Source organism: Spinacia oleracea, chromosome 4 (genome assembly GCF_020520425.1).
Source record: "Spinacia oleracea cultivar Varoflay chromosome 4, BTI_SOV_V1, whole genome shotgun sequence".
In the NCBI taxonomy this organism is placed as follows: Eukaryota; Viridiplantae; Streptophyta; class Magnoliopsida; order Caryophyllales; family Amaranthaceae; genus Spinacia; species Spinacia oleracea.
The window spans coordinates 153466565-153529585 of NC_079490.1; the positions used below are offsets into that span (position 1 = coordinate 153466565).

The 63021-nt window shown below is 36.9% G+C and overlaps 2 protein-coding genes and 2 pseudogenes across 3 annotated transcripts; 1 reads left to right on the plus strand and 3 right to left on the minus strand.

Annotated features, from left to right (window-relative positions):
- Positions 1–18349: 18349 nt before the first annotated feature.
- LOC110791898 (U-box domain-containing protein 29) lies at positions 18350–19837 on the minus strand. Its single transcript, XM_021996669.2, has one exon. It carries the CDS (start codon positions 19736–19738, stop codon positions 18575–18577), a length of 1164 nt encoding a protein of 387 aa, XP_021852361.1. The 5' UTR covers positions 19739–19837; the 3' UTR covers positions 18350–18574.
- Positions 19838–30325: 10488 nt separating this feature from the next.
- LOC110784650 (wall-associated receptor kinase-like 2) lies at positions 30326–52315 on the plus strand. 2 transcript variants are annotated; one of them, XM_056827708.1, is made up of 4 exons: positions 30326–30797; positions 32318–34781; positions 43578–43622; positions 51073–52315. In XM_056827708.1, the coding sequence occupies exons 2-4, from the start codon at positions 34085–34087 to the stop codon at positions 52167–52169; spliced, it is 1839 nt and encodes a 612-aa protein (XP_056683686.1). In that variant the 5' UTR covers positions 30326–30797; positions 32318–34084; the 3' UTR covers positions 52170–52315. The 2 variants fall into 2 exon arrangements, with proteins under 2 accessions (XP_056683686.1, XP_056683687.1); XM_056827709.1 differs by having other exon boundaries at positions 32845–34781.
- On the minus strand, positions 30630–33356 carry LOC110791908 (wall-associated receptor kinase-like 2; annotated as a pseudogene).
- Positions 52316–52883: 568 nt separating the features above from the next.
- On the minus strand, positions 52884–57458 carry LOC110784651 (wall-associated receptor kinase-like 1; annotated as a pseudogene).
- Positions 57459–63021: the final 5563 nt, after the last annotated feature.

The following is a 63021-nucleotide window of genomic DNA, read 5'->3' on the forward strand; positions in this document are numbered from 1 at the left end:
GTGGTGGTGGTTGGTCCGAATCAGGGAACAAAAAGAGGAGAGAAAATTGAAATTGAATTTTGTTTTTGAGATTGAAATTGAAATTGGGTTTTGTTTGTTGTTGAAATTTCACCTTAATTTTCTGAATTTGTAAGTAAGTAGAGTGAAGAACAAGGTGTATTCCTTGGGCTCCAAGGAGTGCATTTGGACAGAATTTGAGGGAAGGAAGGAAGTGCTGACTTCCTGGTTTGAGCGTGGGGAGCAAGCAAGAAAAAAAATGAATTTTTTTTTTTAATATTATTTTATTAATTTCATAATATTTGGCAAAAATTCAGAAATTGTAATTAATTTTCGGAAATTGCTTAAAATAATTCCTTAAAAATAAATAATTAGCGTTAACGAAAATAAATAAATAATCTCAGTTTATAAATTCGTCGTTTAAAATAAATCGTGAAAACGAATTAAAATAACGAAATTTGATTGTTCGTAATTTAATTAAACGAAATCAAGTTAATAAATATATTTAATTTTAATAAATCGAAATTAAAATTCCGGGGTATTACATCCTTACCCCCTTAGAAAAAGTTTCGTCCTCGAAACTGGAGCTCAGTAGAACTAGCCATTCGTAGGAGTCATACAATTCATACTTATTCGTTCTATTAACTATACAAACATGGCAGAATAACATTATAGCATAATCATTCAAATAACATATTAAAATTCATACATTTTATCGTTTCTAAACGAATAACTGGGGATATTTCGCTCTCATTTGCGCTTCGACTTCCCATGTAGCTTCAGATGTCAAGTGATTGGCCCACAAGACTTTAACCATTGGAATTACTTTGCTTCTAAGTCGTTTCTCTCTTCGTTCTAGAATTTCAATTGGTTTCTCCTCGTAAGTCAAATCGTTTCGCAACATCAAGGGTTCATGCGTAATCACATGGCTAGGATCAGGAACATATTTTCTTAACATCGACACGTGGAAAACATTATGCACCTTTTCCAAGTCGGTTGGTAAAGCTAGTCGATATGCTACTGCACCTACTCTTTCTAGTATCTCATATGGCCCGATGTATCTTGGGCTCAGCTTCCCTGTTTGACCAAATCTCATTATTCCTTTCGTTGGCGAAATTTTCAAGAACACGTGATCTCCAACCTCAAACTCTAGTGGTCTTCTTCGTTGGTCGGCATAACTCTTTTGCCTACTTTGTGCTGCCATCATTCTTGATTGGATTAAACGAATCTTGTCAGTAGTTTCTTGAATCAATTCTGGTCCTATAACACGTGCTTCATCGATATCACTCCAACATAATGGTGTACGACATTTCCTTCCATAAAGTGCTTCGTAAGGTGCCATACCAATAGTGGCCTGATAACTGTTGTTGTACGAAAATTCAACCATAGGTAGAAACTTCTCCCAGGTTCCTTGAAAATCCAAAATACGTGCTCTCAACATATCCTCGACAATTTGATTGGTACGCTCTGTTTGTCCATCAGTCGTTGGGTGAAATGCGGTACTGAAGTTAAGTTTCGTCCCAAGAGCTTTCTGCAATTCTTTCCAATAGGTTGATTGATACCTCGTATCACGATCAGAAACGATCGAACTAGGCACTCCATGCAACCGCACAATGGTGTTCACATATAGTTCAGCAAGTTGATCCAAACTCGAATTGTTCTTCATGGCTAAGAAATGCGCTGACTTTGTTAATCGATCAACAATGACCCAAATAACATTCATTCCCTTGGTTGGTCTTGGTAAACCTATGATAAAATCCATTGAAACTGAATCCCATTTCCATTCTGGCACATCCAGAGGTTGCAACAAACCTGCTGGTCTTTGATGCTCGATCTTGATTCTCTGACATGTCAAACATTTAGCCACATACTCTGCCACTTCTTGCTTCATGTTGCTCCACCAATACACTTGCCTTAAATCCTTATACATCTTATTTCCTCCAGGGTGAATCGAGTATGGTAAACTATGAGCTTCTTCTAAGATTCTGTTTTTCAACTTCTCATCATTAGGCACACATAATCTTCCCTGAAACCTTAACGTGCCATCCTCTTGAATGACAAAACCAGGTGACTTCCCATTTTCCACTTCACTCCTTATTCTTTCTAATTGCAAGTCCTTACATTGCGCTTCCTTAATCTCATCAATCAAAGTTGGCTTCATTACCAATACATTCAAGCAAGCATTTCCTTTGATAAACTCAATTTCCATCTTTTGTAGATCATCTCGGTTGACTCGGGAAAAAGTTAGGATAGAATTTAGGTGAGACTTCCGACTTAATGCATCAGCAACAACGTTAGCCTTTCCGGGATGATATTGAATATCAAGGTCATAATCTTTAAGAAGTTCTAACCACCTACGTTGCCTCATATTGAGTTCTTTTTGGGTGAAAATATACTTAAGACTCTTATGGTCGGTGAAAATTTGACACGAGGCTCCATACAAATAATGTCTCCAAATCTTAAGGGCGAAAACAACAGCTGCAAGTTCGAGGTCATGGGTAGGGTAATTTTGTTCATGGACTTTGAGTTGGCGTGAAGCATAAGCTATAACTTTTCCGTTTTGCATCAAGACACATCCTAACCCATTCTTGGAAGCATCACTATAGATTACAAATCCGTCGGTTCCAGATGGAAGGGTAAGAATAGGGGCAGTGGTGAGACGTTTCTTAAGTTCTTGAAATGCACATTCACAATCATCATTCCACACAAATTTGGTATTCTTTCTAACTAATCGGGTTATGGGTAAGGCAACCTTAGAAAAATCTTGAACGAATCTTCGATAGTATCCAGCTAAACCCATAAAACTCCGTACTTCGGGTACATTAGTTGGTCTAGGCCATTCCACAATTGCTTTTATTTTCTCAGGATCAACAGATACACCTTTCTCAGAGATAATATGTCCTAAAAATGATATTTCCTTAAGCCAGAATTCACATTTCGACAACTTAGCATATAACTGGTTTTCAATCAACATATCTAACACTTTTCTCAGATGCTCCTCGTGTTCCTCATTACTCTTAGAATATATCAAAATATCATCAATGAAAACAACTACAAACTTATCCAGGTATGGTTTAAAAATACGGTTCATCAAATCCATGAATACAGCTGGCGCATTAGTTAACCCAAAAGGCATCACAACAAACTCATAGTGACCATATCTAGTTCTAAAGGCTGTCTTTGGAATATCCTCGTGTTTAATTCGAAGTTGATGGTAACCTGACCTCAGATCAATCTTAGAAAACACTTTTGCACCTCGAAGTTGGTCAAACAAATCATCAATACGGGGTAAGGGATACTTGTTCTTAATAGTAATCTTGTTTAACTCTCGATAATCTATGCATAACCTCATAGTTCCGTCCTTTTTCTTCACAAACAGGACAGGGGCTCCCCAAGGTGAAACACTAGGTCGAATATATCCTTTTTCAAGTAACTCATCTAATTGTTTCTTTAATTCTTGTAACTCAGCTGGTGCCATTCTATATGGTGCCTTAGAAATAGGGGTGGATCCGGGAATTAATTCAATGCTAAAATCTAATTCTCTTGGTGGGGGCATACTAGGTATTTCTTCTGGAAAAACATGTGGGTACTCACAAACAACAGGTATGTCAGTAATGGAAGGTCCAGAGGTATTTAAGTCAATAACACTACACAGATAACCAGATAAACCAATCTCAATCATTTTATGTGCTCTCAAAGCATGGACAACTTGAATCGTTGGTTTTCTTACTAACTTATGGAATGAAACTCTATCTCCATCTGGCGTTATAAGGGTCACACTTTGCCTCGAACAATTAAGGTTAGCTTCATACTTAGTCAACCAATTCATTCCCAAGATTACATCAAATTTAGATAGGTAAAAAGCTATTAAGTCTGCTCGAAACTCAACTTTCTTTATTATAATAGGGCAATCCTTATACATGGTTCTACATTTCACAATTTCTCCACTAGTAAGGGAAACACTCATAGCATGAAAGTCACAACATGGTTTTAAATTTAAACATTTTGCAAACAATGAAGAAATAAAGGAATGTGAAGCTCCAGAATCAAAAAGAACATGGGCTGCTAAAGAATGGATAGAGAAGGTACCGGTGATAACATTATCATTCTCATCTGCCTCATCTTGTCTCATCACAAAAACTCTTCCAGCTGGCGGTGGTCGGGGTGGGTTGCGGTTTGAACCTCCTGCGTTGTTGTTGTTCCGACCATGATCGTTGTTAGTTGAAACTGGTCCTCTCGTGGTTGGGGTTACCTGCTTTGGACAATCTCTGATGTAATGATCATGGCTCCCACATCGAAAACAAGTGTTCGATCCTACACGGCATTCACTCTCGATGTGGCCTCTTCTCCCACACTTGGCACATTCTTGTGCCCTATTATTCTGGTTCCCACGATAACCTTGTCCTTTGTTTCCAACATCGTTCCTCCTTTGATTTCCCTGGTAGCCTTGGTTAGGCCTCTTTGCTCCTCCTTGACTTCGGTTTTCATTTCTCCTTTTATACCCAACATTCTTCGCTTCTCGAAGCAGTACCACTCTCTCTACATTAGCTGCAATATCAACCATATCCTGGTATGAAGTAAACCTTTGAGTGGACAACCTATCCTGGTACTTAAGGTGCAGACCTCGCTCGAAACGGTTCATCCTGGACTGCTCTGTTGACACCAAGTCTGGTGCAAACCTTGACAACTCCATAAACTTATTTGCGTATTCCAACACGCTCATTGTTCCTTGTTGCAAGTGTAGAAATTCATCTTCTTTTTGTTTCCTCAAGGATGGTGGATAAAACTTGTCTCTCATTAACTTTTGTAGCTCATTCCAACCAAATCCAAGCCCATTCTTTCGTTCCTTGTTAACTTTCCACCATAATCCTGCTTGACCCGCCAAGTAAAACACTGCGAAATCAACTCTCCATTTCTCAGGGCATTGCAGGGTTTCAAACAAGTGATCAATGCGACTTATCCAATCCTCGAACTCAACTGGATCAGGCTTGCCATCATAGGACGGTGGGTTAAGCGACGAAAAGTTCTTGAACATCGTTGCGCTCTCGTTCCCATTAACAGCTTTCTTTTTCCGAGAATCATGGACTAATTCGGCCAACATTGCACTCACATTTTCCAATCGTTCCATCCTTTCCTCATGGCCATTAACATGGACATACTCCTCGTGAGTAATGTCGTTATCATCGTGAACATGATGCTCGTTGCGAGCTCCGTTGGTAACATCGTTGATAGCATCAATGGTCGACATTCTGCATAACATATCTTATCAGATTGAAGCGAAATAATAATATAAAATAAACCCTTTGATCCCGTTCCTACACTCACACTCATATTCATTTTAACTTAGCAAGATTTTAGAACATTATTTTTAACTCATTCCTTAAAATTCTTCACTTAAAGCCTAATGAATTCTATTCGTGCCAAAACCCGTAAGGTTTAGCACTTATGGTCCAGAACCTTTGCTCTTGATACCAAACTGTAACGCCCCGACCTCTAATTCAATAATTAACACATAATTAGCAGCGGAATTAACCTAATTGGTCAGGGCATTACCTGCCGTAACTTCCTTTTCGGAAATTACAAGGCAAACATCAATCATAAGCCTTTAAATACTCCAAAATATATATAATAATCCTTTAATATTATTGAAATGAAACTACATAACTTACTAAGAGTCTTTAATTAAAACTATTAAACTATTAAAACTGTAAGCATAAACTAGGTGGATGATAATAAAGTGAAACTCCTCGCCACTACTCGTGTCCATCATCCCCCGCAGTACCTAAAACGGAAAACAAAACGGTGAGCCGAAGACTCAGTAACGAACTATTCTAGCAGCGTAAATTCATTTTAATTCATTTTATTTAATAACACAGGGAGAATAGAATAAGTAAAACATTTAATAAAACATCATATTCACTTCATTCATAAACTTTGCAATTTAACATGCTAGTTGTCGGCAAGTACGAACCGTGAAGGAATTCTCCACTGGGCCTGGGCCCTGAGCCTGGGCTCATCATCGTAACATGGGCCTGGGCCCTGAGCCTGGGCTCATAAACCATGGGAGCCTAGGCTCGTGATCCATGGGTGGACAGGTGTCCGTGGTGCATGCATGACCGGTAGATAGGAAGATGGTAGTTTATATACCGCCAAACAAACCAGGTCTTTCACTTTCATTTTATCATGTTTTATGTATTTTTACTAAGCCTTGGCTTGTATTTCAGTTCGAAATAACATAACTCATTTAGCTCATAAAACATCATTTTGATCCTGGGATCAATAAACATATTATTTCTTTCAAAGCATTGCATAAACATAATTTTATGAGAAAACTCAATCAAATCATATTATAATAAACAATTCAAACAAATCATATTTCATCCCACAATCCATAAAACACATCAAAACATTTAATTCATAAATTCAATCATAACGTCATAATTTCATAAATCATATTTATAAGGGGATTGCGGGTACTAGCAATAGCCGTTACCTCACTTCCGCGATTTTGCTAAGGAATTCGCTTGGTTCGTTCGTCCTGAGCTCCGAGTCCAATTTCTTTCAAAATATTAAATCATTGAATTAGTATTAAATCGATAAATAATCTAAAATCAATAGTTTATAAATAAATTTATAAGTAATGAATAAATAATGAATTTTAATAAAAATATAATTTCGAAATTTATTGAAAATATTATTAATCGAAATTTCAATCGAAATATATATTTATATTCATAAATCGATTTTCATTTGAATTTCATTATTGTTAAATAAAGCCTTTAATTTATTTTAGTAAAATCGATAATTAAACCTGAAAAATAATAACAATCTATTAGTAAATAATTAATTCATAAAATGTATTAAAACATGAAAATTAGTAATTTAGCAAATCTGAAATAACAATTTGGCTTTATCTTACCCAAAGGCCCAATTGGAATGGCCCAACTCAATAATGGTTTGAGGGGGATCAATTAAGTTTCAAATTGAAACTTAATTGGTTTGGTTTTCTGGAAAAGAAACACGAGCAGGGGAAGGGGAAAGGGGGCCGAAACAGGGGAAGGCACGAGAAGGAGGAAGGAGAGGAGGGAGGTGGCTGGGTGGCTCGGTGGTTTGGCGCGGCGCCGAGGTGAGGCGGCGATGGTGGTGGTTGATTGGTGGTGGCAGAACGGCGAGGGAGACAGGGAAAGGGCAAGACAGGGGCGGACAAGCAGGGGAGTTTTTGGTGGGTTTTTCGATCGGTTTTTGGGAAGGGAGAGGGCGGTTCGCCGGAGTTTTAGAGACGGAGGGTGGTCGGCGAGAGGTTGAAGGTGGTTGGAGGTGGTGGTGCGTGGTGTGGTGTTGGTGCGGCGAGGCGGGGAAAAAGGGAGAGACAGGGGAGTGTGTCGAGAGGAGGGAGAGGGAAGGAGGTGGTGCGTGCGGTGGTTCTGGGTGGCTGGGGCGTTTGCGACTGATAGGTGGTGAAGGTGGGTGACGGTGGACGGTGGTGGTGGTGGCTGCCGGAGGTGGTGGTGGTTGGTCCGAATCAGGGAACAAAAAGAGGAGAGAAAATTGAAATTGAATTTTGTTTTTGAGATTGAAATTGAAATTGGGTTTTGTTTGTTGTTGAAATTTCACCTTAATTTTCTGAATTTGTAAGTAAGTAGAGTGAAGAACAAGGTGTATTCCTTGGGCTCCAAGGAGTGCATTTGGACAGAATTTGAGGGAAGGAAGGAAGTGCTGACTTCCTGGTTTGAGCGTGGGGAGCAAGCAAGAAAAAAAAATGAATTTTTTTTTTTTTAATATTATTTTATTAATTTCATAACATTTGGCAAAAATTCAGAAATTGTAATTAATTTTCGGAAATTGCTTAAAATAATTCCTTAAAAATAAATAATTAGCGTTAACGAAAATAAATAAATAATCTCAGTTTATAAATTCGTCGTTTAAAATAAATCGTGAAAACGAATTAAAATAACGAAATTTGATTGTTCGTAATTTAATTAAACGAAATCAAGTTAATAAATATATTTAATTTTAATAAATCGAAATTAAAATTCCGGGGTATTACAAATACAGACCAGGAAACCGATCGAAGAGAAACAATGGCCAAGGAAAAAAATCAATATATTTCACAAATACAGTCCCAACATAACGAAGAGGAAGAACAGAGGTGGGAAACAGTCCAAAAGAAGAAGAGAGGTTCATTGTCCAACGACCAGTTTCAGTGCCAATGGATACCAAAAGAAAATCCTCAAAACCCGCGCAATCACTCTCAAGTAAATAAATTCAAACTTTTAGAAATTGACCAACCTTTGGTCGAAACGTGTCAAGTTCTTACAGTAAATTCACATCCCTCCACTACTCAATCTGACTTAAATCATAGCCATTCACCTACAAATTACCAATTTAATCTTAACCGTCCAAACCAAATGAAATTACTTTTTACCTACCCCAATTCAACCTCCCCTCCTTTCATGGGAAATAATATTCAGAAAATAAACATAAACCTCAAAAAACCCATCATTTTCCATTGTTCTCTCTCCAAAAGCAAGAAAAAGTCAAAAGATGAGTGTGTCAACCATGACCAAGATACCGTACCCACCAATTCCATTTCCCTCATCTCTACATATCATTCACCTTCCATACCAAATAGTATCAATCACCAACACAACAACACCCTCACTCACCTTTCTAGAAACAATGATCAATCTGAAGAACTACTACTCCCAAGGAATAATGGGGGAATGTCAGGGGATCACATCGGGAGTGATAAGAGACATTTTGTTGACCCCAACAAAAGTAGGCCATCTATTCTCAAACATGCAGAAGGGGAATCCGGAAGAGTTGGGAAGGCTAGTACTAGCGCACATTCCGATGATCCAAGATGTGGAGATGATGTCAATAGCTGGAATTGTGCTAAGATGGTGGATGGTCCAATTGAAGAAGCAACACTCACTGATGGTAATCCCATGGGAACTTCAGTTCCTATCGGATCTGGAAAACGTACTTCCTCAAGAAAGAAAGGTGATATCAATTACCGACATATGGCGAACGGCTCAAGCATACGGAGGAACAAACAGTGTAAAGTTGTTTCAATTGGAAAGGGAAGCCAAACAAATAGCGATTTCCTGTGCTTGGGGGATCAAGAAAGGATCCAACAAAGTGATGTTTGGGCTAAAAATAAAATTGAACAATCTGGAGATGTTCAGTCCATACCTATAGAGAATGGTAGCATTGGACAAAAATGCCTCGTACGAGGTGAGGAAGGAAATGTCAAGACCAGCACCACTCCAATCAAGAATGTCAGTACTCCTTTGGAACGCTAGGGGTGTCTCAAGGAAGTGGTTCAAAAGAAACATCAAGCAACTATTGAAGGACCACACTCCTGATATTGTGGTAATTACAGAAACGAGGGTTTCGAAGTCCAATGCTGAGGAACTAGTTGAGAGCCTACCTTACAATTCTTTTGAGACTGTTGAACCGATGGGATTCACTGGAGGGATCATCATTCTATGGAACAAGGGAATCAACACCTTTAACATAGTCTCGAAGGATCTCAGAGCACTCCATGGTGTTGTCCATGTAAATAATAAACCACCCTTTTTTTTTTTCCTGCTATTTATGCTAGTTGCAAGTTCAAAGGTAGATTAGAGATGTGGAATGACCTGAAATCTATGTCTGCTATTGTGAATATGCTTTGAGGAGTTTTAGGAGACTTCAATGAAATATGTTTTGCTCATGAAAAATGGGGAGGGAATCCGCCAAAGGAATACAAAATGAGAATTTATAGAGAAACGATGCTTGCATGTGATCTGGTTGATTTAAGTTTCTCTGGCCATAAATTTACTTGGTTTAATAAAAGGAAGGCCCATCCAATTTTTAAGAGATTGGATAGAGTGTGGGCTACCACTAACTGGTTGTTGCAATTCCCGAATGCATTGGTTGTAACACCCTAATAATTCCTTGCTTTTATAAAACCATTTTCCAACTTAAAATAAAGGAATTACTAAAGTATTACCTCCACCGTGATAACGGTTAAGGCTAGTACCAGAATTACGCAGCGGAAATTAATGTCAACTAACTTTCAAACCAACATAAATAATAATTATTGAGGCCTCCTACAAGTTGGAACCATAACGGCCCAAAATCCAAAGTATTTAAAAATCCAACAATTCAAAACATAAGTAAAGTATTAAAAATAGTTTCAAAGCACAAAATAATGCAACTCTCTCAATCATCCCAAGCTACATGATTTCGATCGTACTTTGGTCTACCAACCTGCTAAATTAATCTACTCCCCAACAATGCAAGTGCAAATGATGGATCATCATAGGGTCATTAAGGCGAAGGCCATGACCAAAAGACATAAAGCACGTAGTCAGCAAAAGCTGAGTACTTACAAGGTTAGAGTGAAATAAAACTATAAACATGCATCACTCGCTTAAGTACTAATCAACATGCAAAAGCCATTTAATAATAACAAACAAATCATGAATACAAGACTCGACACTTGACTCGACTCTTGACTCACAATTTAATTAGAATAAGCTTCGAACGGGCCAAAAGAATATTCCATAAAGGAAGAGTGTTGGGAGCCCACCAACACCATAATAAATAATAAATATCGGACCATACCGAGTGTCGGGCCATACAGACGGAATTCCAGCGCATAGATTAAATGAAACAACGTCTTGTATCATTAGTAAGAGAACGAGCTTTCCGGCAAGACTCCCCCCATTGTTCATACTCAAGGTATATACGTTACGTTCCAAGAGTTTTGAGCTTGTTCTGGTTGCACTTTACGTTTATTAATATTTTATTAAAGGTGAACTCAAGACTCAAACAACATTCATACATACATACATACAGTTAATAAACGACAACCAAAACAATCTCATTTTAATCCTTTAAGACTTGTGATCAATAAATCAAGACGTAGTGAAATTACTACCAAGTTCCTTCTCACAAAAGGTGAGATTCCACATCATGCCTATTAACATGAGGGTTGTGCCCTTGCACGACAAATCCTAATTCATTTTGTATAAATATTCTCAACTGAACCCTACATGTGCGGTGGCTTACGTGAGCTAACCCTTCACATGTGGTAAAATAAATAGTACAACGAGGTACGAATAATTGGCTCAAAAGTATGTTAGACATCCCGTACAATAGCATAACAATAAATAATTCATCCCTTGCATGTGAAACAAACCATACATGCATAAATATTGAACAACATGATTGACAATGAAATCCATACTCATAATAGTCCCAACATGCTTGTTCAACCAATAAATCAATAATTCCAATATAATAATCCACATGATCGTTCACCAAAACAAATATGAATCCACTAAGTTCACATAATATAATTCATATCAATAACAATCATGTAATGTCCCTTGACAGTTAATGTGGTCGCCCTAGACTTGTACGTACCTTGAATACCTAAGCGTAGGGGCCACTTTGCAAATACGATCACTCACTTAGAAATCATCTCAGCTCCTATCATCAAAATAATGAAACCTTAATTATTTCCATGTTCATTAAATTTCCAGCAACTTTCTGAAACTTAGAACCTTGATAATAATTAGGGATTAATCGTTCTTTAATAAAATAATCGTCTCAATTTGCAAAACTAATCCCTAGTATGGAAACATACTTTTTCCACCCTTAAAATCAATTAAAATCAACACTTCAAACCTTTTTATAAATCTGAAAATATACTTGATTATCATAATTAAATTAATCACCTAATTATGCTAATCAATTGACCCATTAGGTCTAGGTTAAAACCCTAACTTGAATTTCTCAATAAAACCAATTTAACATCATAAAAATCAAAGCTTATTACATAAACAAATCTGAAAATTCATACTTTAATAATTAAAATACGCCTCATGAATTAAAACATATAAATCCTCAAAATACGGTGTTCATAACCGATTCCCAGTATTTTAATTACTCAAAACAATAATAATAATAATATAATTTAAAATACGGAATTGAAATAGAATAGGTAAGGAAGAAGAGAATTATACCAATCCGGCCTATAGCACGGAACAACCACGAATTAATTGTGATTGGGCGAAAGAATTGAATAACGAACAAGAACACACACACACACACACACACACACACACACACACACACACACACACACACACACACACACACACACACACACACACTCGGGTGCATGTGCGCGCGCGCAAAGGGACGAGCAGGCAGCACCACGCTGTGGGACGAGGGGCGAGGGCGCGAGGCTAGCGCGCAGCAAGAGGGACGAGGGGCTGGGCGCTGGGCGCGCAAGAGAGATGAGAGCAAGGGGCGTGTGGCTGGGCGAGAGGCAGCATCGCACACAGCAACAACAACACACGCAACAGCAGCGCGCAAGGGGAAGGGCGAGCGCGCGCGGCTGGGCTAGTGTGGGCGACGAAGTGCGGGGCAGCGAGGGCACAAGGCACGGCAGCACGAGGGCTCGTGCTGTGCGGTGCGGGTGAGGGAGCCGGGCACAAGGAGAGAGAAAAGAGAGGAAGAGTGTGGGGCAAGAAAAGAAGGGAGGCTTTAATGAAAAACAAGGGGATCATTTAATGAGGAGAGTCCTATTTATTGGCTCTCAAATCCCTAGTGGGCTAGGCTTGGAAATTTGACATTTGGCTTAGCAATTAAATGATTGGGCTAGCCTAAAGCTTAGAATCAAATTCTTTTGATTGGACTCGATTAATAAAACGAGTTGGACTTTTATTTAAAACCCAAGCCTTTAAAATTACTTGCGACCCATTAAATTTCCCGACTCGAAAATTAAATTCGTTTAGTAGTTAATTAAAATAATAAGTATTCTAATTAATTAAAATACATTTAAATAATATTTAAATGCGAAATAAATTCTAAAAATCATAAAATGCTTTATAAATATAATAAAATATATTTATAGTTATTATAAAAATACGAGGTATTACGTTGGTGACTAATCTTCCAAGGATGAGTTCTGATCACAACCCTGTTCTTTTCAGTTTCGATAAACCAATTCATATGTTAAGCCCGAGAAAATTCAAATTTGAGCCTATGTGGTTAGCCGACCCTTCTTTCGAACCGCTAATTAAAGCTAAATGGCCAAAAACTCAAGAAACATTGGCCACTAAACTAAACCTAGTTTCAAAGTCAATTATCAACTGGTCTAAAGAAGTTTTTGATTCAACAAGGTCTAAAAAAGCTAGGGTTTTGTCTAGGTTAAAAGGAACTCAGAAAGCCTATGAAAATGATCCGAATAACTCCTTCCTTTTTGACCTTGAAAATAAGTTGTTCACTGAGCTAAAACAAATTCTTGACTTATAGGAAATTTTTTGGGCTACAAGGGCTAGATCTGATTGGTTACTCCAAGGGGATAGGAATACTCACTTCTTCCACATGTCCATAATTCTTAGAAGAAAGAATAACAGAATCACTAATCTAAAAGATGAGGTTGGAAATGAGATTGATAATCCAGTGGACATCCAAAATAATATTGGGACCTACTTTGCAAAGCTCTTCACTTCTGAAAATCAAGATATTGCTTACACTTGTTCTTCCCTTAATTCTGTCCATTCTGAGAAGATCCCCTCAATGGTAGAATTACACCATGCTATTATGTCTATTGGTCCAAACAAAGCTCCCGGGGTAGATGGTTTCCATGCTAGTTTTTCCAGAGATTTTGGGATGAAATCAAAGAGGATTGTAAGGTCATGATTGAGGACATTTTTACAAATAGGGTGATGCCTAGGTCTCTAAACAAAACAGTCATTTGTCTTATCCCTAAAATTGAAAACCCAAGGACCATTAAGAACTTCAGGCCAATTAGTCCAGTGAACACTGCCTATAAAATTGTTTCTAAGATTCTGGTTGCTAGAATAAGACCTTTTCTAAAAGATGTGATCTCACCAAACCAAAGTAGCTTCATTCCCGGGAGAGGGACTGATGTGAACTTCATTGTGGCCTCTGAAATTCTTCACTCCATGGGTAAGAAAGAGGGAAAAAATGGGTTCTTTGCCTTAAAGTTAGATTTAGAAAAAGCCTATGACAGAGTAGAGTGGCCCTTCATTGAACACTGTTTAAATTTCTTCAATTTTAATCAACATTCAGTTGAGCTAATTATGAGTTGTATTACCTCAGTCACCTCTTCGGTCAACATTAATGGTAGTATCTCCGGAGAATTTAAACCTATTAGAGGTATAAGGCAAGGAGACCCTTTATCCCCGTACATTTTTATCATATGCATGGAATTTTTTTCTAGGCAAATCCACCAAGCTTGTGAATTGAAGAAGTGGGACCCTTTTAGGTTTAGAGGGAGGAAGTTAGAAATCACTCACCTATTATTTGCAGATGACCTGATTCTTTTTGGCCAAGCTAACCAGAAAACCCTTTCTTCCATGTTCAATACCCTTGAGTGTTTCTTCAAACATTCAGGTCAAAAAATGAATGATGGTAAGAGCCAGTTAGTTTTCTCCGAGAATACAAATATGGACATAAGAGATGAGTTTGAGCAAGCTTTACAGATCAAAAATTCCAAGGACTTGGGTACTTACTTAGGTTTTCCCCTCACTCATAGGAAACCGTCAAGAGCGAAATTGGAGTTCATCATTGATAAACTGGGTTCAAAGCTTACTACATGGAAAGCAAGGGCTCTATATAAAGCAGGAAAGTGTATCTTAATTCAATCCACACTCCAAGCTATCCCTAGATATTACATGCAAGCAATCCATTTTCCAAAGACCATTACTAATAGATTGGATTCCATTTGTTTAAACTTCTTTTGGGGAGGTACTGAAAATAGGAGAAAGATTTCTTGGTTGGCTTGGAATAAGATTTGTAGACCTAAGGAGGAAGGAGGGTTAGGGTTTATGCTAAATAACCAGTTGAATTTGATAGGATTAGCTAGGTTATGTTGGAAACTTGATAACAAAACTAATTGGGCAGTTGACGTGGTGCATGAGAAATATTGCAGAAATAAAATTCAACCCACATGTTTCAAGAAAGGCTCTCACATTTGGAAAGCAATTGGGGTAGGGTGGGAGTTATATAAAAACAACCTCAACTGGGAAGTGGGAGATGGGAAAGATATTGAGCTTTGGAATGATAGATGGCTAGAGTCAAAGTCCCTAAGAAGCATTCTAACGGGACCTCTTCACCAAAACCAAATTGGAAAAACCCTTAGCAACATCAATTTTTCCCATAACATAGAGTCTCAAATAGGATTCCCTATCCCTACCCAAACTCTTCGTAAACTTCTAGCAACTTCTTTGCAGAATTATCCAGATAGAATCTTTTCTGAGTGGTACTCCAAAGGGAAGTTTGACGCGAAGAGAGCTAGGATGTACATCAGTAATACTGAAGGTAAAAACAACACTTGTGGGGATGATTGGAATGGGGTTTGGGGAGCACCCGGTCATCCGAAAATGAAAATGTTTATGTGGCAATTAAGACGGGATAGATTACCTAACAATGAAAGCATAGCTAAAAGAATCCGATTTGTCTCTGGCCAATGCACTTTCTGCCCCAATTCTTTAGAGAATATGGATCACATTCTTAGAACTTGTCCTAGAGCTCAAGAGTTATGGAATTTGGTAAACCCACCTCAAATTAACTCCACAGGTTTTAATTCTTGGATCAAGGGGAACCTGAACTGCAATTACAACTCCTCTGCTTCTAATTACATCCCTTGGAAAGTCTTTTTCACCTTTGCCATCTGGGATCTCTGGAAGAGAAGGAATTCATGGGTTTTTCAGAAAGTGAATAAACCCATCCATACAATAGTTAATCAATGCATTTGGGCTTCCACTGAATGGTTCTACACTCAGAACCAAAACCCAGTGAATTCAAAGCCCACCACCCTCTATTGGACTAAACCAGGTATTGGCTTACTTAAAATCAATTGTGATGCATCTTTTGAACAATCTTCAAAGGAAACAGGAGGAGCTTCTGTTTGCAGGGACCATACAGGGTTGTGGAAGTCAGCATGGACTTGGAAAGGGTTATGCCAATCACCAATTGAAGCTGAACTAAAAGTCATAAGCTATGCATTACAATGGATCAACCAACAGGGATGGACTGAGTGTATTTTAGCAACAGATTGCAAAAAGGCCGTGGAGGAGATACAAGAGAACTATCCTATTCAAACTAGACTAACTACCATGGTAACAAAGTGCAGACAACTTCTTGGACAGATGACAGGAACAAAGCTCAGATTCGAGGGACGGGAGACAAATAAGTTAGCTGATGCAATGGCTAAGGAAGAGCAAGGATGTAATGCGCCAAATGACTACTGTAACCCAACCTCCCTTGTTTTGTAAAAAGATACTTCTAGATGACTTGTGTAACAATTATGGTGGTACTGACACCATTGTAACAAACCCTTCCTTTGAAAGGGTTAACTTGAACCATGTTGTTGTTGTTGTTGTTGATGTTTAACAGTTAAGTAATTAATCGTTTGTTTGCGGAAAAAAAAGATACTTGAATGGAAAAGTACCCCTGGAGATACCTAGCTTATCAATAATAGCCTCAGCTACTGAGGGAGAGGCACCAACCAAATACACTTCACTCTTCAGCAAATTGTCTTCCAAACCAGAAACAGTTGAAAATTTATTGAAAGCAACAAATAAGAGGGACCCAAAAGGATCATCACCTCTAGCAAACATTAACAAGTTATCAACAAACATCATATGTTACACATCAATCTTTTTGCGCGTAGACTTGAACTAAGGGTCAACACTCATAGAAGCACTCATAGAAGACATACACCTAGACAAATACTCCATACCCCAGAACAAACAAAAAAGGAGACATGAGATCGCCTTGTCTTTCTTTGCTGGTATGGGGGAAGAGGGAAAGCCATTTACCAAGATTGAGTAAGAAACAGAAGATAGACAATGATTCTCTCAATTTTTTTCACATTAATTCTACTAATTTGTGGAAATGAAGTTACGGGGGAAAAAAATTACTCCATAGTTTAGATAAAATCTTTTGAAATAGAAATAAGTTTAAATAAAATACGGGTATATTCTCTTTAACATATCTTATTGATTCTTATTTTATTTTTCTTAAAATTATACCAGGTAAGAAAAATTTTAATCAAATTTAGATCAGGTCAGAAGATAGTAAAATTAGATTAGACCAGGTATACAGAACGTAATTGAATGTCACCGTCATGCCTTTTACAACCCGTGCGGAGCATGACTCCCAAAGGTTTAATTCAGGCTAGCCTACCCCTTATCACAACAATTAATAGTACGAAGTATTGAACATATCTATGGTAGAGGAAATATCACGCAATGATACTAAAATGCAACAAGACACATGCATCAGTAAAGGCACACACACTTATGGAGTTGCCTCATATGGGGTTAGGTTGGCCTTGATCAAGTTTTAGGGATTCAGACGCCGCCAAATAGTCAAAAGGCCTGTGACATGTGGTATCAAAGCTATCTCAACATCATAAAGGGGAATTCCGTACACCATCAAGGACACCACAAAGACTCATAACTCGGTATGGTGTGAGTATAAAGGGCATCAGAATGAGATGCTTTGGTGGGGTATCAAACCAGCGTGGATGGTGCGCTAGCTATGAGAGTAGGCGATCAAGCTTAGAAGAGCGCCCGACAGGATCGAGGGGTATGTTACGTGACTAGTACGTGCCATAACATATTATTGAAGGGGACATGTTGAGCGATCATGGACAAACGCATGTAACAAACGAGGTGTTTAAGGAGAAGACGTGTTGTGGTGCTAAGGAGTGAGATTCGTTGGGTGAGCACGGTGGATGCATGTCACTGGTGTTGTATGAGAGTTGCATGAGTGATATGTGCGATGGGAAGCGATGAGAGGCGAGCTTTGGAGCACCACATGAGGGCGTTTGTGACTTAAGTGGGGGAGTTGTCACGTTGACATTTTTCCGATACTATGGCCCAACATATCCCATATAAGACAACATCCGTTAGGATTTATGATTCGAGGTATTAAAAGAAATTGTCGACCAGAAAAATGGCCCACTTCGGTGAATTGATCTTGGAGCATATAAATGTAAAACACCTCTTGTCCTCTTTATTACTTGATTAGGTTACATACATGCTACAAATAGATGTGGTTTTTAAGTTCATGGCAAAGAATATTTGGTTTGCAAGATTGTCAGAAGCTTGTATAGTTTGAAGCATACTCTTTAGACAATCATATCGGAATTGAATTACTTAACTCAAGACATGATTTATCTACTAAATCGATAATATGGATCGAGTTAACCCGAGATATTTGCATCTTGATGGTATGCACTAGATCTCATAATAAAATTTTCATTCGATGTCAAGATATGGATGGAACTTGGAAAAACAAAAACCACAATAGGTAATTCAAAATCATGGGATCAATTTCTTAATCCAGGTATCATTGATGTGTATCAAATTTACAACGTTCCCCAATAAAACAATGAAATCCATGAATCTATATTGATACATTTTTTTTTCCATGAAACTTCAATTTCAATTATCTAACACTATCCTATCTCCAAATCCTACACTAAAATTTTCTAATCTTTCATTATCATTTTGGGTTTTAAATGTTATTACATCTTTCAATAAGGCATGATATGAGTAGTTTTGGTATCATAAGCACCTAAACAAGACTTGTAATTCACCCTCAAAACCTTCACCAAATCACCACACATTTGCTTCACAATAGGCTTACAATCACTTTGAAGCAATAGCAAACACTTACCTAAACCATTACTTTTCCCCAATATTTCCTTCACTTTCTCATCCCTAAAAAGATAACATACACTCCAGAGCACCGTAACACCATGCTCGGTAGCGGTCGGCGATACTTTCATCAGCTTCTTAACAATCTCCACCACACATTTTTCCTCCTCGCAAATCGCCTTTCTCCCCTCCGTACACATGGCCATCACCTCTAGCATCTCCATTGATTTTTGGATCACCAAGATATCTGTTCTTCCTGAGTCACAGAGGACCTCTGCTACTCTTCGTACCATACCTAACCTTACAATTTCCATTTTCGTCGCTTTTGAGTTTGCAACTGCAATTAACGCCGATAATCCAGCTTTAATCGATGAATCTGAACCAGATTTTACCAAATTGTTGAGCTCAACGATCAAATTCGCTGTCTCCATTAACGAGCTTTTCGTTCCTTTATCAATGGCGATTTTCGAAACAATTCTCGCCGCTGCGATCTTCGATGCGACGCTTCCGTTTCGCAATACAGAGACAATTTTACTGTAACAGCTGGAATCGATCAATTTGTGAATCTTCTCACCATTGCATAGGTTCAAAATCAAGAAAATCAACTCCAGATTCTCAATTTTCTCATCAGATTTCACCATCAATTTCACAATTGAATCCAAAAATGCTTCCGATTTCTCCAAAACTCTAAGATCATCCTTCGACTTCGTCGCCCGATCGAAGATCTTCTGGAGAGAGAGGGTGAGGTCGTGAATATTATCGACGGAGAGAAAAAGGCGAGGAGAAGGAGGAGACTGAGAGAGAGACCAGAGATGGATGAGGCGGTGGAGAGTGAGATTAGGAACAAAGGAAGGAGACGAGAGAGACTGCATGGTAGCGGGACAGGTTATGTTGCCGCCATCAAGCCAAGTTTGGATGCTGGTGCGGTCGTAGGTAACACCAGTAGATAGAGAAACAGGGGATTTCATGAGTTCGAGTGAGATTGGGCATCGGAAGTAGCTTGGTATGCTCACACACAGCTCGTTCTGAGTTTTTGCCATTTCAAATGGAGGATAGAGAGAGTAGAGAGAGAATGTGTTGGTTGTTGAGGAGAGAGAAAGAGGGTAGAGTTTTTTATAAGAAGGGGAGTGGGGAAGGAAGGTCAAAAAGTCAAAGGTCAGAGATTAGGAGAGTGTTTAGTCAAAGGGGGGAGGTTAGAAGGATTTGAAAATGTTGGTACTGGATAGGCGTGTGGAATATGTTTGGTTTAAAAAATGGGGGAAAGTTGAACAGATGTATCTGTGTGTGTAATGGTGGACTATCCGTGACTCCGTGTGCGTGGTTGGAACGGTAGACGGGTAAAATATCTCTTCGTTTTCTAATCTAATAGGAAAAAAAAAACTTTTTCACCTAAAAAATCAAAAAATTATTTTTACCACCTATCAAATTAAAATTTAAAAGTAACATCATTAACATATACAAAAGTAACTCTAATAAAACATTAAAGTAACATTTTAATGTTTTAAGTGAATAAGTACCTTGATTAAAAGTAACTATCCTAAAACTATAAAAGTAATTAAAATTACAAATAGAAGTAACCAATCACAAATAAAAATAACCGTTAGTAACATTAGTAGTAATTGTGCCAATTGTTTAAAAGTAACATTATTAACATACAAAAAGTAACCCTAGTAAGCCATTATAGTAACTCTTCATAAACTATAAAAGTATTTGAAATTACTTAGCCACTTAAAATGTTAGGGAGTTACTTTATTGTTTTACTAGGCGGGTTATTAGAGAGTTACTTAACATATCAACTAGAATTACTAATCTTATTAAGGGTTACCTCCATACTTAGTTTTAAAAAAAAAATTAAAAAAAAGGGTTCTTTTTTATTGTAATTGGTTACTTCTTTGACATAGTTACTTTTAATCCGGTTCTTTTTTATTACAACTAGAATTAACTCTTACTAATAATAGTAGTAATTGTGCCATTATTTTAAGTGAATAAGTAGCTTGATTAAAAGTAACTCTTCTAAAACTATGAAAGTAATTCAAATTACAAATAGATGTAACCAATCACAAATAAAAATAACCGTAGTAACATTAGCAGTAATTCTGCCTATTGTTTAAAAGTAACATTATTAACATACAAAAAGTAACCATGGTAAGCTGTTAAAGTAACATATTAATTTTTTAAGTGAATGAGTAACTTTTTTGAGGGAAATGAATAAGTAACTTGGTTAGAAGTAACTCTTCATAAACTATAAACGTAAATGAAATTAATTACAAATAGAAGTAATTTTTACTAATTAGTAGTAATTGTGTCTATTGTTTAAAAGTAATATCATTCACGTGCAAAAAATAACCTGGCCTAGTAAAACACTAAAGTAACTTCCTAATGTTATAAGTGTCTAAGTAACCGGATTAAAAGTAACTATGTCAAAGAAGTAACCAATTACAATAAAAAAGAACCTTTTTTTAATTTTTTTAAAAAAACTAAGTATGGAGGTAACCCTTAATAAGGTTAGTAATTCTAGTTGATATGTTAAGTAACTCTCTAATAACCCGGCCTAGTAAAACAATAAAGTAACTCCCTAACATTTTAAGTGGCTAAATAACTGGAATAAAAGTAACTATGTCAAAGCTATAAAAGTAACTGAAATTACAAATAGAAGTAACCGATTACAATTAGAAATAACCCATTTTCTAAAACTATGGAGGTAACCCTTCATAATAGGATTATTAATTCTACTTGATATGTTAAAGTAACTCTATAATGATTCAAAATATGACAAATTATCCATAATATATATATATACTCTCTCCGTTCCATATTAAAGTTCTAATTTATACTTTTCACATTTGTCAAAGCACATTTTGTATCATTTGTATCTCTATTTATACATTGACAAAAATAATAAACTTTTGATATTGTTAAAGTACGTATTCATTGAGACGAATCAAACAAGACTTCACATGAATATGTTTTTTCATATGTATTGTAAACAATTTAAAAGATTCTCTTCGATTGTGAATAGTGTCAAAATTCTAAATTGGAAAATCATTATAGAACGGAGGGAGTATTAAGCAAATTCTTAATAATATGATACACCTCGATAAAAGATATTTAAATTAATATTTTTATTTAAGTGAGTAGGAAAAGAAAAAAGTAAAAGGAACTTGTAAAAAGTTAGAAGAGATTTGGTGGAAAAAACATAGGGAAAACAAAAAAATGGTATTGTGTATATCCACCAAACTTTTATACATGCCTTATTGACCACTGAAGCAATCTGTTTTTCATTGCATTTACGTACGCGATTTCTATATTACTAACAAAATATCACGCGATAATATTTTTGGACACATATTTTCTAATGCGTCAAAACTAGGGCTGTCAAATTTCAACCCGAACCGTTGAATCCGCTGGGTTAATCCGAATCGTTAAGAATCCAAACCGTTTATAACCCGTTAGTTGGAACCTGAAAACTAACCGAACCGATAACATTCAACCCGAATCCTAACCGTCTCGAAAATATTAAACCGATTAAGACCCGATACCCAATAGCAAATCTTCATGCGTCAACCCGAACCGTTTCTACCCGAACCGAATGAACCCGAAAATCGTTAATGACCCGATTTATTTCAACCCGAACCGTTTCAACCCGGGAAAAACCCGTTCACAGCCCGAACTGTTCCAACCCGGACCGTTTACAACCCGAACTGTTTCAACCCGGACCATTTAGAACCCGAACCGTTTACAACCCATAACTGTTTATAACCTGTATAATTCAAACCGTTTATCACCCGCAATATCAAATATGATACTAACATGTGTGTTTCTAGGTTTGACTTTGCAGGTGCTCCATTAAAAAAAGCATTAGGATTATTCATCCCTTTCTGATTACTTACAATAAATGACAATTGATTTTTTTTTTTTTTGCTAAGCAAGAGAGAATAAAATTAATAAGCTCAAACCAAGATACAAGCTAAACTAGAACCAAGAGAGACAAACCAACTAGGTTGGACCATCTCACCAAGGAACTAGCACAAACATACTAGCCAACAGGCATACACACACCACAATCACTACCTATAAAGCCAAAAACCAGTGGCTATCAGCCCTACTAACACTCTTAGGCAACACTGCCTGAATTCTAGCTTTTACAACTTGTTTCAAACTACTGATTGTACTATTGACAGAAGGGATAATCTGCTCCCAATAACTTGTATTCCTGCACCTCCAAATCAAGTACACAAGAGCCACAACAGCTGCAAAAACAACCTGTTTTCTGAACTTGGACCTTCTACTGTGACTGATGCTTCTGAAAATATGCTGCAGTTTGTTTCCACACTGCAAACCCAACCACTTCTTCATTTCTATCAGACACATGTTACTATAGGTACACCTGAAGAATAAGTGATCATGAATCTCATCCCCTGACCACAAATCGGCAAGTAGCAGAAGCACTAATCCCTATTTTTGCAAGCTTAGCTGTAGTCTGCAGTCTAGCCTGAATAGCAAGCCAAGCAATGAATCTATGTTTAGGAGTATTGAGCCTATTCCACACTAATTTGTCCCAGTGAACCTTAGGCTTATCAACTGCTAACTTCTCATACACCTGTTCACAGAGTAGTGAGGCATATTACTAAACTCATTCTCAGAATATACTTGCTTCAGTACTTCTTTCACTTCACAAATTTTCTTCCAATACCAGCTTGCACTATTGCCTGGATGGTATCCCCACCATTCCCCATTCTTTAAATACACAAAAGTCACCCATCTAACCCAAACATTATCTTGTTTGGTAGCTAAAGCCCACACATATTTACCCATGCTTGCAGTGTTCCAGAGAACAACATCTCTAAAACCTAGCCCACATGTTTGCTTGCTACTGCATGTATTATGCGAAGAAACATTGCTAGGTTTAGAGCTGTAAGCTAAACCTCTCCATAGAAAGGCCCTGCAAATCTTAGTGATCTCCTGCAACACACTCTTAGGCAAAATGTATATTTGTGCCCAATACATATGTAAGCTTAACAGGACTGAATTAATGAGCTGCATTCTAGCCACATAAGACTGATTCCTAGAACTCCACATCTTAATCCTAGCTGTCATCTTGTCAACTAACATTCCACACTGAGCAACAGAAATTTTCTTGGCACAAATGGGGACACCAAGATACCTAAAAGGCAATTGGCTTCTGGTAAAACCAGAAACATCAATGATTCTCTGAATGACATCATTACGCATACCATGGCAATAAATGGATGATTTCTGCTGATTTGCCTCCAGATCAGAGGAAGCAGAGAACAACTTGAAAGCTTGCAAAATAAGATAAACAGATGGAAATTCACCTTTGCAGCAGAGAATAAGATCATCAGCAAAGCACAAATGTGTGAGTTTGAGCTCTTTGCATCTTGGATGATACTGAAATTGGTTCATATTACTCATTTTATGCAAGATCCTTGACAAATATTCCATGAAAACCACAAAAAGGAGAGGAGAGATTGGATCTCCTTGTCTCAGTCCCCTCTTAGACTTGAAAAAGCCATGCATTGAACCATTAATCATGAGAGAAAACATTGGAGTAGTAACACACTCCATTACTAGGTTAACAAATTGCTCAGGAAAGTCCAGATAAGTCAACATATCCTTTAGAAAGTTCCAATCAACAGTATCATAGGCCTTTTGGAGGTCAATCTTCATTAAACAACTTGGTTTCACTCCTTTCCTCCCATAATGCCTTACAAGATCTTGAACAACCATGATATTGTGAACAATATACCTTCCATGAACAAACCCCCCTTGATTCTCAAAGATCAAATCAGGAAGAATTTGTCTAAGTCTTGCACACAAAACTTTAGTAACACATTTGTATAGTGTGTTGCAGCATGAAATGGGTCTGAACTCACTTACATTTCTTGGACATTTGACCTTAGGAATCAAAGTGATTACAGTATGATTAAGCTCCTTGAGTAGCTTGCCATGCTGAAGTACATCTAATACAGCTGAAACAACATCATCCCCACTATGGACCATGCATCTTTGTAAAAATAGGAACCAAAACCATCAGGACTTGGAGCCTTGACTCCTGGAATAGAAAACAAGGCAGCTTTAACTTCATCAGCAGTGTAAGGAGCATTGAGGATATCTTTGTGATGATTCTGACAGATAGGACCAGAATGAACTATCTGTTTGATAACATGTGTTCTATTATCATGAACACTTCTCAGAAGTTCTGTGTAATAAGCCAAGAAAGCACCTGACACCTCATCAGGTTTATCTCTCCACACACCATCCTTGTCAAAGATACTATACACTTGATTCTGTAGTCTTCTGCTTTTAATACTCTGATGAAACAATGAGGTGTTTTCATCCCCATTTTTAATCCACTCCACTTTAGCTTTCTGTTTCAGAAAGTCTAGATAGGCTTTATGAGTGATTCTATACTCTTGAATTGCTTGCAGTTCCAGATTTGCTAACTCCTTATCATGTGGATTAAGATGCATTGCCTCCTGAGCATCAATCATGCCATGGTGGGCTTTCAAATCAGCTGCCTGAATATCAGTGAACCCAACTCTATTCAGCTCCTTAAGAGAGGCTTTAACTTTCTTCAATTTAGTAGTCAAAACATACATTTTGCTACCAAAACACTGGAAATTCCAAGCCATTTGTATAGTATCAAGAAAAAGGGGGGAAAATTTCCACATAGTGAAATACTTGAATGGTTTCCTTCATCCATCACTTCTAGGATAGACAGTGAGAAGACCAGGAGAATGATCAAATTGCCCTTCAGGCAGAAAACAGACTTCAGCACTTGGATACTCATTCTGCCAAGCTTGATTTGCAAGAAATCTATCAAACTTTGAAAAAACTCTATCACCACCCTGTTGTCTGTTGTTCCAGGTAAAGAAATTGCCAACACTCTTTATATCCTCCATGCCACACACATGCATACAATTACTAATATCCACAATGTCAGCTTGCCTTACAAGCATACCTATCTTCTCTTCCATATTCATGACACAATTAAAATCACCACATAATATCCAAGGTCCTTGGACATTCAGCAACTGTAAATCTCTCCATAGCTCTTTCCTCATATTACTCTCATTGAAAACATAGATAAAAGTACAATGAAAAGGAATCATACCACTCACTGGACTGATATGACAATGTACAAACTGGCTAGAAGCAGCTGTTATGTTAACATTGAAGCTTCCTGACTTCCAAGCAACAACAATTCTACCTCCACTGTGATAGCTAGCATTAGTAGTGAAGCACCAATTCTGAAAAATCTTCTGGTAAAGCTTGCATAGATTAGGCAACTTCACCTTATGCTCCAGGAGACCAACCAAACCCACCTCATACTTCTGAATAAATCTTTTGACTTCTTCTTGCTTATGAGATAGGTTGAGCCCCCTGACATTCCATGCTAAGATTCTATCCATGAGGGGAGGAAGGGTCCCCCCTTCCACCTACATCCCTCCCCTGTTCAGTTCCCTGATTCACCATAGAAATACCCACAGTGTTAACCACCTCCTCCTGCACATCACTATCTAGTACATGGAAGCCATTATTGATCTGAGTTGGTTGCACAGGAGTACTCCTAACCCTTATTGGCCTAAGAGCTCTTTGAAACCCATCTGGATCCACAAGAGGTTCACTCACCACCTCTTCCCTCCTATCCTGCACTAGTGGAACATTCTTCCTAACCCAAACCCTTCTTGGCTTGCCTTTCCTACATTGATCCTCACCATGACCAATGAGTTTACACCTTCCACAAACAGTTGGCCTCCATTCATAATGCACAGCAACTTGAGTCATAATCCCCAATTCATTTCGAAAAGAGATCACATCAGGCAGTTCCTGTGACAGAGTTACATCAACCATAACTCTAGCATATTGCAATTTATCTCTACTACATGTTGCATTATCTCTTTTAATGGGTTTACCTAACTACTGACAATCTTAAACAAAGATTTTTCCCCCCAATATTTGAAGTTCAGTTGAAATTAAACCCAAATAGGGATAGATTTCACATCTTCCTTCTCCATATCTAGGTCAACATTCCAAGCCTTCACTACCAGAGGTTTGTTATCAAAGAAAAAAATGGCCAGACAGAACTTTGTCCCTTGCATCCATGGTGAAAAAACGAATTAGAAACACTCCTTTCTTCACCATGACTACCTTATCAATTTTGAAGCTCCTCCAAATTCTCCTAATGAAGCCTTCCATTACATTAAGAGGAGGGTTTGCACCAACAACATAACACACCACAGCTGAACTCCAGTAATCAACCTCCTCCTGTATATCATCAAAATCTATTTCTACAGGTGGTTTCTCATTAATTTCAATCACATCAGGTTCATTACAATCAGGTTCATTATCAGAAACAGCGACATCATCGAACTATTGCAAAATGGGTATTGATCCAACTCTCGTTCCAGATTGCATATTAGTTGCACTTCCAATCGAATTATGAATAACACTCATAAAATCATTGAATGAATTTCGCATTTCAGATCTTACCTGCAAATGCTGAAGCCCCGATTTCGGAGTGAAAACCTCATTCTCAATCCCAAAATCCAGCTCTCCTACTCCAAGAAGTTCATCCATGGAGCGAGTTCGCAAAGCTTGAGAATCGGACGTAGGTCTACGCTGTTTCGACGTGCCATTACCATGCTTGCTACCCTGATTTTTCGCGCCAGTTTTCCTTGCCATGGCGATGGTGTATGATAGTTACCATACACCAGAGAGAGAAACTTGGGAGAAAAGTTTCAGGGTTTTTTTTTTTGGCTACCTTAAGCCTGACAATTGATTTGAATTACGAAAAAATTGCCTACTATTGATATTGTTATTGTTGTAGCCGAAATGAAAGATAATTAAATTGTTAAAAACTAAATTTAAAAAAACAAAAAATTATATAAAATTATTACCAAAGGGGTGTGTGATATGTGTTTGTTGAATTTTGATGATTATTTGCTTCATGGGTGGAATATTCATGCATGTGAATATTATTTGATTTTGCCTTATTAGAAATTCGGAACTGGAACTAATCTGGTTTTGTGGAATGTTGGATGTTTGATGGATTTTAATCTGGTTGATTGTTCAGTGACAGAATGTGAATTGGCTCTGTGATGGATAAGAAATGAGCTAACTTGTTCTAAATTTAACTAGATCATATAAACCCGATCCGATATGATCCCGACCCGATTACAATCCGGCTAAACCCGTTAACAAATCGAACCGAATTGACCCGGCCCGAATTGACCCGGCCCGAATACAATCCGAACCGATATGAACCCGACTTAACCCGTTTATGACCCAACCAAAGATGACCCTACCCGATATAAATCCGACCCGATATGAATCCGAACTAAACCTTAATTTTTCAACCCGAACCGAATTGATAGCAAAATGAATCGGTTTCAACCCGAACCGATGAACCCGGATCGAAACCGAACCGATGACCCGATTTGACATCCCTGGTCAAAACCATTTAAAAACGGGGTTACGTAGTAGTTATAAGGAGTTTGAAAATAATGAAGGCCGTTGTGGAATTGTGGTGTTACGTTATTGAGTTGGTTGAGATTTATTATTTGGTAATTGGGGGTGGTCCAAGTTTTGGTTTGGTATTGACATATTCAACAATCAACAATCAACAATCAACAATCAACAATCAACAATCAACAATCAACAATCAAATTATTCACACTACATAGTACATACTTGTTTAACGAGTTTATTTTTGGTTTTCTTTTCTTATTCTCTTGTGTTTTTGTTCAACGATAGTGGTGACTTATTGACTTTTGATTTATTTTTTTTTTGGTACGAATGAGCCATAAAGTTAATACTGTTTCCGTTTCGCTATATTTTTTACACTATTTATCAATTAACTTTGACAAACATTCTTTCAGCATTACGTTAGAAAAATAGAAAAACATAGTCAAGTGAAATCTTGTTAAACTCATATTCAAATATTGTGAAATGAAGATAGTACAAATCTATATTATTAAAGTAGGGTGATGGTTAATGAGAGGTGAGCAAACCCCTAATACTCCCTTCTCACCTATGCCACATCAATTGCCACATCATATCCACTCAAAAGACAACTAATCAATTTACAACTTCAATCAAGCACTAACCAAACAAGAAAAAAAAAGATAATTCAAAATAGTAATAAAAGAAAATATAACCATTCACAAAAAGGAAATAGAAAACTTTGTAGGTATTAAATAAATGGAATGTAATTAAATACAAACAAATAAGGAAAACCTAAAGAAAAATTTAAAAAAATCAAGTTCTATATTATTAGAATGGAAATTTGAATAACATAAATATAATGATAGACTATTTCGAAACAAATCTTCAAAAATAATGAAGTAAACGGAAAAATAATTCGAATCAATCTAACAAAAATATAGAAAATGTCATTTTCTAATTATTTTTTTTTAAAATCAAATTAATTCATTGATAAAAAGTCATACGACATCTACATAAAGATTTGAATCTAACAAATACATAACAACCGAATCGAACAAAACTTCCTTTCGATCACCATAGCTACAATCGTAGTATATCAAACATTATGTCTACCCTTTTTTATATCGCTGTGATTTACAGCCTTCCTCGGCGAGGGGGTCTATAGATCTGTTGTAGCCGTAGAAAATATAATTTCCGTCTGATTCGTCTGATTGTACTCGAAAGATTGACCTCCTCTGCGATCCCGAACAAATCTTTACCAAAGAAACAACATGAACGTACTAAATTAAACACACAAAACTTAACTAGAATTAAACCCTCCATAAGGGTACTTACTACACTAAAACTATTTAGTTTTATTGAGATCTAACGCAAAAAAATAAAACAGAATTGAAGAGAGGGGCGGAAATAACCAAATTTCCGAAGAAAATTGGCTATTTCCGCCCTAGAAAACCCCAATTTTTGTAAATCCTAAAAAGAGAGAGAAAAGAGGGAGAGAGTTTGTATTTAACTTTATTAATATTTGTCATTTTCTAATTCTGCATTTGATGTATATTTAATCAATTTAATTAAAAAAGTAGGTACTTTAGTCAAATGGTTAAACCATACAATTTATAACTTAAGCTACATTATTAGAATACAGTATGACATTTTATCTTAGCCAACTACCAACATTTCAATTGTCTAACATCATTAAAAAAAAAATTCTCATATAGACGTGGATATATCCTTGATGTATTATTTCATAACTATTCTATTTGGGTTATTACCATTATAATATATAAAATAAATGTTTTAAATCTAATGCACTATTTTATTTAGTTCCTAATCATTAGCACGGGCCCATACTAATTACAAATTAAGGCACAATGATTAAACCTGAAATCTATCATATATATATATACGTGAATGATGACTTATTTGACTCATACTTCCTCCGTCTTTTAATACTCGCAACGTTTGTTAGTTTCACGCATGCCAATGCACAACTTTAATTATTTATATCTTAAATTCTCTTTATGCAAAAATTATAAAAAGTTGATATTTTGAAAATACACATTGAGACGAATCCAACAAGATCCCACATGACTATATTTTATCTTATATAAAAAGCACTAAGAATAGTCAAAGTAGATTATATGAATAGTGGCAAAAGTCCAAACGTTGCGAGTATTAAAAGACGGAGGAAGTATATGTTTAGTTGTGTTACTTGTGTATAGAATGTGTTGCAACTGGATATGCTATTAGTGTCGTTTCAAAACTTAAATACACCACTCTCACTCCAAAGAGCATATTACTCCATGAAGTTTATAATAATAATAATCCAACTTGCAATACTGGTTTGCATATTTTTCAACAGGTCTAGAACCATATTGAGAAGAATTTTCAAAGGAGATTATTCATATTAAAAAGTGAGCATTACTAAAGTTAATTAGGCTATACGATCAAGAGTATCAAAAGACTATGTAGAATGCAGTACTTATCTCTGTGAAAAGAGAAGATTTCCACAGGAACTACCGCATTTTCCAAGACAAGCTTTCCTCTGAGGATTCAACTTAGGAGCTGCATGCACACAAGGTGTTCGATAAATTGGCTAAGTCACTTTTGAATTTTGATCCATGCTCAAACCAGGTAAAGCACATTTCAACTCTCCTCACTAATTTTTTCAATCTTCCCGTCGTTATTTGTAGCAAGTTAACAACCGCATCTCAACATGACTAGAGCAATGTAAATCAACGTGACCAACAATATAATGGTTTGATGCATGTCATTTATCATGAATTTCGATGCCTTAGCCCCTCTAGTACCATAGTAACTTCTTTCTTCGTCGGTCTTTCTAGTCCCGTAGGATTCAAACACTGTTTTGCAAGGTTGGAAAATTCCATAATATCCTCTTTTCTGACATTCTCTAAAACCATAGGGTCAACAATGCTGATCATCGTTTCATCATTCATTGATGACACGAAATACATCGCCAAATTTCTTTCTTCTTCTTCTTCATCTTCATCTTCACTTTCACTTTCATCATTATCATCATCTACCAATCTTAGTGCACGGATTGGTTTTTGTCCTGTTAGTAGCTCAACCAAAATGACCCCAAAACTATAAACATCACTCTTTTCAGAATATTGGCCGGAATAGAAATATTCAGGATCCAAATAACCAAAAGTTCCTTGGACACAAGTTGTCAAATGAGTTTGTTCCACAAAGAGACTATTCTAGAAATTCCAAAATCCGACAATTTGGCTCCAAACTTATCATCCAAAAGTATGTTGCTAGACTTAATGTCTCTATGGTAGATAGGCGTTGAAAACTCTGTATGTAAATAAGCAATTGCTGTAGCAACTTCAAAAGCTATCCTCATACGCATTTCCCATCTTTTAACATTCCTTTGTAAACAGTACCTTGACCCCCTTGTCCAAGTACCCGATCCTTACTAAAGTTGTCTGTGAGTCTCTTTAGTTCTACACTTCTACTTGTGTGAAGAGTTTAGTACTATTTGAAGATCCTTGTACCTCTAGTTTTTCTTTGAAGTATTTTGCTCTAAGTTTGATTTCCTTTCTTCTCTTTTTAGTTTTAAATCGCCACAATCCCCAACAGCCTCCACATATCATTAGTACTATACCAACTGCATTCATTGTCACAAAGAGTCATCAACATTGGATTGCAATTATGCATGGCTTTTGTATTTCAACTTTAATGGTTAATTACCTATGAAAGAAACAAGTAATCCTCTTACCTGGAAGGGCGATGATCATAATGAAAAACATTTTATTAAGAACCCCCCCTGTAGTAATAAGAACATCAGTAGTTAAAGTGAAGTTAAGAAATCATGCACAAAGTCAGAATCATGGGATATAACACTCTATATATCACTAGTTATCATTCAAAAGATGTTTATTGGTGAGATATATATGGAACACGTACGTTAGTAGAAAATAGAACTAGGAAATATTATGAAAATATTGTATACATTTCAAAGAGCTTAGGTACTTCCTAGGGGCCTTAAGTAAAGCATCACAATATATAATTGATTATTCATGTAAAGTAATTTGATCAAGTTAGTTCATTCCTTTATATTAGTTGGGTTACTGCTTACTGGGTAGCCCAATTACCCTAAATTCTTTAATAACCATTGTTTAGCAAAATAGGTAAAAATGTAAGTAAGGATGAGATAAGCATGCTTACGGAACGAAAATGGTCCCCATTGAAGCACGATAGGCACATGAGTGATTCCCCGAGCTAACGGTAAACCAGACTGATTAGTAAGAAATGCAGACCTGCAAAATCCGGATGTGTACAAAAGTCAGCCAAGTAGATAGGGATTGGATAAATAGTTTGTACTCCGTAATTGTTTGGTGTGATATAGTTGTATAGATACTTGTTCTAACTGTTTTGTTAGATATTGGTTGTTTAGGCTAGTTGTTCTAGCAGTTTTGTTCTATCTAGGAGAAGAGGAGAGTCCTTCTTTTAGATGGAGGATAGGTTGTAATTATTACGTACATTTTGAGAAATATACTTCTTTACTTGAAAAAAAGAAAAAAAAATGCAGACCTGCAAAGTCCGGATGTGTTATTGTTAGAGAGCACACTTATGCTGTATTGCTTGAATTCTCGGGTTGGCAACTGAGCCATACAACACTGATAGCCATAGCATCTGCTACTTCCTCTTAAAACAGCTGCAGGTGGATTCAGGGTACAAACGGAGGTGCATCCTTTTATGATTCCACCTGTCTCATTGTACAATAAAGCGTATCCTTGACATCCCACTGATGCGAGAACATTACCATATGTTGAATATTTGAAGGAAGAATTGGCGAGGTTGGGGCTCGTCCACATAACTTTTGTACTAGTACATGCAGTTATTGATGGATATTTTACAATAACCGTACCCTCTGACATCTTAGTAATTGGTAGAAAAATCTCAATAATTTCTAGGTTTGAGTATCTTAAGAAAAGGTTTTAATTCTGAAGAGGAAGAGTTACATGACACGGAAAAATAGGGGTCTAAGGAACAATGGTTTGGCCCCATACCAAACGGGTATGGAATTGAAATGTTTCCACATTGGTGTATGCAATCTGGATCTTGACGTTGCTCAGATGTTGTACATAAAAATGAAGAAATAATAATTGAGCCAAAGAATAATGAGTATAAGCTCTGGAGTTTCATTTTGGTTTCTTAACAAATTCCAAGGTTAATTTACAGTTATTCCTAGCTTGTATTGTTATCAAGTGCCGTGTTTTCCTTTTCTTTCGGGTGCCGTTAATTAATGATGTGAAATTAAAGATCAATAAACTTTGGTAAGAGTAGTTATTTTTTTTCATTCACAAAATCAGTCTTGTTTTTGTTTAATTAATATAATATAATATAATTATAATATAATTTGGTGAAAGCCACTATAGAAGGGTCTCTAACTAAGTTTGAAACTTTGGTCATTTCATACGGTTTGAATCAAGTTTAACCCGGGAAAACGTTATTCACATGCTGATGATTGAGACTTGGGTAGAGATATGATATTGTGGTGGAGAATGGAGAGTGGAGGTTATGGTCTTTGCTTGTGTGTGAATAGGAAGAGTAGTAACTAGTGTGAGTTAGTGTTGTCCACAAAACTTATTTAACGATTGACTTGGGTAGGGATATAAATTTGTTTTTTATATTTTGGTCGCTGCGAAGACAATTATGCAATGTAAATATTTAATATGGTGCCTGGTAGTGATGGTGATTGTGGTCTTAATTAGCTTCTGTGAGAATAGGAAGAATAGTTCAAATAAGGCGATACTAATAGATTTTAGGGTGACATTCACCAACTTGTCATCATCATTAGCAACAAAAAACAACACGGTACTTGATGATACAGATCGAGTGCATTTCATCAAGTCCAGCCTCTGAAATCTGAATTCATTGAGAAGCTAGCCAAAATGAAATCAATTAATAACTCATATTCATTATTCGGTTTAATAATTTTCATGTTTTGTTGTTCTTGGAGAATATCTAAGCAAGATCAAGATACAAAATGCATACACCAGTGCGGAAATGTTACAATCCCCTACCCGTTTGGTATTGGTCCAGACCATTGTTTCTTAGACCCCTATTTTGCCGTCTCTTGTAATGCGTCAATTCCATTTCTAAACAAACTCAACCTGGAGATTCTCGAGGTGCGTAAGTCAAGTAATTCAGTAATTGTTAAGATCCCATCGGTTACTGCATGTGGTGATACAGAAATACGGTGGAACAGTCCTAACTTATATGGTGCACGCAACCTTTTCTACGGGGATTCAAATGTATTTGTATCAGTTGGGTGCCATGGATATGCCTTATTGTACGATAGTTTTGGTAAGATGTATGGATGTACTTCAGTTTGTTCTCCTCATCAGAACGATTCCAATTCGACATCATCAGCAGAGATGATAGATCAATGTTATGGCTATAACAATTGTTGCCGAATTCACTTGTCTGTGTACGGAAATTATCGTATAACTGTAAGTGTACAAAATGGAGCAGGCCATTGCAGGTCGGCTTTCTACACAAGTCCTGAGTTTTTGGCAACCGTTACATCAACTATACCACCAATATCTGCCTTCCCGGTCATGCTCGAATGGCGTCCTAAATATCCTGGTATAGTAATCTCATTTTCCTTTTTATCCATCGTTTACTTATCCCAACTTATACTAAAGTAATTCTTGATTTTTACCACATTAAAAAATTCACAAATTATTTTTTACCACATAAAAAAATTTGACAAATTGTTTTTTTACCACCTAAAACAATAAAAATTATTTTTTTACCACCTAAAATTATAATAAAATTGTCTTTTACCACATCTTAACTACAAGATGGACGGATACATTATGCGAATTAATGACAAGCAAGGGAAAATAGTAGCTTATATACATGAAAATCGTGAGAGAAGAGAAGGAAATACAAAATATAGTCGTTGAAATGACTCCGATCTTTTCGGTTAAGAGGGGGGTAAAAAACAAATTTTATTTTATTTTTAGTTGGTAAAAAAATAATTTGTCAATTTTTTTGGGTGGTAAAAAATAATTTACCCTTTGAATTAATTACCCGAAAAAAAGAAATTAGAGACTTATGAATTTTTAGCTTCGACCATTGCATAGACTTGTGAATTTTAAGCTCCTGCCATGGTAATAACTTAAAACTCATAAGTTTATACCATCGTCGAAGCTCAAAATCCACAAGTCTGTACCATGGTACAAGCTTAAAATTCATAAGTCTGTACCATAGTAAAATCTTAAAATGCATAAGTTTGTGAATTTTTTTCGGACAAAAAAAACCTTCTTGTCAAGTCGTTGAGGTTCCACCAGTAGACTCGGACATGTAACAATATGCAGTCTGGATTGACACACAAAGGTGGTGGTGGCGGGAGGTGGCAGTCAAGGTGGTGGTGGCGGGAGGTGGCCGTCGAGGTGGTGGTGATCAGAAATTTAGTGGGAAGGTTATAGGTGAAAGAGGGTAAATGAGGAGGGTACATACAGGAGGGTACATGTGTAAATAAATAGGGTGGTTTTGAGTAATATGCATGGGGCGGTAAATATTAAGCCCCTTTTCTTAAATACCGAAAAAACCCGATAAACCTGTAAGAAAAACATCGTATTTACTATTTTTTTAATGCAAAGCAAGGAATAAGATAAAACGAAAAGAGTAGCTACAAAGTATCCTCTCTTATTGCACAATGTAATAGAAAACTCCCTCAAAAGATAGGGCACACTCCTTTAGAGAAAGCTTGAACCCCTGTCGTGCACGGCTAATCTCCGACAATATGGCCGACGATCTGGTTGAGAAGTACTCGTCGCTGAACATGGACGAAGAGGAAGGTGGGATAATTGATGTGAGCGATATTGTTGATACAAAATCGGATGAGAAGCTAACCATATTGCTGGTGGGACGACTGCTTACGTTGAGACCATACAACGTAGATGCTTTCAAGAGAACAATGACAAAGGTTTGGCCCCCTCTCTCAATTTGATTATTAGGAACCTTGGTCCCAATCTATTTTCTTTTCAATTATTTTATTGGAGAGATAGGGAGAAGGTAATTAATGGAAGACCATGGTATTAGAATAATTTGGTGGTACTGAATGAAGTTAAGGGGTATGAACAACCGAAGAATGTTGACTTATCCATGTCCCCCTAATGGATTAGGGTTGGTAATCTGCCTTTCAATTGCAGATCATACGCTTACGTGCGTGCCCTAACGAAGGACCTGGGAGATATCCTAGAGATTGAGGAATATATTCTAGGGCTTGATCGCTATCGTTGTGTACACATCATGCTAAACATTAACAAACCTTTGTTGCGATAGCAAAATTTGAAGGATAGGAGGGGGGCTGAGGTGAAGATCGGGCTTAAGTATGAGAGATTGCCATACTTTTGCCTTGCGTGTGGTATTATTGGGCACTCATAGAGGGACTGTATGGCGGTCACAAAGGAGGATAAAAAGAAGAAGCTGGGTTGGACGCTATCTCTACGTGCGTCACCTAGAAAGGGGTTCTCAAAGGATGCCGAAGAACTTGCTGGCATCACAAAGGGAAGACATAAACTGTTAGTCACGAAGGAAGCTGATCTGCGGGAATCAGGGAAGGTTCTGTCCCTGGGCGATCATGCTGATAAGGGAGTAATGGCAGGGAAAGGGAAGCTACAGGGGACGAGAAAGCAATGGAGATAAAGGAGTGGTTGGGGAGGAAGTAAGGTTGAGTGGGGAAGGAGAAACAAACCTAAAAGTGACTGTTGATAGGGGAGTCGAGGCGAATTTGGGTGTGTACCTCAGTGTCCACATGTTCAGTAGATGTGGACAAACCTAAAAGTGACTGAACATGTAGACACTGAGGTACACACCCAAATTCAAAGCGCTGCTGCAGTGAGTACCATAGTGCCCACATTCTGCTTCACTGCGGGGGATGGTGCTATCTCACGGGCACTAGTGTGAAAGGTGGAGCACATTTCGAAGGTGCAGGGAAGCGCCCAGGCTTCTAGGGTAGAGGGTATATGTAGGGAGATGGTGAGAGAAAAGAGAAAACATGGTCTGGATGGGAGTGATATTGTGATGGAAGAGGGGGATAAGTCGATGAGAAGGGTGAAGACGGGGTTCACAAGAGGTGCTTTCCATGGAGAACATCAAGTAGCGGTGGTTGGAAAATTCCAACCCTGCAAAGATCAATGAAGATCTTGAGTTGGAACTGCAATGGGCTTGGCAACCCATTGACAGTTAAATCCTTCAAGATTGGTGTTGGATGGATAGGCCAAGCATTGTCTTTGTAATGGAGACAAAAATTGACACGAGGAGGTTGGAACTTGTGCAAAATCGGTGTGGATTTGCGCATGGTATTTTTCTTGATAGAAAAAGGAGATCCGGTGGTATGGGTCTGTGGTGGAGGGAGGATAATGTGAGGGTAGTGTCGTATTCTACGCATCACATATATGCGGAGGTGAGCAATGGTAAGAATAATGCGTGTTAGGGGTTGGCTGGGGTGTATGATGGCCTGAAGCTTCAAATAAGCACTATACTTGGGAGCTTATGAGAAAAATTAAGGCCACTTACACAATGACTCTCTTTATGACCGATGATTTTAACGAGATATTGGGTATGCATGAAAAGAATGGTGGTGCGGTGAGGGGTGCACGGAAAATAGATGCTTTCCGTGATGCAATCAATGATTGTGAATGCAGGTATTTGGGCTTTAAAGGCAACATTTATATGTGGCAACGTGGTACCTCTATGGAGACGGTGGTTCAAGAGTGGCTCGATAGAGCTATCACTGGCCCTTTATGGTGTAGTATGTTTGAGTCGGCGGAAGTTCTTCTTCTTCTTCTTCTTCTTCTTCTTCTTCTTCTTCTTCTTCTTCTTCTTCTATGCCACTCAGACCATGCTCCCCTGTTGGTAAAATGTGATGGGAATGCGGATACAGGACGGAAGGAGAAAATCTCTAGGTTCGAGGCAATGTCTCTCTCGAATGAGGAGTGTGGGCGAGTCGTTTCGATGGCATGGATTCGTGGGGTGGGCGAGCCAATTCACACCCGTATTGCTGTAGTTGCGGGTAAGATTACTAAGTGGGCCAAATGCAATTTTGGGGACATCAAAAAGAGAATCAAAAGGGAAGAGAAGAGGTTGAAGGCACTACAAGGGAGGCAACTTGATGCAAGCATCCTAAGTCAGTGTCAAGGAGTTATCGAGAAGTTAGATGAGCTAAGGAGACTAGAGGAGTCCTATTGGCATGCCCATGCACGATCAAATGAACTTCGAGATGGAGACAAAAACACTAGCTACTTTCACCATAAAGTTAGTCATCGTAAAAAGCGGAATACGAAGCGGGTATTTTTTATGAGGAGGAGGTCTAGCTACCTGAAAGGGGGGAAATGGATGGTGTAGTGGCGAAAGTTTTTGGCAATCTATTTAATTTAGATTTCTCGAGTAGTTTCGGCGATGCTTTGGAGGGGATTGATCGAAGGGTGACTGAAGAAATGAGCGAGTCACTCGATGGAGAACCGACAGGTGAAGAGATTAAGGAGGATTTGTTCCAGATGCATCCTAACAAGTCTCCGGGCCTATATGGTATGCATGCTTTATACTTTCAGAATCTTTAGGGTGTGCTTAGTATGGGGGTGATAAGTTTTGTAAAGAAATTGGGGATGGGGGAGGTGAGCTCACAAGATGTTAATCGTACTTGTCTTGTGTCTATCCCAAAATGCAATGAGCCGAACAGGCTAGCGGAGTTTAGGCCGATCAGTTTGTGCAATGTGTTGTACAAATTATCTCAAAAACTCTTGCAAAATGAAGCCAATGCTCAGATCGATTATCTCAGTAAACCAAGGTGCTTTCGTCCCAAAACGATTGATTACTGATAATGCACTTGTGGCTTTTGAAATCTTCCATGCAACGAAGAGGAAGGGGGAGGGTCTGGATGGTACGGTGGCTCTTAAGTTGGATATGAGAAAAGCATACGATAGGGTGGAATGGGGATTTCTGGAGAAGGTAATGTAATACCCCGTATTTTCGGGTATTTTATAATAAATTATTTTGGTAATTTAAGTTAATTTTTCAATTATAATAAAGTTTTTAATTAGTTTTAACTAAAAGTAACTACAAATATATATTTTCAGATTTATTTTATAAATTTTCTGAAATTTAGTCTCCTAATTAAACCCTAATTGTACCAAGCTATATATACCCTATTGTAACCAAAAATTTCCCGTGCATAATTTTATTGACCCTCAAAATCCTTTATCATTCTGGCCGTCATTCGTCATCTTCGTTCATCTCAAGCCTTGGTAAGTCATAACCCAATCTCATTATTGTAAGTAAGCAAATCAATGCAATATTACAGGATTGATCTTTTACATTCGGTGCTCATCACCAATTGCAACACCCAGCTACATTTCTTTTCTTATGAGTTTATTTTTTATTAGCCACCTTTAGACCACTTAGTTAATTTTGAACTTAATGGTTTTAATTGTTTTGTTGCTTTGCATTTATTTTCTAAGGAGAATAAGTATAGCAGTGACACTCCCAAGGTTTGGACGATTGTTTTATGAAATAAAAACAGGGTTTTTGATTATATAAAAGGTCCAAATTTTGGGGGTGTTACAGGTAATGTGTAAGTTGAGTTTCAGGCAGAGTTGGGTTGACAGGATTATGAGTTGTCTTCAGGTGTATCGTTCTCCTTTAAGTACAATGGCCAAAATTTTCTCGTTCCCTAGTCCCATCGAGGGGACTTAGACAAGGAGATCCGATATCTCCGTATCTTTTCCTATTTTATGAAAATGCTTTCTCTACTTTAATATCAAAGGCTGTGCTGGAGGGTAAGTTACATGGGGCTAGAGTATGGTACGGAGCACCCATAATTTCTCATCTCTTTTTTGCCGACGATAATGTTATATTTGCTAGAGCTAATTTGCAAGAATGATCTAAGGTTGATGATATAATCAGTACATGTGAGAGGACATCCAGTCAGAAAGTTAATCTAAGCAAGACGGAAGTCGCCTTTAGAACATGTGTATCTGTGGAGAGAAGAAATGAGATTGTCGAGACATTGGGGGTTCGGGATGTTGAGCTCCACGAAAAGTACCAAGGGTTTCCCACTATTATCGGTCGATCGAAGAAGTCAATTTTTACATGCTTAAAGGAAAGAATTTGGAAGAAATTGCAAGGGTGGAAGGAGAAACTATTATGCTGGCCTGGTAAGGAGACGCTTATTAAGGTGGTAGCGCAAGCTATCCCTACCTACATGATGAGTATCTTCAAGATACCAGAGGGACTTATTGATGAAATTCACTCAATTCTAGCTCGGTTTTGGTGGGGATCGATGGGAACTCCTTTGTCTCAAAAAGGCCATGGGGGGTATTGGGTTTCGGGACCTCCAATGTTTTAACCAAGCTTTGTTGGAAAAACAAGGGTGGCGGCTGGAAACTTGGGGGCCATCTTTGCTGGTTGATGTTCTTCATGCTAGGTACTACAAAATTACCAAATTTGTTGAGGTCCTGCGTGGCTACGATCCGAGTTATAGCTGGAGAAGCATATGTGGGGGGGGGGGGGGCGAAGGGTTTGCTTCTTGATGGCCTTAAACAGAGAGTTGGAATGGTACGTCAAAATTAAAGTGTAGGAAAATGCCTGGCTTCCGGTGATGGTACCCACATAGTACCAAGTTCGCAAGCACACAACGACCTGGAGATGCGGGTTAGTGAGCTCATTGATTTTGATAGACGTTGCTGGGATGAGGAAGCGGTATCAAGCACATTCTGGGCCGAGGATTATCAAAATGTAATGCAAATTCCTCTTTCCCCATCTTTCCTATGTGATACTAGATTGGTGGCCGTCGGAGGATGGGGTGTTCACTGTGAGAACTGGCTACTGGCTCGCTCGTTTGGGGGTATTAGATGCATGGAGACTGTATAATGGGGCACCTAGTTATGAGGTACGGAGACATGTATAGGGGTTTAGAGGTCCGGCCAAGTTGAGTCACTTTGTCTGGAGGGCATGTAAAGGAAGCTTGGGAACTATGGATGTGCTACACCAACGAGATACCAAGCCATTTAGCCAATGTAGTGTGTGTGAGCGCCCTAACAAAACCATCTTACACTCATTGTTCGAGTGCACGCACGCAGCTACCATGTAGGCGCATAACGAGTTTACCCAGCTGATTGCAGATGCTCCGAGTTCGTCTTTCTTGGAGAGGTTTCAATGGGCAGCAGACAAGCTGTCAAGGGAAAAATTGTGCCTTTTCGCCTCGCTAGTGTGGGCTGCTTGGTTTTGTCGAAACATGGCTTGCTTTGAAGCAAGTGTGAATGTAGATGCACTATATGTGGCGTCTGGTTTTGTTAAGCTGATTATGGATTATGGCCAATACAATGCAAAAGTGTGTGGCTTGGCTCCTCGCTCACTGTTTCCATCAGTAGCTGGATGGCTACCGCCCCCAAGTTCGAATTACAAAGTTGTGGATGCACACATTCTGGACGGATGGGGGGTGCCTGCAGGAGTTGCGATAAGGGATGAAAGTGGCCAGTTGGTACTCGCGGCTGTGAGGAAGTGGGATGTGGAATGGGGTGTTGAAATGGAATAAGCTCTTGCAGCGAGATACGGGTTACAATTGGCGCAACGCTTTGGCTTCAAAAAAATCATCCTTGAGAGCGATGTTACAAATGTAGTGAGCAACATAATCAGGAAGACATAAGGGGCTGCTCCTGTTTTTTTTAGTTATGATGATTTTGATAGGTAGAGTGAGTACTTTACGTTTTTTAGTTGCAACCACGTTAGACGAGCGGGCAATACGGTGACCCATACCATAGCTTGATGGAAAACCAATAGTAGTGTCAAATGTATTTGTATGAATTATTTCCCCAAAGTATTTAAACTTTGGTGGATCTTGTCTTAATATAAACGCTCGATCTTTCCCTTAAAATAAAATAAAAAACAGTAGCTACAGAGTTAAGGAGGTCTTTCCTTCCATATTACTTCCATAACCACCAAAGGTGGATTAGGAAAAACGCTTGATACTGAACAAAATAATGAATTACAGTTCGAGATTCTACGTTGTTAAAATAAATATGATTAGTGATTAAAATAATTTAAATTGGAGGGCACTATGAATCTTAAGAATGCTTTTAAAGCAGTTAATATAGTAGATAGATAATATTTCGAACTTATACTAAATTATTTACCACATTCAATGCAATTCAAGTTTTGAAAACAAAGAGCAATGAAATCAATTCATGAGGCAAACAAGAAACGCAAACAGAGGATCATAAAAGCTCCAACTAAACGGAGATGATATTATTTATGAACTGGTTATTTAATGATCCGTTGTTCAACAAATATAGAAATTGAATCAATTTAATGAAATTAGTAGATGATGAGAATATATTATAATTTCATATATTTAGCAACAAAGAAGCGTAAAGATCAAGCGCAACACGTAGCTCTATTGCCTTGGAAATATTAATTTTTGCCTTGGCAAAATCCGAACCCCTAGCCAAAATATCCGCTGCTCTATTAGTTATCGTATTTGCATACTCAACCTTGCATTGGAGAATCAATCTTTGATTAATATTTACTGTTGATATTGCAAAAGGGACAAAAAAGCTATAGAGTATATCTCTTCAAAGGCCCCTCTATTTCCATCTTAATAAGTATAATGGGTGCGATAAGATTGAGGTAGTGGAGTAGTGGTATGCTCACCACTTCAAACTCGTGATATAGAAATAAAATCTTTTGGGACTCATTTGAAGGATGTCCCTCATCTTCTCCCCAAGGTGCAATTTCTATATTCCATTTGACATCACTATTTACTATCCATGTGCCCTGTGGCCCCTGTAGGTAGTAGTTGTCAGATTTGTGAAGTTAAAAAATCATGAATTATAAAACTTATCATAATACTCGCTCCGTTCCTAAATAAGTGTCATATTTAGAAGAATGCACCGGGATTTAGAAATATTAGAAGTGTGTAAGAAAAACAATGATTGGGAGTGATTTTTTTGGGAAAGGATAAAATAGATAATTGTTTATTGATAAAGTATAAATAAAAGTGGATGTGGGGATGAAAAGTGGGAAAAGTGTAGAATGTGTAAGAAAAAATAATCATGATTAATGAAAAAGTGGGAAAGGTGTATGTCCAAAATGAAAGTGGATACTTATTAGGGTACGCTATAAATAGAAATACGAAAATTATTTAGGAATGGAGGGAGTAAGTTTTATTCGTAAAAATTGCCTCCGTTTAGTACTTCATCCGTCTCAGTTTTTCTTGTCTTGCTTGATCAACTTTTTAGAGCTTTTTGATAAAAATAGGGAATTTATCAAAAAATTAAAAAAATAAAAAGATAAAAATAGGGTAAATGAAACTAGATGGGGAAGTATTTTCTTTATAGAAATGCTGATTTCATAATGTTCTTGTTTGATTGACAGCATATGCTCTGATACTGAACTTCTTGATAAGCTACATCTTGCCAAGTAAGTTTTAAATTCCTGTCTGAAAAGAGAAAGGTAAGGTGTTGTTTTGTTGCATTTGGGAAATAACGCTTCCCTTGTATTTGCATTCAGAGGTATTTGACTTCATAGGAAATGAATATTGTTGTTTGGTTGAGCATAAAAAGTTAGATTTTTCATGGAAATTTTTTCATCTGTTTCATAATGTTCCTCATGTTTACTATTCATATGGTTAAATTTTAAAAATTTGACCGTAATTAATAATAGATTAAATATTAACTTATGAGATCTCTTTGGATTCTTTTCAATGCAAATTTTCTGAATATCAAGTTTTTATAATTTTTACCAATGCGAAATTAAAGCTATTAATGGTTAAAGTAGTATATTAGAGACCGCAAATAAATGAAAACGTGGTGAAAATTATGGAACGGATGGAATATTTACACAAGGGGACTAGATAAGTAACTTTCCCTATTTTGTGGGAAGTGGAACTTCCTAAAAAGTTTCATTTATTATGCGGATCATGTCAACTAAACAATCACACTACACTACCTTTTACTTCATAGGAAATTAGACATCCTATGAATTGGGATCAACTAATCTCGATGAATTTTCAACTTATAACACTAAAACTTATCCGAACTTATATAATCTAATCAAATCTGATTTAATTTATAGGACTTGATTGGATTTATTAGTCCTCATTAGAATTTATTAGATCTTACTGGGCCTTATTAGAAATTTGTAATATTTGTAATGTTTATTTTCTAAACTTTTAGCCAATATTAAAAACTGTAAAATATAAATGAAACTATTATTTATTTTTTCTATTAATAATTACATATTTTATATAATTATTAAGCTTTTCCTTTATAATTAAATAGAAATTATATTGATAATAGATTAAATATAACAAACTACTACGTAATTAATACTTCACACATCATTGATAATTATTAACCATAAATTATTAATAAATTATTCTTAAACAATAATATAAATATGATTATTTTAAATATAATAATGTAAATAATGGTAAAATATATAACAATAAATAAAATATTAATGATACAAGTATAATCATAATATTACATATTTTATTCATTGTAACTTATTAGAACTTATTGAAACTTAGACCCTATTCTTTTGAGTTTATAATGCCTTAATTTCAAGATTTTTAGTTTCAGTTATAATTTAATTTCAGTTCATTTCAAATTATTATTATTATTATTATTATTATTATTATTATTATTATTATTATTATTATTATTATTAAACAAATGCTCACAAAGTTAAATATTTTACAACTAATTAGTGGAAAGCCGAGATACAATCTGAGCCCCCACTCCTCTGGCTATAGCAATGCTTATCCTGGTGAAAATATGAGCAGCAGCACGAGGCCCAATGTCCTGAGTTCTAGAAAATTTCCGAACCCGCTTCAACAACGCAACAACATCCTTATCCAGCTCCCCCAAAGAAGAGAAAGAGAACAGAGTACTTGACCCGCTTCCGAATAGCCACATCAGTCATAACCCGGCTCGGGACAAAGCCAGACAACCCAGATTGTGTCAAAGGAGAAGATCTCGTCAAGTCAACACACACATCACAATCCCGATCCCAAGAGTAGAGCAACACATCTGCTAGTCGGAGAGCTCCATCGTTCCCTCCAGATAGACCAATATCAACCTCTTTCCGCGCCGAAATCTTAGATCGATAACAAACATCAACAAGGGTATCCCGAACCACATTATGCCGATGTTTAATACCCACGAAGCCAGCACATGACAATGCATGATCACCAAAGATGTCTCCCGCAAAGACCCTGGAGCAAGCAGAACATGGCGCCGTAACAGAGAACAAAGGAACCCCTAACCGGTAACACAACACACATCGGTAAGCCTTAGCATTCATCTTCTGTCCCAAACCTGATATGGGGACCGCACGAAGCGAAGCAGAGGTGTGATCTCCCTGCTGTGATTTTGACAACGCCGACTGTCGAGGGGATAAAGAGAATGTGAATTCTGCAGATGCAGTAACCTTAGTGAAATATATATCTGCCAATTTCTTCATGAGTTTAGGGGCAGCGACCTCACTAGGATCACTCAGAATGTCACACTCCTCCGTTCTAATAAATAGACTCAACGCATCTTCAATTGCTCGACAAGGACCAACAATATTAACATGCCGTAGAAGCTTTGTCTGCAAACCAAAAGACTGCAATCGAGAAGCAAGAAAAGCATAATGACGAACATCACATGCGGAATAAACACCAAGCCCAACAAAAGAAAAAGGTAAGGTGGCAAGTTGCCACTGCCAATCGCCAAAGCCAGGCCCCGAAGCAGTAACAATACGCTCCAAGGAAGATCGAAGAGCCTCATCGAAAGCGCGTTGAGCCGCTTCAAAAATACCAGAAGGACAAGTACGCAAAGCAAAGTAGAGTTTAGAAACTCCGGTACATGCCCTAAGTAACAACAACTCACACTGAGAATCATCAAGCTGAGAAACCTTATCCATAAGCCCAATGGTCTTGGTCACCCTCTACATCACAAGCTCAGCACTAAAAACTGGATTGGAAAGGTTCGAGACCACCAAGCAACTTAACACCATGCAAGGGACGAGCAATATCAGGGGGGAAAGACTCCCACAAGCATGCTTCGAGGGTCTACTGTAGGCCAAAAAACCTCAGTCTTCTCCACGTTAAGATGTAACCCGAGACAAGGCCCGTCCTCCATAATCAACTGAAGAACCTTCCCCACCACTAAGGTGTCACCAATAATAGTGCCATCATCCAAATACCATGCCTGAAGACATACATCAAAAGCGTCCCTGATTTTACAAACTAGGGGTTGTAAAACCAAAGAAAAAAGACGAGGACCAAGGGGATCACCCTGATGCACCCCCTGAGACGACCATAATGTGTGCTCCCCATAACAAAATCTGGCTGGAGTAGAGTTGCAGAATTCAACCCATCGCGAAATTCCCAGACAACAAAGGCGAACTTCACATAACATGGCCGCTTGATCAACTAAATTGAAGGCATTTTGAAAATCCACCAACAACATTGAAACACCCACATCAGAACCCCGATCTTCAATCAACCGGTTCACAACGTGAAAATTTTTCTCACCACCCACAGATACCCCGACCACAAACTGAAGACCATCAAAATAACTCCCCAAACACGGACCAACCATAACAACACCAACCTTCGAAACTAGCCGTCGCCAAACAATACCCACAACAATAGGACGAATACCACCCCAAGGCTTGACGAGAGGTGTGAGGGAGCACTAGAATATACTCTCCCAAACCCATAGGACATTTTCCAGCTAAAAAGAGATTAACCACCCCAGAAATGGAGTCAACTAACTCATCAGAAACAACCACAACAGCACCACTTAAGCAATCCATAAGGTGCTGAGCTCGCAACCGTCCCTCCCACAAGATGTGCCACGTGGAAAACTCCTAATCCGAAATAACAATAGAAGTAGCGATGAGATGATGGTGATCAACAGGAACATTAGGCAAGGACGGAGCTAGAGAAGGAGGGTATTTTGAATGTAAATTCGCAAGAGTGGCCTCATTATAAGGCGCAACGCCAGAAGAAGAAAGAACGCGGACTGCGGCAGTGTAGTGACCATCACAAATCTTCCTACGACACTTCTTGATATTACGCTATGCCAAATCAAGATCCTCATCAACATCCATCAAAGTAGGGGATCCAACTGCCAAAGCTTCCTGCAAAAGCAGCATATTACCACCCGGCTCACTCCAAGTACGAATAGCATTAGCAATTCTCTCTTCCTGCCGTTGCCGCCTAATGGAAGGTGAGCACTCGTGATTACTTATCGGACTAAAGATCTTAAGGATACATTGAGGCAACACGAGAAGATTAACCCAACAAGAGACGTCGTCAGACTTGCAAATAACCCTATCAAGAGCGCCTTTCAAAACCCGGGAAAAACCCAAACGATATTTAGGAGGGATGGATTTCATAGTGCAAAGTCGTTTAGAAAGAAATCTGTGAAGGAGAGTGACGGTAAAGCCACAATCCTGTTCTCGCACCACAGTATCCACATGAACATCAGGATTGAGTTGCGGTTCAGAAAGACCATATAGCACAAACCGAGCAACACCATCCCCAACTTCAGGTGGGGCCACAAAATCAGAACCTGCACCATGACGACATTTAGAACGAAGAGCATGCGTCTTAAAACAATCCCCACAAAGCCAAATCCCCATACGTCGGAAGGTCAACCCAGCCTCAGTAAAAATAGTCAAGTAAGTGGTTAAAGAGTGCCGTGTGACTACTTGAGCAACATCGTTACAATGACGATCACGAATAAGAGTGATTAAAGAGATCTTAGTAAGCCCGTTCCCCCCGCCATCTTGACACCCATTAAGACCCACAAATGGGCAATGAAAACGCACCACATTAGGAGGCATTAAAATGAGAAAAGGAAGTCTAGGCTAGCCCAAAAATCGTGGTAATGAACAACCAGATATTATAGGCGATGAACACAGGCCCTGAAAAAACAAAAAGACAACAAGAGAAGGTTGGGACCACAAATGAAGCTACAACAAGTCAAAGTAGCAACAACAAGGGGACAAAATAAGAACAAGACAATGTAGCAACAAGACAAAGCAACGACTGCAATAGAGAAAACCACTATAGTACCGTGGGAATTGCAGCTACCCACAACGATGCCGTGGGTTGGCTGCTTTACCACCACAATAAAACTGCAACCACCGTAAGAACTCGCAACGAACACACGCATCAGAAACACACAAACTGACCCAATCTGCACCAAAATCGCCTGAGACCACACCAAAATCTGCACCAAAATTGCACCAAAACAACCCAAAAACTGACCGAAAATCACCACGCCGGAAGGCATTTGTCGTTGCCTGGAGATATCCGCTTGAACCCCTGAAATTCGCACCTTAACCGCACCTGAAACGGACCCAAAAAACACCAAAACCGCCTGATAATCAAACCAAAACTGCACCAAAACCGCCTGCAAATCACACCAAAACTGCACCCAAACCGCCTGAAAATCGAACCGAAACTGCTCCAAATAACCGCCGGGGCCTCCTTGAACCATGCGCCGCCAATGATGATCCTTTGGCGAGCCTACAATCGCCGGAAAATCCGCCGGATAATGGACGTGGAACACCATAATCGCCCTTTTTGAGAGGATTATTATTATTATTATTATTATTTACTACGTATATTAATATTATTATTATACTATTGTTATTATATTATTATTATTATTATTATTATTATTATTATTATTATTATTATTATTATTATTATTATTATTAGTACTTCCTCTGTTATCAAATATTAGTTCTATTTAGAATCTTGTCACTATCACATTTGAAGAGAATCCTCTAATATCTTTCCAATACGTACTTTAATACATATTCATGTAAGATCTTGTTATGTTCGTCTCAACGTGTAGTTTAACAATATCGATCTTGCTTGCCTAGCAAAAAAAAAAAAAAAACAATATCGAACTTTGTACTCCCCCGTTCTTGTTTATTAGTCCCTTATGGAATATTGAACAATCCACTAAAAGGACACCTTGCATGTGAATCTCTAAAGAATCTCACCCATGTGGGTAGGAGAGAGAAAAAATTAAGAAAATATGGGTAGGTGGACCGTTTAGTGTTGTTAAATTAGAAAATAAAATGACCACTTGCATATTTAATTGGGATGAAAATGGAATTACAATTGTAATATAAGGGTAAAAGAGTGATAATTGTTGAAAAAATAAGGAAAGATTCTAAAAGGGACTAATAGAAAAACATCCCAATACGAAAAGGGGACTAATAAACAAGAACGGAGGGAGTATTATTTTAACATATATATATTTGGAGATATTTACGTTTAAATATTGAGTTAAAACGTGTGAAAAAGTTAAAATAAGACTGATATTTAAGAACGGGGGAGCAATATTAATAGTAATTATTATTATTATTATTATTATTATTATTATTAATAATAATAATTATTACATTATTATTATTACGGAGTATTATTAGTGTCCTACAAAGTAGAAGTAGAAAATAATAAAAGCTTACAGTTTCCTCTAAAAACCTCGTCAATGTCTTTTGTAACGTTCATATTTAAAAAGAACACTCGGTTTCTAAAAGTTCTTCCTATTTTCCCTGAATACATTGTCCATAATATCTCTAGTTACATGTTACTCCCTCTTTATCTTTTTATTCTTTAGCTATTCTGTTTTAGATGTCTCCTTTTAATCTTTAATATTTACGTTTGAAATATTTTCTTTTATTTTTTAACATAAATATCTCTAATATTTTGTCAAAAATCGTGTCAAGTGATTAGTATAATCAATCAATAAATTTTTTTGGGTTATTAAATCTCTCACACTTTCCCATCGAGGCATTAAATCTCTCTTGCTTATGCAATATCATATTTTGGATAAAGTCAAAGCATTATTAATAAACGTAATTTGCATTGTTTAAGTAAAAAAATGAATCTTTGTCCACATTAATCTATACTATATATTAAAGACGTTTATAAAGAAGTTTATGTGCCATGTGGCGCTGCTTATGGATATTTCATTTCATGTAAATGTCAATTATTAAAAAGTTAAAAATAGAGCACGTATAAGGCATGAACCCCTGACCCCAGGTTTAAAAAATGAAGTCTTCACAAATAACCTATAACATGTTAAATGTTATCATTGCAAAAACAAATACTAATAAATGACCCTGGGTGAATTGATTAATAACATTTTCAAATAAGCATAAGATAAATGTTACTAATGTAGTAACCCGGACGTCGCCCGGGTCTAAACACTAGTACTATATATTAAAAGACGTTTCTACAAACGTCTACACGCTTACCCCTCTTATCCCACAACATTTAATTACAACTTTCCTGTCACCTTCTCTTACTTTTTGTTTCTCACAACCTTTCAGCATTTTAAACATCCATCTTACATTATCTATATTTTTATTATGTTCATACACTGTTTTACACTCTCCCTATTTGCCCTTAATATTTGTGAAAATAGTAATCGTAAAGATCATTATGAAACGGAAGTAGTACATAAGTTTATGAGCTTGTCAATCGATTGGGCTCTCTAAAGGTTGGTTTGTTTCACCTATTTGTACTTGTTTTACTTATTTCAGCAAAAATAAGTTCAAGTAAGTTCCTATAAATTCAACAAAGATAGTATTTTTTTTCAAACAATTTATCACAAAAAAAATTCTTTTCAGCGAAAGTAAGTCCAGTTAAATTTAATTAAGTCGAAATAAAATAATTTCGGTCAAAGTCAATTGAGCGAAACAAAGCCTACGAGTATATTCGTCGGCTCTTGTTTTGTTTATTTGACTTTACTTTTTACAATATTCACATAAGTACCTTTAGTTTAAATTCTTTTTGACAATATCTATTAATGTTGATTCACTTTTGGTTGGTTCTTTATAAACGCAGTTGTAATTCCAGTGACGTTGTCATGCTACGTTGTTGGGCAATGCTGGTGGTGTAAAACAAAAAATAGAAGAAAGGGGACAAAGCTTAGAAAGAAATATTTCAAGGGAAAATTAGAAGAAGAAAGGTTTAACCAAGAAGAAGTTGAGAAAACTAAACTCTTTACAGAAAAGGAGTTAAAGAAAGCAACAGACAACTTCAACGCAAATCGCATAATTGGTAAAGGGGGTCAAGGTACTGTCTACAAAGGAATACTAAATAATGGGAAACTTATTGCTGTTAAACGATCAACCTCGTTGAGTGAGGGAAAATGGAAAGACTTCATTAACGAGGTAATTATCCTTTCTTACGTGAACCATAGAAACGTAGTAAAGTTGCTTGGATGTTGTTTAGAAACCAAAAATCTACTTTTAGTGTATGAGTTTATCCCGAATGGGACTCTTTATGAACTCATTCATAGTCTTAATGAAGAGTTTCGAATAACTTTGGAAATTCGCCTGAGAATTGCATCTGAAGTTTCCGCGGCCATTGCTTATCTACATTCATCAACTTCAACTCCTATCTACCACCGAGATATAAAATCTAGCAACATACTTTTGGATCACAAGTATAAAGCTAAATTATGTGATTTTGGAATTTCAAGAGCAATCAGTATGGACGAGTCCCATTTAACAACTTGTGTACAAGGGACACTTGGTTATCTTGATCCTCAATATTTCCATTCAAGGCAATTCACCGAAAAGAGTGATGTTTATAGTTTTGGAGTAGTTCTTGTTGAAATTCTAACAGGAAAGAAGCCAATCCTCGAAACTTCAGAGGGTACAACGAGTTTGGTGATGCAATTTATGGAATTTTCTGCTTTATATGAGATGCTGGATCCTATAATATTAGAGAGTAAGATTATGATGGAAGAAATAATGTTAGTTGTAAATCTTGCAAAGCGTTGTTTGCACCCTGAAGGAGATGGAAGGCCAACCATGATGCAAGTGGCCATAGAATTAGGGTGTTTGATGCAAAAGGTATATGCTAAATTAGCCGATTCAACAAAAGATCAAAGTGAAGACATTATTTCTATGAAAACTCACTTTGAATCCATTTAAGTTTCCATGGTATCAAATTGTCGATATATGTAAAAGGAGTTGGTTAATCTCATGCTTTGCAATTAACTTTCTCTATGTGGCGTTTATCATCTTATTGAGCCGATGCTAGCTTTGTAATTTGCTCTCTATCAACTCAGTTTGCATTATCGTGTTTCTTCTCTATGGGCTATGGGCATGGCTATGCAAGTGTGACGACGCACAATTCTTGTAATTCAAGATCACTAATTAACCTTAATACCAAATTTCTACTATTAAAAATTCGATATGAATTGATCAATGTAAGTCTTATGAGTGAGAAACACTTCTGTCAAGTTTCAATTCATGATCACTTTGATTTGGCAAAATTTCTTGATATGGAGAAGCACGTCATATATGAGCTGAGAACTATTCTAACTAGTGAACTATTCAGAAAAAATTACTCCCTCCGTCCCAGATTAGTTGTTACACTTTCCTTTTTCATCCGTCCTAGATTAGTTGTTACACTTCTAAATTAGGAATGACCCCACAATTATTATATTGTCTCTCTCTTCCCACTACATTTTTTTGTCCCCACACCCTCTCTCATTCAATTAAAAAAATAATTTTTCAATAAAATAACAATTGATAACCAAACAACCACTTATCACCTAAAACTTTGTGCAAAGGTAAGTGTAACAACTAATCTGGGACGGAGGGAGTATTCATCACCATCAAGACATTGTGAGTCCACGATTCTCTATGGTATCATATCATACGGAAACATAATTAAAAGAAAATTACATAATTCAAAGTAACCAAAATGATTAAAAAAAGGCCTTTGATTCTTCATCAACAAGTGTGAAATAATGGCATCTCAACATCATCAGGATCAGAATTTTTAGCGAGATCAATGTGATCATATGTGAGTGATCTTAGATATACATTACTTGTCTCCGTGGATGAAGTGGTCATACTACAACTTCCTGCTATCCAATCTTTGGCTTGATTGTTTGGTTTAGGAGGAATACTGGTTAAATTTCGACGTCTTATCCCCTCTAGTACCATTGTAACTTGTTTCATTGTCGGTCTTTGTAGTCCAGTAAGATTCAAGCATTGTTTGGCAAGATTAGCGAATTCCATAATATCCCCTTTCCTGACACCCTCTAAAATCATTGGATCAACAATGTCAAACAAAGTGGAATCATTCATTGACGAGATAAAACACATTGCCAGATTTCTTCCCTCCTTATCATCTTCCCTTTCTATGTTATCAAGATCCACTAACCTTTGTGCACGAATTGGTTTCTGACCTGTTAGTAGCTCAACCAAGATTACTCCGAAACTATAAACATCACTCTTTTCAAAAAATTGGCTGGAATAGAAATATGCAGGATCCAAATAACCAAAAGTTCCTTGGACACAAGTTGTCAAATGAGTTTGTTCCATCGAAACTGCTCTTGATATTCCAAAATCCGACAATTTACCTCCAAACTTATCGTCCAAAAGTATGTTGCTACACTTAATGTCTCTGTGGTAGATTGGTGTTGAAAACTCTGAATGCAAATAAGAAATTGCAGAAGCAATTTCGAAAGAAATTCTGAAGCGCATTTCCCATGTGAATACGAACTCATCAACGTATTTTTGAATATATTCCGAAAGAGTTCCATTGCAAATGAACTCGTAAACTATAAAAGGTATATCATCTTCCAAGTAGCATCCGATAATAATCTTAACCACATGTCTATTTTTGATTTGTGATAATAGAATTACCTCATTGATGAGCTGTTTCCCCATTGGCTTTGGTCGAGGGCTCTTGATCTTTTCACTGCAACTACGCGCCCATCTTTTAGCATTCCTTTTTAAACAATACCTTTACCTCCTTGTCCAAGTACACAATCCTTGCTAAAGTTGTTTGTCAATTTATTTAGTGCTGATAGTGTCAAGAGTTTAGTCTTTGCAATGTAGTCGCTATCTAAAAATCCTTGTACCTTTAGTTTGTCCTTGAAGTATTTTGCTCTAAGTTTGATTTCCTTTCTTCTCTTTTTATTTTTTAACCCCTAACAACTTCCAAATATTAGTAGTGATATGCCAACTGCAATCATTATAACATCACATATTACAAATGTGTTGAGTTTATAACCTACAGGCTAACAAAAGAAGAGATACCATCATTACTGAAATCACAAGTGTAGATCTTATTCTTATTACTTATTAAATCAGATTAGAAAAATCATATCAGAACTGAAAAAAGCAAAAAACACTCAAAAATAAAAATAAAAATTCAGACCATACCAAAACAAACAAGAAACAATAAAAGTCAAACCAAAATAGGTGAAGAAATCAAGTCCTTAAGTTCGAGCTCCAAGCCAAATTCCAAAAAGGAAAAATATTGTTTTTGACTTCTTGTAAAAATAATATTTATACAAAGTTGTTATTTAAGAATCGAAGAAATATCAAACCTAAGTAATTATGCATGACTTCTACTTATTTGCTCTTCGATTCAAAGAATGGATGTTCATGAAGGAAAGCAATTATCTTACTCGGAAGAATGACGAGTAGAAACAAAATTATACTCCTTTCTCCTGTAACAAAAAAGTACGAAGTAGTCACTAAAACAAGTGCAATTTGAATTTGTTAGCCCAAAGAATTCACTTATGAGAAATACAACTTCACATGTAGGGCTCAAGTACCTAACTTTCCAATGCCTTTTAGAATAGAACAAGTGTGGGAAATAATGTTTTTCCTATTTTCTATTATGGTGTCCAAAATTGTTATGGAGTATTCCCATTTTAATTCTTTCTTTTTAATTTCATATTAATTCCCTAAAATACACTTATAATTATTTTTAATCACACATTTGTCCTAAAATTTCGTAGAAAATTGTGACCATATTGAGTAAAATATATATGGGAAATATACCTTTATTTTTAATTCAAAAATGAGTTGAAAACAACAAAATATTCCCAACATTGAATTGTGTACTTTCCAATAAAAATACAAATACACATGTATAATAACATGGAAAAGTTGATGGGAATAAGTCAACCCTTAGAGCCATTTATTAAAAATAAGTCATACTAAGTACTTTTTATTATGTCTGAATAAGTCTAAGGCCTTTTTTAGTTCACTTTATTTCAGGACCTTATTATTTATTTCAGATTTAATCAGATCAGATCAGAAAAAATAAGATCAGATCAGATCAGATTAGAAAAAATAAGATCAGATCAGATCAGATCAGGTCAGACCAGATTAGATCAGATCAGACCAGATCATATTATTATTATTATTATTATTATTATTATTATTATTATTTGTATATATTAATATAATTGTTATTATTACTATTATTTTATTACTGTTATTGCTTTAATACAAAAGAATGTTGTTGTCGGTGCAATTAAAATCTATTATTTAAGGCATAAAAAAACATTAACAAAAGATTCAAATTCATCATGTCCAAATTAAAACCATTAAGTCCACACCAGGAACGATATGATCAGAACATGCATGTCCATATCAGAACTGATTTTTACAGATCAGAACCATTATATATCCAGACCAGAACAGGTATGATCACATAATATCCAGATCATAACTGATCTTTCCAGATCATATCGAGATCTAATATCTTGTCTAGATCAGAACTGATCCTTAGAAATCATGTCTGATCCTTACAGAACCAATATGTACATATCAGAATCGATTTGTACAAATCATGTCAAGACTAGAATCGATATATTCAGATTAGAAGTGGTCTAGATATCAACTCTGTATAGATTATGTTCATATCAGAATTGATTTGAAGAGATCATGTCCATATCAGAATTGATTTGTACAAATCATGTCTAGATCAAAACTGGTCTGTAAAGATCATGACCAGATCAGAATTAATCTGTACATATCATGTCCAGATTAGAACTGATTTATACAAATTATGTCTAGATCAGAATTGATCTGTATAGATCATGTCCAGATCAGGATTGATATACAAAGATCATGTCCAGATCAGAACCCATACGTGTGGACCAGAACCCATATATTCGGATCGATCTATCTAGATCATGTCTAAATTTGTACTGATTTGTCAAGATCAAGTCCATATTAAAACCCATTTGTACATAATTTGGTATAGATTATGTTCAGATCAGAATTATGTTCTGATTTGGGGATGATATGACCTAGACATGATCGGTTTTCATAATCTTGATATGTCTAAATTTGAATCGATCATATCAAGATCAGAACCAAATTTGTACAAATCATCCCCAAATTAGAACCGATCTGTATAGATCACATTCAGATCACAACTGATATGTCCATATCATAACCCCTCTATCTAGATCATGTCTAGGTCTATCTAATATAAGGAATAGTTAAATCATGAGCAAGTCAAATAAATAATAACAATATTATAAATTTGTGTAACATTTTACACGTAAGTCATTTAATATTAATATTTGTAGATTTTTATTTAAACTTAATTCTGAAAAATCAAATCAGATCAGATCTGGTTTGATCTATCTGATATGATCTGGTCTGATATAATCTGAACTTATTTTTTCTGATCTGATTTTTCAGAATTAAGGAGTGAGTGATCCTTGAGTTGTGGGGTGTAAGTATTGAGTGATCCTAGAGTTTTGGGTCTAAGGGTTGAGTGATCCTTGAGTGATTTAGAGTTAAGTAAGTGAGAGAGTGTGAAAAGAATAGCACAATAATCAACGAGATTGTTGTGAGAAACTCGTGTTCGAGAAAAACTCGAGTTATTGAGTGCATTGTATTCAAGGCATTGCAATATATAAAAGAGGTTGAAGTTTTCCTTCTGGATCAGTGTAATGAAGTTTTGTCATTTTTACATTCTTCTTGTTTATTGATCGTTGTTCCTTTAACGTTTAAATTGCGCAAGAAACTTACCAAGTTCCTCTAAATAATTCACCCCTCTCTTGTTAGTGTTCCTACGGAAATATCACTAATGATTCAAGTAAAGATGATGATCTTTTACCAAACTAGCTACTTTTACAAATTTATTTACCAAAATGGCTAGTTTTAAAATCTATTTCCCAAACTAGCTAAAATATATTTACCAAAATAAATATTTTATTTTTTTGGCAAAAACAATTAAACCGGTTTGGTTTTGTTCATTGTTTTTAAAAATATAGTGAGTCGGTCTTTTCCCATTTTTTTATTACTCTTTTATTTTTGTCTACTTTATACTTCGAATTGATTTTTCTTTTGAAATTGCCCACAAATAATTCAAATGTTGCTCATGATGTTGTAATTTCGATACATACATGATACACGATAGAAATAATTTAAGTTCGTTTGCTTACCCATTTTAATTTTTTAATCACATTTACTTTTGTCAACCTAAACTCCAATAGTGGGCAAGTTTGTATTATGCTTGTTATGACACATCATCTTCTCAAGTTACACCATTGTTTGCTATTTCTTACTCCAATGATATGGTAATTATTAATTCATTATTTTAATTAATTTTTATTCAATTCATAGTTTCATACTTAATAATGAGATTTCAGTAGTTTAAAAAAAAAATTGGCTATAGTAAGATAGTGAAGTAGTCAAACTTGTAGGGATAAAAGACGCAAAAAATTTCACTGTTAGGCGTCTCTATTGCACGCACTACTCTTCTCCTTCACGCTACTTTCACGGCCACGGTTTTAGAGTATGTTAAATTCTTGGTTGATCGAGTTTGTCAAGCAAATTCGTTTAACACAACGAATTCGCTTATCTAAGCGAATTAACGATATCCACGACAACGGTTCAACTAATTCTTTATATTTGTAATATTTCCGAGCAAGTCCATATAAAAATTGTGAAGTTGCTAAGAGGCTAAAAGTATAAGCAAAACGTCAATCATTTCACTACTTAAAAATAATTATAAACGGTTCACTATTTAAAAAAATTATTGGTTCATTGGATTTTTTTTTAAAAAAAAACTCAAAGTTAATTGGTTTTTAATTTAAAGTCAAAAGAATAGCTAATTTGGCAAAAGATCCTAAAGACATAAATAGCCTGCTTACCGATCATAGATGGAAGACCATCCCACTCAAGGACAACCCGTACGGCGGTGATCCCCAGCAATATCGGTGGTTTTGCTTTTAAATATTGCTCCCTAATCACGAATGCAGACCTGCAATTTCCAGAAGTATTTTTGATATTTGATAAAACAATAGAGAGTATTTGAGAAGTTGTATTCTTTTTGTATTTCCTTGGTTTCTCAACAATCACAATCAGATATTTATACAAGGTATTAGGAGACTAGTAGCCTATGGAAACTAATGGCAATAATGCTAGTAACATAAAATTAAATGGCAATAATACTAGCTAGTAACATAAGGAAATAAATCACACTAATTACAATGTTAATACTATAGTTAGTAATAGTAACCTCCTTCTGATACTCCCCCTCAAGTTGGAGCGTGAAGATCTCGAATGCCCAACTTGCGAAGTAGTGTCATAAACTGTGGTTTACCAAGAGCCTTGGTAAAAATTTCCGCTAATTGATTTCCCTTATGAATGTGGGATGTCACAATATTCCCAGATAATATCTCATCTCGAACAAAGTGACAATCCATCTCAATATGCTTCGTCCGTTCATGAAAAACGGGATTCACCGTGATATGTAATGCAGCCTGACTGTCACAATACAACCTCATCGGACGATCATGTCGAACACCTAAGCAGAAAAGGATCGACTTTAACCATTTTAGTTCACACGTAGTAGTAGCCATCGAGCGATACTTTGCTTCAGCAGAATAGCGAGACACGGTTGGTTGTTTAACCATTTTAGTTCACACGTAGTAGTAGTCTTCCAAGAAATTGGGGAAGAGCCAAGCAATACAAAGTAACCCGTCAAAGACTGTCGAGTCACGGGACAACTCACCCAATCACTGTCACAAAACCCATATATATGCAAATTACAATCTTTTCGCAAAAGAATTCCTTGACCCTGACAACCCTTTAGATACCTGAGGACTCGTAAGGCGGCTTCCCAATGATCAATCTTCGGTGCTCCCATAAATTGGGCCAAAATATGTACGGAATAACACAATTGCGGACGCGTTATATTCAAGTAAATCAAACGACCAACGAGTCATCTATACTTCTCTGGCTCAGAAAATAACCCCCCCCCTCACATCGAGCTAGTTGGTGATTTTGTTCCATAGGAGTGGCAGCGGGCTTAGATCCTAACAAACCTGCTTCACTAATAATATCCAGAGTATATTTTCGTTGATTAAGGAATAAACCCTCATTGCCTCGAGCAACTTCAAGACCAAGAAAATACTTCAGAGCCCCAATATCTTTCATATGAAAGCATGTACTAAGATAATCCTTGAACTTTAATATTTCATCATGAGACGATCCTGCTATAATTAAATCATCAACATATACAAGAACATGCAATGAGACTGCACCCGTCGTATAACAAAATAACGAATAATATGCATATGATTGCTTGAACCCAAAATGCTTCAAAGCTGTAGAGAGTTTAGCAAACCATTGTCGGGGTGCTTGACGAAGGCCATATAATTACTTTTTGAGGCGACATACCTTACCTGGATAAGAGAAATTGAACCCTGGGGGAAGTTTCATATATACTTCTTCTTCAAGATCGCCATGAAGAAAAGCATTCTGAACGTCCATTTGATGGAGTTCCCAATTTCGAGCAACCGCAACTGCTAAAAAACATTTTTACTGTCACCATCTTAGGCACTGGAGCAAACGTCTCGTTGAAATCAATACCTTCAATTTGACGATTACCAAACACAACTAAACGCCCCTTTAGACGTTCAACAGAGGCATCATCCTTAAATTTAATTCGATAAGCCCATTTGCATCCTAATGTCATTTTTCCTGGAGGTAGGTCCTCCAAAGTCCATGTGCCATTTCGTTCTAGAGCATCAATTTCTTCTTTCATAGCTAACCGCCACTTTGGAATTTTATTTTCCTCCTTAAAAGGGATGGGCTCGTCCCCTGCCATGATAGCTGCCAAAAATTGTTTGTGTCTCACAGAAAATGCATCACAATTTACATAATAAGCAATATGAAATGGGTACCCGAGGACCGCTTTGAAGGGGGTGAACAAGTAGTAGTGACAGGGTCTTTGACATGAAAAGTGTTGGTGACGAAGCCTTTGAGTAGAGACGATGACTTCTTAATACGATGCCCTCTACCAAGTATCTTTGGGGAAGAAGAAATCACATTTGTAGGTGATGTGGCTGAATCATCTACATCACACCTAGGTTGTGGAGATTATTTCTCATGTATTTGTGAATGAGGGTTTGTGTCTTTGGCTATTGGAATAGGTGATATAGCTGGGTCATTTATGGGAATGTTAGGATGAGTTTGTAGCTTATTTTCCTTGTCTTGTACACTAGGATTACTAGTATCCTCAAATAAAGTGTGGGAATTATCGACAGTACGCAATGGCACATCCTCACTACCAACATTGACATGGTCAACAAAAGGGAATTTATCTTCTACAAATAATACATCCCTAGAGACAAAGTACACTTTGTTCTCTATGTCGTATAACCTCCAACCTTTTTGACCAAACGGATACCCCACAAAAACACATTTTTGTGATCTTGGACCAAATTTGTCCTTCACCCTGGGTCGATTATTTGCAAAACATAAACACCCAAAGACACGCATAAGAGAGTAATTTGGTGATTTTCCAAATAAAATGTCATAGGGAGATTTGTTTTGTAACATAGGTATAGGAGTTCGATTAATAATTATGCCGCCGTTATAGCGCACTCACCCCAAAAACTGATAGGAAGATAGGCTTGAAAACGTAAAGCTCGTGCCACATTTAGGATATGTTGATGTTTACGTTCTACCCTACCATTTTTTTGAGGTGTATCAACACATGAAGTTTGATGCAAAATTCCATGTTCAGCATAAAATTTACTTAAACAAGTAAACTCCCTACCATTGTCACTCCTCAAGATTTTTATCCTTTTATTAAATTGAGTATGCACCATAGAACAAAAATCCTTAATTATTTGTCCTACTTCACTCTTTGCAGACATTAAATACACCCATATAGCCCGAGAAAAATCATCAACAATTGTGAGGAAGTAATATGCACCACAACTCGAAAAAACCTTATAATCACCCCAAATATCACAATGAATTAAGGAAAATATATCGTCAGCTTTATTATCCCTTAAAGGGAAAACACTTCTAGGTTGGTGAGCATGTAAACATACTTCACAAGCACAAAAATCATTATTCAAACTTTGAGCTTTATTCTCACTTCTTGCAAAAAAAGGTAAGAGGGACACAACTTTCCGAGAGGGGTGTCCGAGTCGTTGATGCCATAACTGTTAGGTTATGAAAGATATAAACAATATAATTCATGCGGAAAAACCATAAAGCCAGGAATCCAAATTAATTTCCACATAGTCAATTAGCGTAATTAGGATATATACCATGTGATGCGTGCCTTCCCTAGCTGCTCCCGAAGCGAACAAGAACAAGTATAGGACTCCAAATGTCGCCCCTCCGTTGATAGTCCACAGCACGTTCGGATCCGCCTCAGATTCAGTTAACTAGAATATTATCTAAGGTTTTATATGCACTCGGGAAACTTATAATATTATTAGGCAAGTATTAAATTCTCTCTTGAATCTAATAAGTTAGAATAGTATATTGAATTGCATTATAAATTGTGATCATGAACCACATATTTATAGGGTGGAAATAACAGAGTTTGAATTCTACTAAGAATCGAATAACTAAATCCATTAGGATTCTAGTTAAATAATATCATTAGAATTTTAGGTTTAATCAAATACCTAAGTATTTCAGATTTAACTAAATCATCCAATTTGAGTAGAATTAGGAAAACACGATTACTTGACAAACAAGTAATCCTAGCGGGCCAAGGCTTGGTCGTGTAGCACGCATAGCCCCGCAACCCGCAGCTCGCAAACCAACGAGTGGGCGCTGCTGCTCGCTTGGCCCATGAGCGCTGGGCGCTGGCAGCAAGCACGCGGCCCATCTCGTTGGGCGCTGCTTTGCTCGGCCCCTTTGCCTTGCTGCTTCCGCGCGGGGGCTTGCTGGGCGCTGGGCCTTGCGTCTCGCAAACTCGTTCGTCGATCGTTCGCACGTCGCACTTCCGATTTGTTTTCCGATTTCGGAATTCATTTCCGATTCGAACAAATATTTAATATTTCCGATTCCGGAATTTATTTCCGATTCGAACAAATATTCAATATTTCCGATTACCGCAATATTTCCGATTCCGGTAATATTTTCGTTTCCGGTAATATTTCCGATTCCGGCAATTTTTTTATTTTCGATTATATTTTCCGATACGTACCATGTTTCCGTTTCCGGCAACATCTATGACTTGGGTAATATTTATAATTCTGTCATAATCCATATTTCCGTTTTCCGGAAATACCATAATTTTTGGAGCATTCTATCACTGGAACTGAGATCTGTCGTTTCCGAATGTTCATAAATAGAGTATTTAATGAACAATATGTTCACTTAAATACTTGATCCGTTCACGTACTATTTGTGTGACCCTACGGGTTCAGTCAAGAGTAAGCTGTGGATTAATATTATTAATTTCACTTGAACTGAAGCGACCTCTAGCTAGGCATACGGCTCACTTGATCTCACTGAATTATTAACTTTTTTAATCAATTAATATTGAACCACATTCATTAGACTTAGCATTGAATGCATACATGGACCAAGGACATTATTTCCTTCAATAACTCGTGTTGTCCCAACAGTGTCGTATGTTGAGCTTGAATACGTTGCATCGGCTTGAACCAGTAGACCCTGTCACTTTGTTCACTCGCTCCAATCAGGGTCCTCAAATTGTGGTCCTGTATTACACAAATCTTATCAGTAA

What these genes read in the sequence shown, in the direction of transcription:
- LOC110784650 (XM_056827708.1), top strand. Translation starts at nt 34,085, where the DNA reads ATGAAATCAATTAATAACTCATATTCATTATTCGGTTTAATAATTTTC. An exon ending in ATGGCGTCCTAAATATCCTG is followed by an intron (nt 34,782 to 43,577) that starts GTATAGTAATCT and finishes TTTGATTGACAG; the next exon opens with CATATGCTCTGATACTGAAC. An exon ending in GATAAGCTACATCTTGCCAA is followed by an intron (nt 43,623 to 51,072) that starts GTAAGTTTTAAA and finishes TTATAAACGCAG; the next exon opens with TTGTAATTCCAGTGACGTTG.
- LOC110791898 (XM_021996669.2), bottom strand. Translation starts at nt 19,738, where the DNA reads ATGGCAAAAACTCAGAACGAGCTGTGTGTGAGCATACCAAGCTACTTC.